This window comes from Phragmites australis, chromosome 21, assembly GCF_958298935.1.
Source record: "Phragmites australis chromosome 21, lpPhrAust1.1, whole genome shotgun sequence".
Lineage (NCBI taxonomy): Eukaryota > Viridiplantae > Streptophyta > Magnoliopsida > Poales > Poaceae > Phragmites > Phragmites australis.
In genome coordinates this window covers 20,849,257-20,921,345 of record NC_084941.1, presented here as the reverse complement: position 1 = coordinate 20,921,345, position 72,089 = coordinate 20,849,257, and the positions used below count along the sequence as shown (strand labels likewise).

At 43.3% G+C, this 72,089-nt stretch overlaps 4 protein-coding genes across 4 annotated transcripts; 3 read left to right on the top strand and 1 right to left on the bottom strand.

Moving 5' to 3' along the window:
* The first annotated feature begins 9,163 nt into the window (after window positions 1-9,163).
* Window positions 9,164-10,057, top strand: LOC133903220 (noroxomaritidine synthase 3-like). The gene has a single exon (XM_062344538.1). The coding sequence runs from the start codon at window positions 9,332-9,334 to the stop codon at window positions 10,055-10,057; it is 726 nt and encodes a 241-aa protein (XP_062200522.1). The 5' UTR covers window positions 9,164-9,331.
* Window positions 10,058-42,442: 32,385 nt separating this feature from the next.
* On the top strand, window positions 42,443-44,273 carry LOC133903794 (noroxomaritidine synthase-like). Its single transcript, XM_062345256.1, has one exon. It carries the CDS (start codon window positions 42,443-42,445, stop codon window positions 43,997-43,999), a length of 1,557 nt encoding a protein of 518 aa, XP_062201240.1. The 3' UTR covers window positions 44,000-44,273.
* Window positions 44,274-58,461: 14,188 nt separating this feature from the next.
* Window positions 58,462-60,068, top strand: LOC133903677 (uncharacterized). Its single transcript, XM_062345116.1, has 2 exons — window positions 58,462-59,488; window positions 59,596-60,068. Exons 1-2 carry the CDS (start codon window positions 58,861-58,863, stop codon window positions 59,889-59,891), a joined length of 924 nt encoding a protein of 307 aa, XP_062201100.1. The 5' UTR covers window positions 58,462-58,860; the 3' UTR covers window positions 59,892-60,068.
* Window positions 60,069-62,171: 2,103 nt separating this feature from the next.
* Window positions 62,172-62,723, bottom strand: LOC133903219 (L10-interacting MYB domain-containing protein-like). Its single transcript, XM_062344536.1, has 2 exons — window positions 62,412-62,723; window positions 62,172-62,324 (listed from the first exon to the last, which is right to left on the bottom strand). Exons 1-2 carry the CDS (start codon window positions 62,721-62,723, stop codon window positions 62,172-62,174), a joined length of 465 nt encoding a protein of 154 aa, XP_062200520.1.
* Window positions 62,724-72,089: the final 9,366 nt, after the last annotated feature.

Genomic DNA, 72,089 nt, shown 5'->3' with positions numbered 1-72,089 from the left:
CCCGATCGGGCTCTGATCGGCCAAAAGAGGAGTTCGGAAGGGAAGCAAACTCCCTGTGTTGCTGTCGATGGTGTCACGCATCTCATTGTCACGTTCACTCTTAATCCCTCAACCAATTTGATCACAGGACACTTAATCCACTCAACCGAATGCTATGTTGCAAGCTCAACCAGTCTACAAACACAGAGATATAACTTGGGAGAGAAATAGCGTATAGAAGGAACAGCATTCTAGGCTGGGTACAGAGAGGGAATAGAGACGGGGAAGAGAAGACAGCAGCTGGGGAAGAAGAACCGGAACAGAGGAAGACAGGAGTCTGCGGAGGAAGAAAGACAAGTTTCAATTCTATTCTTCGATGCCGTACTGATCCCTATTAGCTTTCTTTTGTAGTGGCTCTCCTCTGATGATTTGGCCCACCCAGCAGCGAGAGAGCGACGGCTGGCCCACTTGTCAGCCGGTAAGTCCCACGTCCGTGACACTCATCTTCCATGGCGCCTCTCCAGCACGCTTGCTCGACGCTCGTGGGCTCCTCGGCGGCTAGCATACACAGCCGCTGTAGTCTAGCTCGCGCAGTTCGGTGGTGTCGAGAAGATTGCCCACGGTACAGTACTGGAGGGGCACACCTTCGGAGTTATTAAGAATTGATCAATTCCATAACTTCCTATGGCAGTTATTCATTTACCCAGCAGCACCCCTTCAATATATATACTGTATATATATATATATATATATATATATATTATATATCTAGACTCAACTTCAGTTATTATGGTGTCACCTCTAGTTATAATTAAAAAATAATCAAATTACAATCCGGGAGATAAGAGTTACAACTAGACGTAAATAAAAAAAAACTTACCTAATGATGTATAACCTAAAGAACACGATTGTAATCGTAGTACAATGTAAAACGTAATTTCAATCCTTATATATATATATATATATATAGGAAAACTAGTATGTACTCCTGGGTGTATGTACTCCCACCTCTCATATACCACTTTTACACGTGTGTTATACTTCTTTATCACTTTAAATATACTTCATTAGTAATTATAAGATACTACAATACAAATCCCACGAAATTTTTTATGAAATTCCATGATTTTTATCATAATTTGCGTATATACTTCTTTTATGTATAAAAAAGAGTATATAGCAAAAATGAAAGGCTAACATTGAATTTTTTTTCTTACAACTTATATTGGAGTATCTTAGAATTAGTATTAGAGTATACTAAAAATGATAAAAGAGTATAAAGTGTTTGTTTAGGTGGTATATTGCATGTGGGAGTACATACTCCTAGGAGTATAGAATAGGTGTCCTATATATATAGGAAAACTAGTATGTCCTATATATATATATATTGTAACTCGTTAGTTTTCTCGTGTTACAATTATGTATTTTTGAATGTACGGTTGTAACTGATCTATCTAGCGGATTGTAATTAATAATTTTTTAAGTTATAACTGAAGGTGATGCAATAATAATTAGAGTTGAGCCTAGACTATATATATATATATATATATATATATATATATATATATATATATAATCCTATTGGGTATTCAATATATGCTGGCTAAACGGGCTGGAGTGCTCAGTTAATGGGGTAGGGATACATTTTAGTTTACTGCTGTAACATTCGAAATTAATGTGCATGCATGCCCGATTTATTTGCATGCAGCCGCGTAAGGGCGCACGAACTGAATATTCCGATTTTTTTTTTTTCATGCAGCCGCGAACGTGCGGGCTGTTCTGTTAGCGCGAGTTCAAACTCGCTTCCGCGCTAGCTGTGCATAATACGACGGCAGGCGCTCGTTTTTGCTGCGAGGGAAGGAGTATACGACGGCGCGCGCTCGTCCTGGCTGCGAGGATCGACGTATATATAGGGAAGGAGTATACAACGGCGTGCGCTTGTTCCGGCGAGGATCGACGAATACGAGTTGCAAGCGTCCGCGACGACCTCGATCATTATGTTAGCGCGATCTGCTGGTTCTGGCTGCGATGGAAGGAGTCCACGACGGCGCGCTCATTCTCCAATCGTCCGGGATGGAGTATATACTGCGAGAGAAGAAGGATGTGCCGGAGAAGAAGGGCCATCTGATGTTATACAGTATGTACATTTCAAGTAGCAGTAATTTTATCACTGTCATTTGAAACTTGATCTTTTTCTCTCCGCTTTGCAAAGGTCGCTTTCATTTAATGGTGACTGGACTGAAGGAGTACGCATGCTTAATTACTTTGACAACAGACCTGATGGGGAGGGTTTGTGGACAATGACAGTTTTTTCCAGAACACAACCATCCCTTTCAGAAGAGTATTGATGTGATGAGGAACTATCGACCGCACAACAGAATTGATGAAGGCACCACAGATATAATTGAAGATATGGTGGAGTTGAGTACTCAACTTATTCAACGAACAGTTTAATGAGAGTTTCTTATTCAAGCTTGAGCCATCAAGGGTACACAAAGTTGTACGCATGGGCAACGATTTGTGTAACCGGTGGTGGTGCAGGGAGCATGAGGTGTATGCTGACGTCGCTAATGAGGAGTTCTCCTGTAATTGCAAAATGTTTGAGCACAAGAGTATATTATGCTGTCACGTATTAAGGGTATGTGTGCTTTGTTCATCTATTCATAATTTTATTGTATGCATATGTTCAATTGTTAAATATGGGAAATACCATTTTTGACAAGTTATGTTTCAGTATGAAATTCCTGCAATATCTGGAAGCACTACTACTGAAAAGGTCATCACTGCAGGTTCAAAATTGATATCACTGTCAGTTTTTGAATTGGCAATAAATAAGCGGAAGTGATTGTACATATCACTGCCGGTTCGTAATATGAACCGGCAGTGATATAATCTATCACTACCAGTTCTTGATCTCATTCCGTTTGATTTGTATACTTATCACTGCCGGTTCCAGCTACGAACCGACAGTAATACTCAATCCAGGACAAAAAATATATAAAATTAAATATTCGTGTATTAATTTAAATGGGATTATCATTACTAATGACCATATTAACATACTTTATACTAATTATAGAAAAAGTTGATGTCATACAAACGACAGCGTAAAAACCCTAACGCGCATGTTGACTAACCTAGCTTACTAGTCGTGGTCGAGATGAAACTCGACCCACAAACGGAAGTCCATGAGCTCATCGTCGCCACTATCATCCACAATGTCTGTGTTGGCATCGGTATCGTCTTCCTCCTTGTCCTCGTCCTCCTCCTTCTCCAACGAGCTCATCCGAGCCTTCTTGGTCCTCGGTGGCTCATCGATGAACATATCCCACACCTCGTCATCTGACGAGGGGGATCCCAGCGCTACACCAGAATCAAAGGTGGGGTGCCTCGTCCGGAGGGGCATCTTTCTCCCCGGACAAGGACACAGGTGTGGGAGGCGTTCTCGGAGAAGGTAGTGGAGGTGGCGGTAGAGGTAGGGCTGGCGGTGGGTGAGAGAAAAAGAGCGAGAGAGAGATAGAGATCGAGAGCACGAGAGAGCGAGCAAGAGTGATAGAGTGAGTGAGAGTGAGCAAACATTTAAAGTCGCTGGGAAGACAATCGAGCAGCTAGGCGCGTGAAGCCTGGTTGTCGCGCGCATGAAGATGTATGGATTTTTTAGTATCGCTGCCGATTTGTAAACATAATCAACAGTAATAGCCATTATCATTGCCGGTTATAAAGGCATATGTTTTGATGAGCTAATATCACTGCTGATTAGTAACAAGAACTGGCAATGATACATGACTATCGGTTCATATTACTAACCGATAGAGTTAATCACTATCATTGTCGGTTCTTACTGGCTTGACTTTTTATGTGCGGCTGAAGCTTACGAACCGACAGTGATATGTTATTACTGCTGGTTATTTTTGAATCGGCAAATGAAGAGGGGGTGCAGATGACCCTTTTTGTGATAGTGAAGGTATGTGCTGAAAAGGTGGACAAGGAATGCAAGGGACTACATTCCAGCACATCATCAAGGTTACAAAGATGACAAGGATGCTGCAGCATCTAAGACATACAGGCATGCTATGCTGCACATGTCATTGATGGAGGTCGCAAGATTAGGAAATATTGATGAAGATACGTATAAGGAAGCCATGGGTGCCATATGTCAACTAGCTGATGCACTGAAGAAGAAGTTATGTTTACAAGACCATGACTCAAGGAGACCTGAGCTGTGGCGTAAAGCAACATATCCAACACATGACAATGATGATGGGAACATAGGAGAAGGAGATAAAGAAATGGAGGCTGACATACTGGTTGAAGAGCTAAGTAAGTGTGAATACGGGCCTGATAAGGTATTGCCTCCCATCATGAAGCGTAAAAGGGGAAGGCCAAGAGTGAGACGGTTGAAGTCAGGGGGGAACATGCAAGCGTGAAAAAGCTAAATGAGAAAAATATAAGTAGGAAGACAACAGTGTTGAGTTTTAAAGAGTACACAGGTTCCAGAAGCAAACAATGTTTCCTCCAGGCCAAGATACCGCCACAAATGAGGTGAAGAAGGTCATTATGCAAACACATGTGGAACGGAGTCGACCTATAAGAGGAAAAAAAATTTATAGGATAGTTGTTGGGGTGTGCTAGTGCATTTGATATGTTAAAACAATGTTGTTTCCATCATATAGTGTTATTTGATTACCCTCCAGACTACTTACTTTTGTATGCCATTAGTATTTGAGATATCACATCGCCTGTTAGTGTTAAACTTCGATTAGCACTGCGATTACACAGCCATTGGTGAAAAGTTCTTATCGCATCCTTCGAAAAGAATATGTGGTACGTCCTCCGCTCCCGTCACGCGCCTCCCAGCACGCTTCTGTGTTTGCTTCTTCGTCAGCTCGTCCAGTATCTTCCAAAGAGCATCAAACTTCTGTTGTTGGTTCTGACCACACAGCCTTTTGAACATGTTCATGAGGTTCTTATTTTTGAATTGGCGGAAGAAGTTTGCACCTAAATGTCTCATGCACCACCTACTTTGCAGGTCTAGCCACACAAGTCCAATCAAGCCATCGTCTGTTCCATTTTGCAGATCTAGAATTGCCTTGAGTATCCCAGCATGCCGGTCATGTATAATGCACATGTTCGACCGAGCACCAACAATTATCATCCTCACATGGTACAAAAACTAATACCAACTATTACTGTTCTCACTCTCCACAAATGTAAAGGCCAACGGTAGAACTTGCTTGCTCCCGTCAACCCCAATAGCAGTCAGAATCTATCCCATGAACTTACCAGTAAGGAAAGTGGTGTTGATGCACAGGATAGGCTGACAATACTTGAAAGCTTTGATACATGCTTCTATTGTGAAGAAACATTGCTTCAGGACGTACTTGCCAGGTTTGGACAACAATGGGTACTTATCAATGTCGAAATACGTCCCCGGGTTCCTTCAAGCAATAGTCTGCAATAAATGTGGCAGATTCTCATACGACGCTTCATAGGTCCCGAACCTCATCTCAATTGCCTTTCTCTTCACTCTCCATGCCTTGTTGTAGCTCATAGTGTACTTGTACTCCTCCTCAATTTGTCTAGTTATGGACCCTGGTTTGTAGTTTAGGTTGTCCACAATCTTGACGTACATCACATTGGCGACAAAGGCTGAGGTAATGTTCCCGTGGCTGCGCTCAAGTTCATCCATCATGCAAGTGTGTTCGACCATAATCAACACCTTCCAATAGTCAACCCACTTCCCCGTAAAGTTGTGCACCCGCCACGCGCAACCCTCATTCGCGCACTTCACATCATATTCCTTCTTACTTCACTTGACAACATAAACTGCCGTCGAAGCGAGGTCGCCCATTGAGTCACATAATCCTTCATGGCCTATTTAGTAGGATACCTAGCACCTTGGGTCACCACATTCTGCGTATACTCCCAGACCACTTGATTCCCCTCATTCACCACAAGGTGTCGAAGTTTGGATTGTTCTAATTCGCAGGAATCGAAACATCGTCGTCATCATCCGAGTTGTCATACTCAAGAGTTTCATCAACCTGAATATCATCTCACTCCATCTGTTCAATTAGAGAAGGGATTCGTTCCCCCTCGTCTGCCTCACCGGTCGGTTCAGTCGGATAATCCAATGAATGTGCACCATCCGAATCGACATCTTCATCATACTCTTCCTCATCACCCTCCTCCTCCGCGTACGCTCAACACTGCATCTCTCCAACTGCCTCCTTATTCTTCCATTGCACAAGCAACATAGGATGCCAACCTCTGTGCACAACATCATATAGGTACCTCTTCCATAGTTCATCTTCCTAGAGCGGGAACTCCTCCCAGTACACACCTCTCTGTCATGGTTGCCGACAATGCTAATGCTCATCTCTTGGACCTCGGGGTCTATTTTGAAATCCCTTATCAACCAGGCATACAAATGTCCGACGCTTTTCTGCATTGGTCTGGATATACCCTTATCTATTGACTTAAATACGGACAGTACTACCCCTTCCGGACCATATAAGATTTCATTATCCCCGTAAAAAATCCTAAATTACCACATATCCGTCATATCTAACAACCATCGACAAAAACTATGACATTATTGCGACATAACAGAAAGAATCATATTAAACTATATCTACAATGCAAAATTCATTACAAGCGTGGCCCAACATGTAATCTATACTGCAACAACATATTCCCGATTCGCTACATCAAACACATCTAAATCCTACATTATCATATCAATTATGACTACATTATATCTAAATCCTACATCTAATACCTAAAATATGTCTAAATACTACTTATAATTGCTAAAATATACGTATAAACACGATCTAATTGATGAACTATATCTAACCCTAAATCTAAACCTAGATCTATATTTTATCCTATTTCTAGTGGCTATACTACCAGGTATATAAAACAAAATCTAGATCTAACAACTAACTATGTCAAAACCTATTACTAGTTGCTATCTTACGGGTTTGTTAAAAAAAGAAAAAAAATTACCTCATTTTTTTAGCAGGACTTCGCCGCACAAATCTCGCTCACCTCCCCTCCTCTCCTCTTCTCTCGACTGAGTGGGAGTGAAATGGATGTTGATGTCGGCACGGCCGACCATGCCAACCTAAATACTCAAAAAGTCTCGCTCGCTGAACGGGTGATGCCTTTTGGGTGGGCCCGCGCGGTGTCGCAGCAACGAAGGTCTCGCTTGTTCAGCAAACGAGAACAAGATCTCGTCGCTGAATGCGCGAGACCTTCCTCTTCCCGATTATTAATTACGTTGCCAGCCAGGACCCACAAGGTATCGCCCGTTCAACGGGTGAGATTTTGTCCTCACCCGTTGAACGGACGACAGTAGGGTATACTTCATTATTTTTAAATGGGTATGTAATCTTGAAAAATTTAAAAAAATATATATATAAAAAATTCTCTATTCTAGTCTATAAATGGTGGGCTGGCCCCATTTGCAAGAGCAACAGTGTTGGAATCGCAATGACCCAATCCAAAACAGAAGATGGACAGTACCAACAGGGTGAGCTCGCAGAATCACCGTTCTCTTTGCGAAGGTGACCGACGCCTAAACAAGCGACATCCGCTTTATTTGGTTACAGCGAACACTAGGTCTGAGAGGATTAAAACAAAGGGGCTTTGATCCTTGGAGCTGGAAATTTTGGTAAGATGTTTTTGGTAAGCCTTAAGCTTTCCTTCAGGTTATTTTATTATCAAGGTCAAGGCTATGCAATTGCACTAATTATCAAGGTCAAGCCTCAATTTTTTCAGGATAGTTTTTACAGATTGTACCTATACATGACGTAATATGGTAAGACTCATGGCTCTTCATTATCATGCTTCGACTAATATTGTAAGCCGTAAGTTTTCCTGATTAAGACTAATAACAACTAATCAATAGATCGAATTCATTACTCATTTAGCAACTACCCATTTAAGTAATGTCCAATAGGATGCAAACAAAAGTCCTCAGAGGTCGCTTTATATTATCTTTACACGTTTTTTAGGTCGCTTTATATTATCTTTACACGTTTTTTAGCTTTCTTTCTTGCTTGATATGAGACACAAGCCAGTCAAATCACACAATGACATCCTCTTAGATATTGTGTCATCATCGCTGCTCTTTGAATTAACGCCACTCAAGTTGACTTGTTCGAGCGTTGAAAAACTCGATGCACAGCCTTACGATTGAGAAAGCTCTTTTTCTTCTTATTGTTGAGATCACCACATTCATAGCATCTTTGAGTACCGTCACTTCCTTTTTTCCTCATAAGCACATTCTGCAATGCTCTAGAGAACCAAGTAGAAAGTAGTTCTAAATCCTCTTAAGGAATCAACATAAGCTGATCATCGGTTAGTGAAGATATAGAAGATAATGAAAAACACGATGAAGAAGACTTAATATAGGACATGCTGGGTTGAGGGAGCAAAGCAATTGATTTATTAACATTCTTCCTAGTAAAAATATCTAGCTCATGAGTTTTCAATTTAGAATAAAGTACATCTAATGTAAGTAAAGTCATGACAGTAGATTCTCTGATAGATATAACTTTCATCTCCCACACTGACATATCTAGAACTCCTAGTAATTGATGTGCATTCTCAGCATCAGTATATGTAATATTTACAACACGTAAAATACTAAGAATTTTATTAAACCGAGCAAAGAAATCATCTAGTAACTCATCAGGCTTCATCTCAAAACGCATGTAATCTTGCTTAAATAAATCTTGACATACCTCTTTAATAGTATTTGAACCTTCATGATAATCACAGATTGCTTTCTATACCTTGAACGCCGATTTTAGATGTATTATTCGATCGAAGTCGCTTCTTCCCAAACTTTGGATAACCAAGTTTCTTGCCTTGCTGTTCGCCACGACATGAGATGTGGTTGTACTGTCACTTTATTATTCTCACAGACCATATATAGTTTGTAGACTTTTTCCCAAATTGCAAAGCCCTGTGCTTGAATATAGGTCTCCATCTTCACCTTCCAAAACTGAAAATCAACTTATAAAAAACATAAGATTTTATGTAGGTCTCCATCTTCGCCTTCCAAAACTGAAAATTAACTTATAAAAAACATAAGATTTCGTAAAGTACCTATCTGAATCTATATAGACTAACGAAGGACGGCAACTTCGAAGTTCGCGGTGGGCGCACCGGCATGCGGTGTTTCATCACTTGCGACCCCTCCAATGTGCGCCACATCTTCATGTCCAACTTCGCTAACTACCCAAAAGGTGATACGTTCACCGCGATCTTTGACATTCTTGGCGATGGCATCTTCAACGGCGATGGGGAGTCGTGGCGGCGGTAGCGGGTGACTTCCCAGATGCCCTTGAATGGTCCCCAATTTCGCTCCTTCGCTGCACGGTGCAGCCGCGGCAAGGTGGAGAACAGCCTCCTGCCTTTCCTCGCCCACACTGCTAATGAAGGATGGTCGTGTGATCTGAACAACGTGTTCCTGAGGCTAACGTTGGACCTGAACTGCACCCTCGTCTCTGGTGTCAATCCTGGGTGTCTGGCGATCGGCTCACCGGTGGTTCCCTCCTTTGCGCGTGCGATGGACGATGCGTTGGAGACTCTTTTCCTCCGGCACATCACCCCGGCGACCTGCTGGAAGCTCATGAAGAGGCTGGAAGTAGGGCAGGAGAAGAAGATGGCCGTTTCTCAAAGGACGATCGACAGTTTCGTCACCGCCACCATCGAAAAATGCAGGGCCCACAAGCTCAAGGAATGCATCAGTAACTTGGCCGACTTGTTGCCCTCGTTCATCTGTAGCGAAGACACCAGTCACAACGATGACGTATGCTTGCGGGACACGATGGTGAACCTCTTGGTCGTCGGTCGCGACGGGACGGGCGTGGCACTATCGTGGTTCTTCTACCTCATCTCCAAGAACCCACACGTCAAGCAGAAACTACTGGACGAGCTTGCGCCAATCGCTTCAAAGAAGGTCGCCGCTAGACCCAACAGCGGCATGGTGACCTTCGATGCGAGCGAGCTCAACAGCCTGGTGTACATGCATGCAGCATTGTGCGAGTGCTTGAGGCCTTGATTTTCAAGGCATCACTACCGGCCGAAAGCTTCAGCCAGCAGTGAGTCCCAAGACATCACCACCGCTAAAAGCTTCAGCCAACTGTGTTGTGCCTCCCCCCTTCTACTCCGGCTCTGTCCTCCCTCTCTCTTCTCGATCTCTCCGTCTCTCTCCCACTCAATACATGCATACAATGAGACATATGTAATAGGAATCAATAATAAAAGCACATTCATTAATACATAGTAATTAATGTCACACATATATACAAGACGTGGAGATCATGGCGCACATATAGGCCTCATTGTCCACTACATAGTTGTCTATTTAAAGGAATAAACACCAAAGAAAACGCTGCAGCTTCGGCAACACAAATCCACTCTGAATACCCTCTGAATATCCAGTTACTGTAGCACATTGTTTTTCGGATTTTCTTCCGGCTGTGCAACTGAGCGATTTTAGTGATTGTGAGGTTCCGATGAGCGATCCGAGTGCTAGATCGCTAATAATTGGTATCAGAGCCTAGAGTGAGCTCCTGGTATCTTGTCCATTAATTTGAATTCCTTGTCAACATCAACCTCGCTCGTGTGCTCCCAATCCCCTCCGCAGCTCGGCCGAGCTAGGAGGAGATGGCAGTACAGCACGTGGTGAGCGGGGCAATTGGCACCGTCGTGTATCCCATGCTCACCAGCACCAACTACAAGGAGTTGTCGCTAGTGATGAGGGTGAACCTCCCAGGCACAAGGCCTGTGGGAGGTGATTGAAGTCAGCGACGACGATTATCGCGAAGACCGATTGGCGCTCTCGGCAATCACTCGGGCAGTGCCATAGAAGATGTTGCTATCCCTGGTGGTCAAGACCACGTTGAAGGAGGCACGGGAGGCCGTGAAGACCATCTGAATAGGTGTCCAGCACGTGCGTGAAGCGAACGCGCAAAAGCTTCGGCGTGAATTCGGGGAGATCGCATTTAAGCCGGGTGAGTCGGTGGATGAGTTCTCGATGCGCATCACTGGGTTGGTAAAGAACCTATGGATACTCGGCGACAATGCCACTGACTGCGAGATGTAAGGTAGTTTCTACAAGTTGTCCCCGAGCAACTGTCACAGGTGGCCATTTCTATTGAAACATTGTTGGATCTCAACACGTTGTCGATCAAAGAGGTCACTGGGCGCTTGAGGGCAGTTGAGGACTGCTACCAGCTCGGAGTTGCAGCAAGTAAAGGAGGCGATCAACTTCTCCTCACTGAGGAGGAGTGGCGTGCACGCATGAAGCAGCGTGAACGGGACGACTACCAAGGTGGCTCGAGCACTGGTGAGCATGGCAGTTACCATGGCAAAGGACGCGGGCATGCAGCCATCAAAACTGCATGAAGCCGGGTCACTCCCACCGACAAGTGTCTCAATTGCAGCAAACAAGGCCAGTGGGCCAAGAAGTGCTGCAACAAGCCTTACAATCGCAAACACGTGCATGTGACCCAGGCAGCCGCCAAGGAGGCTTCACTGCTGAAGGCTTCGGTAACCATGGTGTGGATTGCCTTGAGCCATGCTCGGCTAATCAAGCTCGGGCAAATCCGACTGGATGAAGCCCGCATGTTTGCTCAGCTCGAACAAGACAAGGATCGTGATCACAGCAGATGGTGCTGGACATCGGAGCCACAAACAATATGACGGGGTCCCGAGGCGTCTTCTCCGAGCTGGATGCCGATGTTCAAGGCACTGTGCATTTCAGCAATGGTTTAGTGGTAAAGATAGAAGGGTGCAACTTCGTCATGGTCGGCTACAAGAATGGCAAGCATCATGCTTTGACCAGACTAAACTACATCCCACGTCTGACGGCCAACATTGTCAGCCTCAACTAGCTGGACGAGTCTGGCTACCAAGTGGTGATCGAAGAAGGGATCCTTTGGATTTGTGATGATCAGCATCGATTCCTAGCAAAGGTGAAGAGATCCTTGTCCAGGCTCTATCTGCTCACATTGCAGATTGTGCAACACATTTGCTTGACGGCACGGTATGAAGATAAGACATGGTGTTGCCATGCCCTCTTTGGTCACCTAAGCTTCGGAGACCTTCGTGAGTTGGCGCGGAAAGGCTTGGTTCGCGGTCTACCGCCCATCAAGCACATCGAGCAGCTCTGTGAAAGTTGCCTCATGGGAAAGCAACGACGCACCAAGTTTCCAAGCCAAGAAAACTTCTGAGCCAAGCATGCTCTAGAGCTCGTCCATGGGGACTTGTGCGACCCCATCACGCCGCTAACATTGGGAGGAAAATGCTATTTCCTCCTACTCGTTGATGACATGAGCCGATACCAATGGCTCATACTGCTGGGCTCGAAGGATCAAGAGATGGCCGCGATCAAGGAATTTCAAGCTTGCGGGGAAGCAGACTCGGACCAGAAACTCTACGCACTCTGAACGGACCGCGGTGGTGAGTTCATGGCAAAAGAAATTGCCGAATACTGCGTAGGTGAAGGCATCCATCGTCAACTCATAGCGCCATATTCACCACAACAGAATGGCATTATGGAACACTGAAACCAGACCGTGCTAGCCATGGCGAGGTGCATGTTAAAGGCAAAGGCAATGCCGAGACGCTTCTAGGGCGAGGCCGTGACCACGACCAATTTCATTTTGAACCACATCAGAACGAAGAGCATCATCGGTAAAACATCGTATGAAGCTTGGTATGGCAAGTCTCCTCCAGTCCATTTCTTCTGTGTTTTTGGTTGTGTTGCACACATGAAGGATGTTTGGCCGATCTTGAAGAAGCTAGATGACAGAAGCATGCCGATGGTGTTCGTGGGCTACAAGCCCAGCTCAAAGGCCTATCGGGTGTTCAATCCAGCTAGCAATTGCGTGGTCGTGATCCGCAATGTGATCTTTGATGAATTGGCACGATGAGACTGGAGTGGAGAAAGGGATTATCTGTACCGCAATGGTGGCAAGCCCTTCACAGTGGGAATACTTGAATGACACATGGATCACCTCAGCAAGATGAAGATAGGTCCATGGCAGCGAGCCTAGGAGTGAGCCAGTCACTGTCACCCATGGCGGTGAGTGTAGGAGCTAAGCAACCCATGTCGCCCATGACAACTAGTCCGGAGTCGGGGTGGACTGCGATTGAGTTTACCTAACCGCCATCACACACGCTAGATTTGGATGATGATCATGATGACGCCTAGAGGCGCTTTCGCCTTGTTGAAAAAATCATTGGGGCGATGGGTCCTCCTGGACTAGCCTCTCAGGAACTCGACAGTGGTGAGTTGCTACTGGCAATCGATGAAGAGCCCACAACTTTCACTGAGGCCAAACAACACATGGTGTGCTGGCAAGCAATGATCAACGAGATGGCGGCCATAGAAGACAACCGCACTTGAGGTTTGGTTGATCTCCAACAGGAAGGAACGCCATCGGGCTCAAGTGGATATTCAAGCTCAAGTGTGATGATCATTGTGCCATTGTCCGCCACAAGGCCTGACTAGTGGTAAAAGGCTATGCTCAACGGCACAACGTCGATTACGAAGAAACATTAGCACTGATGGTGGGACTTGATTCAGTTCACATGATGATCACAGTGGTAGCACACTTTGGATGGAGCATGCATCACATGAATGTGAAGATGACCTCCCTCAATGGCGATGTGGACGAGGAAATCTACGTCAAGAAAGCCCCGAGCTTCGTCAATGAAGAACACCCACGCCAGGTGTTGAAGCTCTGCAAGGTGTTATATGGGCTCAAGCAAGCTCCCCGGGCATGGAACTCGAAGCTGGATGCCAGCCTGAGGGCGCTCGGGTTTAGAAGAGCAACATTGAGCATGGCATCTATGCAGACGGCGATGATGAATCCTGACTTCTAGTCGGGGTTTACATGGACAACTTGATCATCACTGGCACATCCGATATGAACATTGACTCATTCAAGAAGGAGATGATGAATCTCTTCTAAATGAGCGACTTGGGAACCTTTGTCGCACTATCTGGGGATTGAGGTGTGACAATGCCAGAGCGACATCAATCTTTGTGAAGCAGTATATGCCTAGAAGCTGGTAAAGAAGGCCAGATTGAGAGGATGCAACCTCTGTCAAACTTTGATGGAACCACAACTGAAGTTGTCTAGATCAAGCACAAGTGAGCTAGTGGATGAGAAGAACTACAGAAGCATCATCGAAAGCCTCAGGTATCTGGTTCATACTCAGCATGACATATCCTTCGCGGTGGGGTATGTTAGCCGATTTATGGAGGCACCTAGGCAAGAACATCTTGTTGCCGTCAAGCATCTGCTGAGGTATGTTGCTGGGATTGTGAGCTATGGTGTCTTTTACTCGAGGAAGGAACAAGGTGATCCCCAACTTGTCAGATTCAGCGATTCAGACACGGCAGGAGATGTGGATGATCAGAAGAGTACATCCGGTGTGATCTTCTTCCTCGGAGGCAAGCCAATTACATGGTAGTCCCAGAAACAGCGTGTGGTGGTGCTATCCTCTTGTGAAACCGAGTATATTGCTGTTGCAGCAGAAGCCTGTCAAGGTAGCTGGCTCTCGCGACTGCTGACATATGTTCTTGGGAGGACAGTGGGAGTACCAGAACTCAAAGTCGACAACAAGTCAACAATTGCTCTGAGCAAGAATCCGTATTCCACGATCGGAGTTAACATATCAGCACAAAATATCATTTCATCAGAGATTGTGTCAATGAAAGGAAAGTCGATTTGGACTTTGTCAGAAGAACAGCTTGCAAACATTTTAACTATATCTCTGGGATGAATAAGGTTTCAAGAGCAACGTGAAAAGATCGGAGTCTTTGAGTTGAAGTGAAGAGATGCAAGCATTAGGAGGTAACTCTAATGTAGGATGTACTTTGGTGAAGGGAAAAATCATCCAACCTTCCGAAGAATGCGATTGAAGATTGAGAAGGCCTTCTTCACCAGAGGAACCATAGCCTCAATTTGTCTCCAAAGGATTACCGGATCCTCCTTCACCGAGGTCTCCGACTCCTTCAGCTGTTCCACTTCAGCCTCGAGCTATGAAATGGCCCAAGGTAATGTAAATATGAGATTCCAACTAGCTATGTAATTGTGAATACCCAGTAATTATTCTTACTTGATAGCTTCGTTTGTGCCATTGCCACTTTGGCCAGAAGGGAAGATTGCTCAAAGGAAAACCACTCAAGTTCATGCGCATAGTGGCTTCTCTGCTTGGCTAGCACCGATCGGAGGCCCGCTAGTTGGGACTTGTTCCATTCCTGGAGGCTGGAGAAAGCGTCCACTAGCTGAAACACGTGGAAGTTAGAATCAATAATAGATGTGAAAGGACAAAGCACCAAAATCAAACACGTACACAGGGATCGGTCAGAACAGCTTTCTTTCGCTTTGACAAGCCAAGGGTCGTGGTAGCGCGTCCCGTAGGCTGGAAAGTCACAACCAATTCTGTAGATGTCCCCATATCAACGCTGCTACCTGTGGTGCCTCCCTGGACAATAGCATCCCCAGATAGCTTGGCCACCATGGCGGTGACCTCTTTGTCCGCAAGCCTCTCAATGGGTAGGATGTCGACTACGGTAGAAGGAGGCAAGGAGTCTCCTAATGGGACCCCTTGGAGATGCCCAGTGCTGGTGGCCTGCACTGAGAAAAGCGACATTATATGGTCCCTGACCTCTGGCTGGAGACTAGAAGATTGGCAACGCTCATATGAGAGGTAAAAAAACTTTGCAAATAAACATTTATGTATATTCTGCATTAAAAATACAGGTACCTGAAGCCTGTCAAGGAAAGTTGGGGCTGCGACTTCGAGGGCGAAGGTGTCGCACCCGAGATGTTGGCTAACCTGCTACCCTCTGTAGGAAGAACCTGAAGAATAGGCCACATACCCATCTACCGAGGAAGACATCGGCTCCCTCGACTTGGAGATCTGTCCCCAAGTCTGGCAAGTAGGGGTAGGGACCGAGCTGGTACTCTCTCATCCTCCACCTATACTAGTCCGTAGGAGCTATGCCCTGCTCAGACGGAACATGCACATCCGAAAGCTGGAGCGGTTCGAACGAATCATCCCCTATGGGCCCCGAACAAGTTAGGGCTACAGGGTCACATGAGGAAATTCCTAAGTTGCCTCTGTTAAGCCATCCCGAGTGATTCATTATGAGTTTCCTAGTCCGCTTTGTGGGATGTTGCATGTCTGGACTTGGGGACGAGTGCACAATCTCAACTTACACACCCGACTGCCCAGCATCTCCATCTGGACCCATGCGAGAAGTCACCCTAGGAGGGGTTGGAGTCTGCAAGGACTATTCCAAGAGATTAGTACATGTCACACAGCTTAAGATGATAGTTGAAGGAGGAGGTTTCTTACCAGGATTTTCCTCTCCCTAACGTCTGGAGCTACATCACATAACACTTTTGGGACATCCCCACGACGCCCCAGATACGAATCCATAAGCAAGAATTTGGCCCTTTGGAAGACTGCTTCTTCCGAAAGGACTGCACATATGATGTAAATTTCATAAATAACCATAACAAAGAATCAGATGATGCCTTACCGTCCGTTGTATCCCGAGTTGGGTCAAAAGACCCAAGATACTCCTAGTATGAGAACTGTCCAAATTGCACTTGGCTTAATTGAATGGGTCAGCTAGCTATAAAGATGAGAGTTAGCACACACCTGTCATCTGACACGCTACGTGCTAACCCACATCTAAACACGTCCATCGCAGCCACTACTCGATTAAAATGAGCGCAATTCCGGTAGTCCCGTGTATGTGCTCACATGCCCAAGATCACAACACATACCTTTACAATAAGCATATCATCGCAAGACATAATAAAGAGCAAGTGATTAAATTAAGTTACATATCTTCAATGATATTACATGTTCACAATTTAAATGCTACCAACTGAACTTTAAAAGTTGAGAGCTTAGATTATAAGATCAGGCTCTCAAATAGATATTAACACAAGCTAGATGAATCATATTACAACAAATTAAGCCTCTAGTGAATTAATTTCTATGTGCAGAAAATAGACAAAATGATAAATGACCGGTTTAACCATTGTCCTAAGGCACCACCGGGATTAGCTTCAGTAGAGCAGCACTGCCCTTGCCCATCGCTGGAGTAGACAAACACAAAGTAGCAGCATACAAGCTCATCTTGACCTACAAAAACTCAACAATAGCACCGTGAGTATGAAGATACTCGCATGACTTACTCAAAGGGTATATAAATTTCCGACTCGAAGGATAATGCATTTGGATGAATTAGCAAGGAATATGCCACAAGTTAAGTTGATTTATGCGAAAAGCAAATTAATCGACACATGGTGTGAGCAACTAACATAAAACAATCACATAAGCTATCCTCACATGAAACTTGTACATAAACAAATGTGATACCTCAATTTTGCATTAGCAGTACTAGCATACATTGGGGCATGTAGGAGTTTAGTGGCCTGCAAATTAAACTTCACTTAAAGGTTATAACCTGGCTCGAACCCAACTTAAACCCGTGTTGCATCATACCAAGTCGTGGGATATGAAATGTGGGCAGACGAAAAGGCAGTGACCAGTGGGCAGATGAAAAGGCAGTTGACCCTTATTTCCTTTCTTCTACCTCTCATCCATGTCTGACCCTTATTTTCCTTTCTTCTACCTCTCATTCACATTCTTCAAAACTTGTTCTTTGTATACATTCATCTTTGGATTAAATGTATACTTAGAACTTTAATTTTTATCAAATATAACCATCTATTGAGATTGTCATTAATTACCAAAATAGGGGAGATTGAAATTGTAGCTGAGAATTTCCAAGCAATTGGAAGCCGCTTTCGATGACGAGGCCGATAAATTGATATAGCCCTTATGTGTGGTTTTGGTAATTAATGACAATACCTATAGACTAACAATGGTGGTGATAATTGTTAGTAGGTTGTTCTATAGGTGATACATGGAGAAGGGATATGCATCAAGATGAATGAGCTCTAAGTGATGCTTGGGTAAGTCAATGACAATATCTATGGACTAACAATTATATTGAGAAATGTTATTAGGTTATTCCATAGGAGATGCATAAGTAATGAAGCATGAATTCATTGAGAAATGGTATGAGTTCAAAGAATCGCATTAAAGTCATTGAGATCTTAGTGATGCTCATAAGAAGAAGGAAAAGCTCAAAGAAGAAGTTTGAAGTATAAAGGCTAAGTTACTTGTGAAGATCAAGTAACTAAAGGTATGAAATTGTCAATTAAGTTTTATAGACTAACCTATGTGCTTTGTACTTGAGAGTGAGTTGGGGTTAGGATCTATAAGAAGGCTTAAGTCGAATTGAAATCATATATGCCAAGAGTGAAGAACAAGAGTGGACATTATATTTGATAAAGTGAATTCCTTGAATATGTCAAATACAAAGTGGTTTTCTATGGCAACATCGGGAATAAATCTTTGTGTCTCCACTTTAGTTTGTTGTTCTTGTGTTCTTGCTCAATATTTGTGCATATTTCTCGATCTACTTGCTCATGTAAAATTGATTGTAGGTTCTCCATGGATCTATTTGGAATCATCACTTGGGACACACGACTTCATTTGGTTTGAGCTAAAACTCTTTAAGCGTTGTTTAATTTCAGTTTCGAGCTCATTTTCTACTAAACCCAGAGGTTCCAGATTTAACCCGGATGCTCCAGATATTGTACAATCAGTTCTGAACCCGGAGTATCCGGTTCAACCCGGAGACTCTAGTGAACAGTGTTTTCAGGATTTTCAACTAGAATTTTCTTGCATATCTTTTGTTAGAATTAAATAATTTTTGTCGCTCTAGGATTGTAACTTTCACACTTATTTAGGGTGATTGTGTACTAGTTGACCCTAGCATATTTAGGATTTTCACTTGTGAAAAGTCTGTTAGTTTTTCATTCTGCTACAAGTTTAGGCCAACGGTAAAAGGGGACGAATTTTTACAGAAACGCCTATTCACCCCGCCTCTAGGCGACATCATTGTCCTTTCAGAGAGTAATTGAATTGGAACTCACCATGTGACATTCTAAAACATCATAAATTAACTCATCTCCTTTAAAGTGGGCAAGCTGATGTTCTGGATTCCAAAATTCTCCTGAAGCCATAGCATACATCTGATAGCATGATGGTAAGAAATCTGTTGGAAGCGAATATATTATCTAATAAGAGGCCAATGTTCTTACCCCAAAGTCCTGTTGACGAAGTGCCTCCAACCCATGAATTTTGTGTTTTTAAACTTTTCCACCTCAATATGATATAGTATGCGTATGCCCAAATTCAAGCAGTCTGAGTCTATTTGGCCTCCTATTTTGAGTGTTTCTTGAAGATTATGTAGTGTTATTGATATCTTGAAAGGATGTGAGCTCTATATCCAAATTTCACTGGAAGTATCATATGTCAGGTTTGTAGGTCTAGGAAAGAGTGGAATACTTAATAATTTCAAAAGTAGTATACTCACTCCAATGAAGGTGTGTCTGATATAGACATGATGTATGAATAAAGCTCATCGGCCACAATAGCGTTGTGCCTCTCCAACTGATAATTTTGGATATGAAAGGTGATAATAGATTCTTATTGGGCCTTATAATGTTCTTGGTTTCTTCCTTGAACATATGGGAGGGTGGGTTCTTGATGGTATACTTGCGTCTCTTACAATCCTCATCACCATGCTCTTGGAGCATGAGAATGGTGCATTGCTTTGTCATTCGCGTTGTGGTTGCTAGTGACATAGATAGTGTGCGCTTGATTGATGAATCATCTGCTAAAATGCCCAAAATTAAAATCAAGAAGGAAGCAAAATTAGTTCATATTAAAATAAGTACCTGGATGAGTGACGGATTTATTAGGAGCCTCTAATTCTTGTGATATGCCTATGTCAAAACTGGGAGGTTCAATGGCCGCAGAAACAGCAGCTTTAACAGGACATTGCACATGTGGTGTGGTGTCCTCATTTGAACCATCACTTTTCCTTCTTGGGTAACCTGCTATTTGGAAAGATGTATGCGTAAGGATTGAGGGTCTTTGAACTCTTTTACTTATCATAATTAGGTATACTATATCTATAAAGAACATACCTGATCCCTCGCTAGTTTTCTACTCCAGGGCCCTATGTTGGATATGTTTTTACTTCCCTCGGACAGTGGACCAGCTGGGAAATCAACATATTTTGGGCAGGTACTGAGAATGTTATGAAATGTTGATAAAACCGCTATCTTCAAAGATGACTTAATGGTTTGTTCAAGCACTTGTGTTAAATCCTGAACTGCTTGGACATTGGTGGGGTTGTCAAAAGCATTTATGAAGTCACGTATACCATCTATAATTGAATAGAACTTATTGTTTGTCATATCCACCATATGTTGATGCTTGAAACGGCCTGGTATATAGACATGAAAGGTGGGGTCAGCTTGTTGTTGGAAAGGGGAAAACATGCGACAGATCAAAAAGTTGCCAACAGAGCACATGAATGGAAATATAACTGCCAAGAGTATGTATCACCTCAGGATCCATGACTGGTTATTTGATTTAAAACGACTCATTAGGTATTTGTATACGGCTTGTGAATCTTCTCATCCGCCATAAAGTCTTGCACACACTTACCAATAGCATAAACAGAGTTCACAGGTCCAGCACGGATTGAAATAGGAGCCGGCTTGACAGGAAGCTTTTGAAAACGCAGTGCACCCAGGTAAATAAGGAACAAGATGAATACAGAAGTTAAACAAGCATCCCACACCCGAAGTCCATGGATGGTGAGCCTATCATTCCTGATTTTGTCGAGGGGGAGCCCAAAATTACTGATTGTGTTTCGACACTTTGATCATCCGGGCTTGCAAAGCTTGGTGTGTCCCTCAGCTAAAAGATTCAAGGAAAAAAATTAAAAAGGTAATGAGAAGATCTGGTATTAAATTGAAACTACCACAAATACCTTCAGCTTGCCATATTTTGGAAAAGGGTAGCCTAGGTTTGTTCTGGTCACTAGGTCAACCGATATCATCATGTTTACGTGCTTGTCATTGAAAGCGGCTATGGTAGAAGACGCGTCGTAGGGGAGGTATTCACAAAAAATTCAAGGTTGAATAAATATAATGCCTGCATGGAGGTAAAATACTGAGTAAAATAGATTTAGTTCATATTGTACACTAAACAATTCAGTACATAGCTGCAGGAACACAATACAACTAGTTATGGATCCTTGTGAAGATCTTGGAAATCTTTTGGGCATGTTGTCAGCGGATTTCTTTAGATTGTCCACCACAAATTGGCACAAATTATACTCCCTAAGGTTGTCAATGTTGGCAATAGCTCTGGTATATCTAGGAGAGATGAAATCGGCCAATGATTGTGGAGCCAACAACTTCATCATGACATAGAAAACAATGCAACCTTAAAAGCCCTTTGCTCATCACAGGTCAATGGATGTGAGTACTGCTTCATCAAAATTTCTTTGAGGAAGGATACATTGAGTGCCTTAAAATTTGTGATCTCAAATAACCCACACAAATATACTTTTCTAACTTCTACTTCCTCTTGCAAACAAGCTTCTATAGCTTTCCGTGATGATGTTACTGTCGGTGTAAAGAATAGTGGAGTCCCTTGTGGGCAGACCCACACCGGCAAGATATCAGCAGATGCTGTATGCCACATTTTGTCCAAAACTGCTGTCCTCCCGCACAACCAGTCGGCAACCGCGCAGCCAGCCAGCGACCACGCAACCCGACTCTCCGACCGGGCTCCACGACCAGTCCCCAGGTCGCAGGAGCAAACCCCACAACTAGTTTCCTTTGGTCGCGGGGTAGGTATGTGTCCACGCAGTCTAATCACAATAAATACTTTTTCACTTGAGTAGTTCCCTTCCACAGTTCTCCTTTCCGGTCGTCCACGGCGTGATCGGCGTAGAGCGGCCGTGACCCATTCCGTAGCATTAATCACTACGGGATGGCCTAACAGGCATGGCAAGAGTTCTTTTGTAGGTGCGCAAGCAGCATGTGGGGATGGGATAGGACAGTTTGGGCGACCGAGATGACGCAGGCGGTGAAGTGATAAGACGGGCTTTGTGGCACCTTATGAAAATGGGATATATATCCACTTTTAGTAATGATAGGCCTAGGTGAGATGCTCGGGCTAGCCCTGAGTCTATATCTTGGCTCACGTGTAAGTACTCTCTCCCTCTAATATATAAAGGGAGGAGTACCAGGCTTGTAGAGGAGGAGGGTTTTTTTGGGGCCCAACCAGTAGAAGGCAGGGCAAGAAGAAAATGGGTAACTGGCTTAGATCACAGGAAGAAGAATACACAGGATGTAGGGTTATTACCCTGAGGGGGGCCTGAACTTGGATAAACTCCGGTGTTTTTGAGTCACAGACACACACAGCCGGATCCAACATACGCTTCCCGAACAAAGATCACGCACCCGTCGTCCGATATACCCTGGAATCATTGTTAGGGATTTACCCTCGACAGGTACATTGAAAAATAAGTTAACATCCTTGTTGGAGAAGGGTACCACTTTGTTTCTTGTAGGGATAATGGCGCATCATAGTGGACCAACTTTGCTAAGCAGCCATGCTCCAAATTTCTTGTTAACTTTGGTTAACTTCAACTCAGTATGCCACCAAATCCAATCTACCAAACTAGCTCCTTCTTCTGCTCATCAAATTGTTTAACTATGTTGACCATAGATTTGAATTGGTATCTGCAATTGATTTTAAAGCTCTTTCCCTTCTGTTTGGACTGAGATTTTTGGATCTTGAGTTAGCGGTATCTGCTCTTGACACGAGCAACACTCATGGAAATAGAACCGCGTCAAGAAGAATGTACGTTTTCTGCATCAGATCGATATGAGATACCCTTTATCCTTGAACCCTGAAAATAAATTAAGTGCACATTAGAACTATATGTATTATTGAACAACTTCTTGTTCTAGTGGAGTATACTGCACTCAAGACAGCAAAACAGGGCAAGTAAGCTAGAACAACAAAGCAGTGCTACTATGTTTTCCAATATGAAATGTTAATGACTCGTTACTGTTTTGTTGTCTTACAATGACAAAGAATTAGCAGCAATTTTTATTGTCATAAACTTCATAGTAAAAGACCTTAGGATCTTGCTCTTCAACTAGAAAAGAAAGGCTACAACTAAAGACATATGTTTCCTTTGTTGATCTGGTAAAAGAACAAACTGTGTTCTCGGGAAAAATATACAACAACCAATCCACAGAACAAACTTAGAAATAAACAAAGGATGAATACTTTTTTTTAAAAAAAAGAGAAAGAATACCAATTTAATCAATGAACTCTAAAGATGAGTTCAAGCTATGGAGCAGCGGCAGAATTCATTGCATCCGCGGGAGGAAGAGCTCATGGGGGGGGGGGGGGGGGATCTGCCACCTAGCACCTCAGTTGGCCGCTCAACCTTGCCCGAGTAGGCCACGCAGCCAGCGGGCAAAGCTGTGCCAGAATCGATTGCAGCCGCAGGTGGTTGAGCTCCGCCGGGAGTTGGGGTGGGGGATCGGGGGCTGCTCGCCCGAGTAGACCGAGCCTTAGCCAGGCCCCTCGGGCAGACGCTCGACCTCATGCGGGCAAGTCGTGCCACTGCCGGGAACCTCAGGCGCCCGCTCGACCTTGCCTGAGCAGGCCACGCTGCCATGGGAGATGGCCGTGGGGCACTCTCGCCAAGCACCATGTGAAAAATTGTATCCATGCGCCACCACCATACGCCTTGCCGTGGAGAGGCTCCGATCTAATCTCTAGTGGCGACTAGTTCTTGAGCATGGAAACTTTGGAGAGGAAGGCGGCAGCAGCAGCTCTGTTTACGCGCCCTACAAACATATCTCAACAGCTTTTTAGATTTCAAATGCTTATCGGTAGCAGCTCTGTTTCAGAATGGGTACATGGCTGCAAGAGCCGATAGGCCAGGAGTATGTACTCCTAGGAGTATAAACAACTTTTCCTGGAGATTGGATCGATTTACTCTACTCTCTATTCTACTCTTTACAATTTACCCACAACAGTTATCAACATCTTTCTCTCAATCATCGCTAATCGGCCACAGCCAACAAAGACCAATCACTGAAGGGATGATGGCAGAGTCCATGGCGCGTCGACTGTGAACCTCTTCTAGCAAACCACAGCGACGCTTACCCGCAACATCTGCACAGCACCAACGTCGCCCCCATCCTCAGCGCTCATGGTGGACCCGACAGATCGGTGGTCGAGGCGACCGCTTCCTCTCCTCGCGGCATGTGTGGCGGCACACCCCCCGGGGGAACCACCACCCCATGGAGGTGCCCACCCATCCGGTAGCCAGCCCGATCGGCGGGTGCACAGGATCAACAACGGCCAGCCCGACCAGCAGTCGACTGAATGATGGCCCCAGACTGAGCGGAGGCCACTCCCTCTCCTCCAAGCACATGTGGCGGCGCGCGCTTCCCTTAGGAGGCAACCAACCCAACCAGCGACCTCCCTGAGGCCAACCTGTGCCGTGGTGGTGCATCGTCTTCACGGTACCACCGCCATCTCGCCCTCCGGCAGCGCCCTTGCGGTAAAGCCACCAGACCAGTTGCATATCCTAACTTGGCGGTGGCCTTGCTATCATGGCGGTGGCCAACAACGCGCCAGCACCCGACCCTAGACCAGCGGTGGGCAGCTGCCGGCCATGCAGCACGCATATTTGGCGGAGGCTGGTGAACCAGGCGGTGAAGCCAGCCCTCCGGCGGCCCCTTCCATAGCGATGGCGGTCGGCGTCACTGCTAGAGTAAAGGTTGTGGGGATGAATCCCTAACCCTAACCCTCAGTCTAAAATAAACCGCTCCGACTAGGCCAGCAGGCCGATTGGGCCAAATGACGGAATGGACCTTAAGCCCATTTGGTCTGGCGAAGGCAAATTCTATAAAAAAAACACCCTTGGTTTTCAATCAATTATGTGCTTAATGTTATAGCCAACGCCATTTCCAGAAAAAACCCTCAGATTTCACAATAATTACACGCTATTTTTTATAACTTCAATTATAATAGTATTTCTTGTGTTTAAGTCCTCGGACTTGCACAAACTGTGTTATACTTTATTTACATTGTATAAATATGTATTCCATACCCTCAAGTCTTCAGGAATTGTATAATATTGTGTACTACTGCACTACACATGTATTACCGCACAGGTATGATCATGAGGCTGGAGTATTGATCGGTGAAGCTGCATGTCCACAAATATCGTCACCGCCAACCTCATGTGTTTGGTAAGAAAAATAAGATTAGAGTAAATCACCAAGTGCCTTTCCTGACCTAGACGATAGGGGTGACTTCCTAGGTCCCTCGCGACCCAGGGCCCCAACCCATGTACACACTAGTATCTATTCTAGGAATTTTTTTTATATATTTTTTTCAAAATTTTCAAGATTACCAACCCGTTTCAAAAATAATAGAGTCTACCCTACCGTCGCCCGTTCAATGGGCGAGAACAAGGTCTCGCTCGTTGAACGGGCGACACCTTGCGAGACCTTCCTCTCACCGTTCAGTGGGCAATACCTTCATTCGATTTAATTCAACTGCAGAACTATATGTATAATTAGTTTTTTAATAGAATTTGTCTTCGGTAAATTGAAAAATATTGCACATTAATTTTCTTCATTTTTTTATTTAGTTGGTGTAAAAGTGTGTGAAATTTTTTGTACGAAGTGACTTTGTGAGAATATAAAATCTAATTTGTTGAACAATAGTAGTTATGAAACACAAATATCATATAACCCGATATGAAGTTTACATACGCTGATAAACATTACATGGGACATGGGGTTTTTCATCGCCGCGTGAATGGACCATAACCATAAAGAGATGGCAACAAATGTTGGCATGTACGGTACGTCTAAAGACTAATCTAATAGCGTGCCGCTGCTAAACCTACCATGCCTTAGGAAATGGAAATAGGTCAGGTTACAATAGATGCTCTCTACTGAGTGCACCTAGGATATTTGCCCTTCCTTAGGGCATCACCCCCCTCCTTAGCATGATGGGCCCTCTCCCAGTTCCTTTCTCTCTCTACTTCGCGTGCTTGAGCCGCGGCACACTTCTTCGCGGCGTTCCTGATGCACTCCTCCTCCTACCATTTCATCCGTAGTTCCTCCTGATGTCACTCGTACTCGTAGCATTGGTTATCTTCCCTCCTCCACCGCATCTCCATGTCTGCCCACCGCTTCTGGTCCTCATTTTGCTCTTTGTTAAGTCATTGCATGAAGTCCCAGATAGGTGGAGGAGACTGGATGGTCCATGTTGAGATTTGTCGTACTGGTAGTTGGCACACATGAAGAAGCGTAGGCCATATGTGTAGGATATGTCTTGGGACTCACAAAGCCTACAAGGGTCGCCACAGAATCACATCGGTGGTTTGACCCCCTAGGGGATGAAAGTCCCCCAATGTTTCTAAGGTGGGTTTGGTGGAGCTGAGAAAGACATTGCAGTTGAGAGAGCTGAGGAAGGAGTGGTTTATCCATACATGAGGGTGGGGTTATTTATAATGGATAAGGGCTGGTGCATGAACTGAGTGCATGTGCTTGACTGAGAGCTAAAGCATAGGATTCCTTGTGAAAGCTAGAAAAGTTGTGGCATTGATACTTGGCAGAGATTCCCTATGGAAGCTGTTGCTTGATGTGGTCATTTCGTTCTGTAAAAGTTCAACAAGTAGTTATTATTGCCTTTGCATGTAAGGCAGGGAATCCAATGAAATCATTGGGCTTAGAAAAAACGTATTGGCAGAATGATAAATCCCAGCCATTTTATTGAAGAAAGTGAAGTACATAACATATAAGGGTCATCATAAGCATTTATTGTCTGTTTGTGGCTACACTATGTAAGGCAATATGCACCGACTCGTACCCTACCCGTACACAATCTTTGACAAGATACAATAGCATGTAGTACCCTGCCATGTAATGTTTTATTGTATTTGCAAGTGTTATAGTAATATAGTTTTTTGATGCAAAGGCTTTTTAGTTTGAAAGTTGCAAGTGAACGATTTGAAAGGGGATATGACCGCATGATGGTCTTCCTTGGTATCGATCGAGAACACAGTTAATAAAAACATGGCTGATAATAAAGATCCCACATTAACATCCAACATGATATGATAGACACATAATATAAATACTAGCACAGAGTACACGTAAAACAGTAACACGGAGTACTACTACATAACACCCTGAAACTAATAATGACATAGAATCCTACAGGTCACGTCCCCTCTTAGAGACGACGCCTCTGGTCGCATTTGTCCTGGGGACCCTGCGCCTCATTGTTTGCACATAGTGACCTTAGCCAGCGGGCGGTGGAGTGGCGTAGTCGTCCTGGGAAGGCTAAGTCCCCGGGAGTGGCGCACCAGGTAGCTACGATGCACTGAGCTCGTCGCTCTGTCTGATGATGAAGTCGTACCTAGGGACCTAACTAATGTCCCTGCTAAGCAACTCCATGTAGCTACCATATGCCTCTACTTCCTAAAGATCGTCAAACTCTGCACTTGGAACAACAAAGAAATCAAGTTACCACCGGTAAACCATGACATACGTAACAATATGGCATGCATGAAGCGAGTGTCCTACCTGCGCCGGGGACACGAGAGCACGAAGGGTGGAACTACCGGTCGGTGCAATGGCGCAGTGAAGGTGGCAAACGGTCATGCCGGCATCTGTGCCGATGCTCGTGGTCCCATCGTAACGTTCGAGGATAAACTGCAGCTCATCGATCTTAAGGCCTCTGCCATATTATAGATAATCTGGCCAAATGACGTGCTCATCTTAGCCCTGGGGATCTCACCCCCACTGTCGAGCTGAGGTCTCGACGCACGTGCCTCGGCATCAATCTAGTGTAGTATGTCCCTCTGCAAAGATAAACTTCATCTCACTTCATAATTTTTAAGCTAACAATTGAGGTAAATGATGAATCGCGTAGGGTTATTCGTACCTCAAGAGAATGAGCTTGGTACCTGTGTGCAGGGTACGTGTCGTGCATGTCCGCCATGTGCCATGAAAACTCAGCTTGTGGTGTGTACGTCACCTAGACCCGTTTTTGATGCACAAAGCACGAGAGGTGCTCCGCGTACGCCTCCTTCGAGTGTGGCCGCTCCTCGTCCATGATGTGCTTGATAGCTGCGCCCCATTCTTCAACCCACCTCTGCATACGTGACGCAAACACGCTAGTGGAATGAGCCCCTCTCCCTGTCCCTGTCAACCTGCAGAAACATAAGTCCATGAATACATGGTGTACACGTGGGTCGTATGAAAATGTAATTACAATGTTATACACCTATGTATGTTGATAGGCACCGACCTAGTCAACGGTAGCGGCCACGTCTGGAACTTCCAAACTATCGCATCACGTGATGCAGTGAGTACTCCTCGACATAGATGTCGAAGACGAGGGCGCGAGTCATGAGCTAGTACTCCCGGTCACATAGGCAGAGCACTGGAAGTCTAAACAGAGCACGTCAAAGTACCACGGCCTACATGTACGGCCACCAGCGCACACAATCCACCGTCAGCTCATCGAACTGGCGAATGAAGTTCGGGTATGCGCGGTGTGTCTGCACGCTGGACTAACTCGGTTGTGCAACCTAACTAAGTTAGACAATGCAATAAAGAAATCTACATAAATGTACACAAATAGCATTGCACTTACCCTATGTCGGCACCACAAGAACCCCATGGTCGGGCCATCGACGCCGTTCGCACCAAACTGGTATGTGCTAAGGTCCATAACAGGCCTGCCAATGGTGATGCACTCGTACGACCACATCTGAAGCAGCAGAGGACACTAGGTCAGGATTGCATTGTCGTCGATCTTCGTGCACCCGTCGCACAGGACGCGGTATGTCACAGCTAGCACAGTTGACGTGCAATTGTATTGCAGGACTACCACTAGGTCGGCGTCCGCAACCTCTCTGGTGTAGGGGATAATGCTCCTCGAGACCGTGTTGCTGTGGGTCTTGGTGAACATGACCCACCTGAACAACCAGAGGAGATATGCCTCCAGGTGTCAGGAGACATCCTTGGCACCTGCCAGTGGGTGGATGGTGTCTGCCTGCCAAACATGGAAGAAGTACAAATATCTGCATTCGTTAATAATGTAAAGGATATGTGAACCTATTAAAAGACATATATACCACAAACTGAATGAGAAAGGCCTTCGTCGGGTCGTGCTTCTCGTTCGCTGGAAAAGGCCTTAATGGGGCTACACCGTCCATCCGTTGAACGACGAAGAAGTAGCCTAGCATCTCACCCTGGCATCCCACGCCCATGTCCCTAGCCCCAACAGTGGCATCTGCGCAAGGCAGGCCCATCAGGAGGGGGACGTCCTTGAGTGTGGGCGCCATCTCGTTGCACAGGAGGTGGAATGTATGCATTTTGGGACACCACCTATTGACAAGGGCCGCGAGGAGGGCCCTATCGTAGCTGAACCATGTCGTCGCCTCCAATGCTGTCGCCAACGTGTCCACCTCTACAAGCCGACACAACGGAAGTAGGCCAGCAACACGCAACGTGCAAGCATACTACAGTTAGCGACCAATATCATGTCTAAATCCGTATGGAACCGTAAATTCAAAATTAGCAAACCTCAGGATCCAGCGCGCGTCAATCATCATTAGCTTTTCTAACACACAAGGTCAAAGTATCGAGATTTCCTCAGCCTGCACAGTGATGCGGTACGAATGGTGCCTCACGTCTATCTGGGGATCGAGCAGCTCCGGCTATGCCATACCTGCATGTTCACAAGTTATTTACATTTTTATATTAAAAAAACAAAGAGTAAGAAGTGTCGACTTGTCTCTATTTGTGGGAACTGAACAAGTAAGTGTCTAGCATATAACATGATATAATACATTGTTCAAATGGTACAAAAATATGTGAACAAATCATAACATAACACGTTACAACCTCGAACATTATGACCATCTTGGCACTAACACAGTAAATTACAATGGTGTGCACATGAATATCCATCACACACGAAATTACAATATTAATCAATCTCAATGAGCCAACGATCGACGACTATAAGTATGTCTCCCATCTCCAGCAGACCTCGACGGACCTTCTTCCGTGGGGTTCACATTTGGGACACTAACGGTGCATTTCTTGTAAGTGTGTTCTGTTCCGTTACACTTGCTGCACCATTTCAAGTGACGTCCAGTTTCTGCTTCATCCATGTCATTACAGAACCTCGTAGTCTTGCATCGCCCCTTATTATACTTCATCTTGTCGGGAGCTGGTACGAACAAAGCATCGAGCCTACATTCCTTCGTGAAAGAACCATAAATCCTGAAACCATAGAAATCATGGTCCCAGGTGTTGAACAGAACTTCCTTCTTGAAGTAGTCATAGACGAACCTCCAAGTCCTCAGCCCCGTCACAGCACACGTGGCAATCACATGGGAGCATGGCTTATGCAGTAGCATCAGTATGTAGCAGGTGCAAACACACCAATCATCAAAAATAGTGCACTCATGGATAACTCTCTCACGCTTGCCCCCTCTCCTTCCTTTGTCCCTGCATAGAATTTCATATCTCTGCTGTGCAGTTCCCATGGTCTTCACCCGGTGCATCTTTGCCTTCTCCGCCTTGTCTTCCATGTACTTAGCCATCTTCATCCCATAAATCATACTAGCATTATTCAGCGCCGTGTGTGCTACTTTATAGCGGTCCCTGAAATACTTGCATGTCCCTTGAAGTATGAACTCTACAATCCCCACTAGCTGCAACCCCCTCACACCTTTCATCACCTAGTTGTAAACCTCTGCTAAATTTGTAGTCATAATGTTGTACCTAGATCGGTTTGTATCGTAGAGAAGATCCCACTTCTCCTTAGGCTCATTCTCAATCCACTCGCTAAATGACCTGGTAGATGACCCGCTCCTCCGCGTGATGCTAGCTTCATTGTAATTTGGCAGGGACTCAAAAGGTACTGGTACATTCTCTGCTCCCGTCACGGGCCTCCCTACACGCACCTATGTTTGCTTCGCCAGCTTGTCCAGTATCTTCCAAAGAGCATCAAACTTCCGCTGCTGATTCTGACCGCACAGCCTCTTGAACATGTTCATGAGGTTCTTGTTTTTGAATTGGTGGAAGAAGTTTGCACCCAAATGCCTCATGCACCACCTACTTTGCAGGTATGGCCACACAGGTCCAATCAAGCCATCGCCTGTTCCATTTTGCAGATCCATAATTGCCTTGAGTATCCCAGCATGCCTGTCATGTATAATGCACATGTTCAACCGAGCACCAACAATTATTATCCTCACATGGTACAGAAACCAATACCAACTATTTTTGTTTTGACTCTCCACAAATGCAAAGGCCAACGGTAGAACTTGATTGTTCCTGTCAACCCCAATAGTAGTCAAGATCTGTCCCATGAACTTGCCGGTAAGAAAAGTGTCATCGATGCATAAGACAGTCCAACAATGCTTGAAAGCTTTGATACATGTCCCTATTACGAAGAAACATCACTTCATGACGTACTTGCTAGGTTTGGACAGCAATGGGTAGTTATCAATGTCGTAATACGTCCCTGGGTTCCTTCGAGCAATAGTTTGTAGCAAATGTGGCAGATTCTCATACGATGCTTCATAGGTCCTGAACCTCATCTCAATTGCCTTTCTATTTTCCCTTCATGCCATGTTGTAGCTGATAATGTACTTGTACTGCTCCTCAATTTTCCTGATTATGGACCCTGGTTCGTAGTTCAGGTTGTCCACAATCTAGGCGTACATCACATTGGCGACAAAGCCTAAGGTGATGTTCATGTGGCTATGCTCAAGTTCATCCATCATGCAAGTCTGTTCGACCACAATCAACACCTCCCAATAGTCAACCCACTTCCCCTTAAAGTCGTGCACCCACCACGCGAAACCCTTATTCGCGCACTTCACATCATATTCCTTCTTGCTTGAGTTGACAACATAAAACTGTTATCGAAGCGAGGTCACCCATTGAGTCACAGCATCCTTCATGGCCTGACTGGTAAGATATCTAGCACCTTGGGTCTGCATCTATTCCCAGGCCACTTGATTTCCCTCATTCACCACAAGGTTGTTGAAGTTTGGATTGTTCCAATCCGCGGAAACCAGAATATCGTCCTCATAATCTGAGCTATCATACTTAGGAGTTTCATCAACCTAAATATCATCCCGCTCCATCTGTTCAACTAGAGAAGGGATTCATTCCCCCACGTCTGCCTCACCGATTGGTTCAGTCGGATAATTCGATGAATGTGCACCATCCAGATATCTTCATCATACTCTTCCTTATCACCCTCCTCCTCCATGTACGCTCCACCTTGCATCTCCTGAACTGCCTCCTTATTCTTCCATTGCACAAGAAACATAGGAGGCCAACCTCTGTGCACAACATCATATAGGCAACTCTTCCACAATTCATCTTCCCAAAGCGTGAACACCTCCCAGTACACACTTTCTCTGTAACGGTTGCTGACAATGCAGGTCATCTCTTGAACCCCAGGGTCTATTTTAAAACCCAGCATCAACCAGGCATACAAGTGTCCAACACTTTTCTGCATTGGTCTGGATATACCTTTGTCTATTGACTTAAATACGGACAGTACTACCCCTTCCGGACCATATAGGATTTCATTGTCCCCGTAAAAAATTCTAAACTACCACATATCCACCGTACCTGACAACCATCAACATAACAGAAAGAATCATGTTAAACTACATCTACAATGTAAAATTCATTACAAGCGTATCCCAACATGTAATCTATACTGCAATAACATATTCCCGATTCGCTACATCAAACGGACAATACCAAGTACGGTTTATGTGTGCCCAGAAAGTTTAACACACATAAAAACATCATAGGTGAAGTAACAAAAGCAATACTTTAACTTACAATCGTTTACTTCTTACAAAAAGACTTCACCTAAATAACTTTAATAACTAAACGGCATCATCTAAACGATGGCAGAGAGATGAAAGCATCGACGACCAAGCACTCCACAGGCACTGACCAGAAGACACACTCCTAGATCACCAAGTCATCGTCTTGGAAATCTTCAAATTCTTCCACTGAGCAGCATATGTACTGTGGGAGATAGCAAGGGTGAGCACATGGAGAACTCAGCAAGTGTGGGAAAATAATGATATGTATGCTTTCAACAAAAATAGGCTAACACATAGTATATTTGCGTAAATTCAAGTAAAGAAAAGATATTTTGAACTCAAAAAGTATTAAATAGTTATTAAGTGAATGTAACCCATACAGTTCAACACCTAGCATACAAGGCTCCCCACCTTGCATACCATAACCGTCTAGTACTCCCTGTACTATAACTAAAACCACAACCAAACCCATAACCACAACCCACTAATCATGTGAGGATCCAAGTCTCTCATAACTATGAGCACGGCTGTTATATCAGTTTTTACACTCTATAGAGGTTGTCCAGCTCTTCCCATGAGTCAGTGGATTTCATGTTGCCGTGTTTGCAAGACACTTAACACACGCCAGTGCTGTGCCGCTAACAAATCACTAAATGACATTTTTCACTAACCAGAGCCTAATTTAGTATGCATCTACTCACTAGGTTTCACCGCCATGGTTTACGCGAGTCTAACTCCTACCCAGAAGTTCCCTTTTGTGCTGACACAACACACACTAGATAGACTCTAACTAGTATGTCACACCTTACCCATATCAGCCTTGTGGTTGGTACATTACTTCTTGGGTTGTCGCTCTACGAACCGGTCCTTATTTAGGTTACTTGAGTAAACACTAAACCAACATCATAACCATAACAATCACCAAAACCACTTTGCTCAAGGCCTAAGGTTCCATGTTGTTAAACCATTAACAAGTTAACCACCATTGTTGCATATGTTCATTAGTCAAGTTTATGATACTTCTCAGTATCCCAAAAGCATGGCTAAGCAATCTACCCATAAAAGATACCTAACCATAAACCATCTAGGTTCCAAGGGATGATAAAGGGAAAGACTAGGGAAAACCCTAACATAGGTGTCTACCCAACATATTAATAGACATTGCATGCAATTTGTAAAACAAAACATTTAAAAATATAGGCTCAAGATGATCAAGGACACTTATCTTCTCCTTGCTGCTGCTCAGCGTACTCTTGCTTCTAGTCTTGACGTTTCTCAAATTGATCCGGGACGTTATCGAATAATTGCACAATTATCGACAAAACATACAAACAGAGTACACTAAGAATAGAGCACAGAAAAAAGAGCAACAAGACAAAACCTATCTAGAAAGATAGAGCTCAAAGAAATGAATCTAACTGCGCAAGAATCGATTAAAACGGAGCTATGACGAAAAAGATACACTAAAAAATAAGATTAGGGTTTATTTTATAAAAGAAAAGGACTAATTTGTTATTAACAAAAAGTTTTAGGGACCTTTTTGTAAAATTAGAGGGAATTATATGTTTTGGAAAAGTTTAGGGACCTAAGTGTAAATACATGGCTCTTTTGTAATTATAGAAAAGTTCAGTGGCTAAACTACAAAATTACCAACTCCCAAGAATATTTGGAATTATTTTTGTATTGAAAAACCCTATTTAGTGTGTGGCTGCTGGCTGGGTACGACTGGGCTGACACATCAGCGAGATCTGCTGGGGGAGCGCACACGTGGCGATGACATGGCTGGCTGACAGGGTATGGAGGCTAACTGGGATTAAAGTGGACACGTGGCACGCTCTGGTTACCTGCCGAATCGATACATTTTAGATCTAATCTGGGTCGTGTACTTTAGATCTAACGGTTCGGAATGGTTTGGCCGACCGGGGAAGAGAGTACGGCGGCACTGTGGGGAAGGCGGCGGCGGCGGACTCACCGGAAACCCGCCGGGATTGGGTTCCAGCTCGCCTACAGCGACAGCGAGCGATAGCACAGATGAAGATGCTCACAAGGAATCCGTTTGAGGCCTTACCTCGGGTAGATCGGCTCGGGAGATAGCTCGGCGACGAAAGGGAGCGGCAGAGCACTCGGATCGCGTTGGAGCGGGGTCCCTGGCAGCCCAAATACGAAGGCGATGGCAAGAGGAGCTCTGGCGGAAGCAGGCACGCCCGATGGCGGCTTCGGGAGGGCTGGGATGCACTGATACGGCGAGACGGCAAGTTTGACCAAGGCGGCGCTAATGGCGGCGACAGAGCTCGGAAATTCGGCGGATTGTGCTTGGGATTCGGCGAGTTTGGCTTGGGGAAAAACCGAGGGGTGGAGGTGGACCTATATAGGCGGGCGAAGGGGGTCTCAGGGCAGAACCGGTCTCTAGGGTGGCGATAGCTCGTGACGGTCTCAGACTCGGTGGCACGGCGTCGTCTGACTCGGAAACGAAGAACCCGACAGGTGGGGCAGTTCAGGTGAAGGTGGGGACCGGGAAGGCGTCTTCAGCAGGTGGCGCGGTGTGCTGGTTGCTGGCTGGTGCTGCGCTGGGCCGGTGTGCGTGGGTGTGGCCCAGGCGGGGAGAGAGCGACCTACTGGGGTTGGGTTAGAGAGGAAAGAGGGACATAGAGCAGAGCGGCCAGGATGGGTTTGGGTTTTTCTTTTTTTTCTTTTTTTCCTAAATGCTTTTGAATTTAAACTAAGAACTCAAATTCAATCCCAAAGGCATCAAATAAAACCACTAAAACATAGGAGAACCTATATGCCTAAAAACAATATGAATGCAAAATATACAAATATTTCCTATGTCAAATTAGATCCTTTTTATAAAATAGCATTTAATCTTTTGAAATTATTTAAGCTCAAAATAAATTGTAGCAAATTTTATAAATGGGCAAAAATTGAAAATTAAGGTGTTACAATATATCATATCAATTAGGACTACACTATATCTAAATCCTACATCTAATATCTAAAATATGTCTAAATACTACTTCTAATTGCTAAAATATACGTATAAACATGATCTAATTGTGAACTACATCTAACCCTAATTCTAAACCTAGATCTACATTTAATCCTACTTCTAGTGGCTATACTACCAGCTATGTAAAACAAAACCTAGATCTAACATCTAACCTATGTCAAAATCTAGTACTAGTTGCTATCCTACCGGGTTTGTTAAAAAGAAGGGAAAAGAATTTACCTCTTTTTTTCATAAGGGCGTCGCCACACAAATCTCCCTCCCCTCCCCTCCCCTTCCCTCCTCTATCCTCTCCTCTTCTCTCGGCTGAGTGGGAGTTAAATGGACGTTGACGTCAGCACGGCTAGTCGCGCTGGCCTAAATACTCAAAAGGTCTCGCCCGCTAAACAGGTGATACTCTTTTGGTGGATTCGCGTGGTGACGCAGCCACGAAGGTCTCGCCTGTTCAGCGAGTGAGAACAAGGTCTCGCCAGTTGAACGGGTGAGACATTCCTCTCCCAGATTATTAAATCTCGCCAGTTGAACGGACGACGGTACGGTAGACTTCATTATTTTTGAAATCTTGACAAATTTAGAAAAAATATGTAAAAAAAAATCTCTATTCTAGTCTATAAATGGTGGGCTGGCAACATTTGCAAGAGCAACAGTGCTGGAATCACAACGACCCAATCCAAAACAGAAGATGGAAGCTACCAATGGGGTGAGCTCATAGAATCACCGTTCTCTTTGCGAAGGTGACCGAAGTCTAAACAAGCGGCATTCGCTTTATTTGGTTACAGTGAACACTAGGTCTTGAGGATTAAAACAAAGGGGATTTGATCCTTGGAGCTGGGAATTTTGGTAAGATGTTTTTGGTAAGCCTTAAGCTTTCCTTCAGGTTATTTTGTTATCAAGGTCAAGGCTATGCAATAGCATTAATTATCAAGGTCAAGCCTCAATTTTTTCAGGATAGATTTTACAGATTGTACCTATACATGATGTAATATGGTAAGACTCATGTGTTGGATTGTGATCCGAATTCTTGTTATACCCTATAAGTGATGCCTACGGCTCATATGCTAGAACAGTCCATATTCGACTCGATTCATATGTATCCACTCCTATAAATATATCTTCTAAGCTGCAAGGAGAGCTGAGATACTCATTGTAATCCCCTGCATTGTACACATCCCTGATATAGTGAAGATCGTCGATTGGTGCTTGTGTTTTTTTCCTGTAAGGATTTTCCACGTAAAAATCGTGTTTCGTATTCGATTCTATCGTGCTTGATTCCTAACAAGTGGTACCAGAACCGGATTGTATACACAATAATTCGAGAAAAAACAGATCAGTTTTCATCGCCTTCGAGCTCTTCGTCTCGACGCCGAGTTCTCGCTCGGGATTTGTCGAATGCACATGCATCCATTCTATGTCGCCATCCGTCTCGCCGGATTCGTTCGTCCTCGGGGTCGAATCACCGTTTTTTTTCATCTGCTGTACTCTACCGGCCGTGCGGACGCATTGCTCAGGGCATCGACGCAACCGACCGCTGCAGCCTCTTGCTTCGGGTCATGCCCTGCGTCGGTTCCCGAGGTACACTTTGAAGCCGTGGCCATCTTTTTTTTAATCAAGATCTCGTCACCTTGAAGCTACCAGCAACAAGTCCCGAGGACACCCAGCCGTGACCTCTCACAAAAAAAAAATCAAATTTGCTAGGTGCACACAAGAATTATATCAGGAGATTGGTTTATGATTTTATTGCTGCACATACACGAAGTGTACTAGGACCTCTGCAGTTTATTGCTTGGTGTACACATGCTATTTTTTTTGTTACTAATTATTCTGCGCCATGGATTCTTTGAAATATGATATTCTACTGCTAGATCGTGATATAAGGTTTTCTCTATGGCAAGTAAAGATACGGGTTGTTCTTACGCATACTAATCTGGATGATGCATTTGATAATTTTGGGAATAAGAATAAAAAATCTTGGTCTGATGAAGAAAACCGAAAGGATCATAAAGCTTTGTCACAAATTCATCTTCATTTATCAAATAATATTTTGCAGGAGGTTTTGCAGGAGAAAACCACTCTTACTTTATGGCAAAAGCTGGAATCGATCTGCATGTCTAAGGATCTAACCAGTAAAATGCATGTGAAGATGAAATGGTTCACGCACAAATTACAGGAGGGTGGTTCTATGTTGAATCATCTTTCGGTTTTTAAGGAGATCGTTGCTGACCTACAGTCTAAGGAGGATTTGAGTTTTATTCTTTTGTGCTCATTACCCAGTTCTTTTGCAAACTTCAAAGATACCATATTATACAATCATGATACACTAACTTTAAAAGAAGTTTATGAGGCCTTGCATGCCAAGGAAAAGATGAAACAGATGGTGTCTACTGATGGCTCTACTTCCAATAGAGAAGGTTTGATTGTGCGTGGCAGGACAAAGGAGAAGAATTCGCATAATAGCCAAAGAGATAAAAGTTTGAACGGTTACAGGGGTCGTTCAAAGTCTAGAGGTAAAGAAAAATTCTGCAGGTATTGCAAGAAAAATAATTATGACATATCTCAATGTTATAAGTTGAAGAATATAGAAAAGAGGAAAGGTAAATCTAATGAAGAAGGTAAAGCATCTTTTTCTACTTCCGGTAATAGTTCTGATGGAGAGACCCTCATTGCTTTTGCTGGATGTGCTAGTAGTGGTGACGAATGGATTATTGACTCTGTTGCGTGTTTTCATATATGCATATATAGAGATTGGTTCACCACTTATAATTCTATTCAAGATGCTGGTTCTGTTTGGATGGGTGATGACAACCCACGTTCAATTGTTGGAATTGGATCAATTATGATAAAGATGCATGATGGCATTGTTAGAACTTTGACAGATGTGAGGTATATTCTAGGTATGAAAAGGAACTTTATTTCTTTGAGTACTCTTGATAATAAAGGGTATGATTGGTCAGGTGGAGATGGTGTTTTGAAGGTGAAAAAAGGTTCTCTTATTGTAATTAAAGGTGATTTGAAGTCTGCCAATTTATATCCTCTCCGATGCAATACAATCACAGGTGATGCCGCTGTAAGTTCACATTCATTATCAGATTCTAATGCTACTAATCTTTGTCATATGCGTCTTGGGCATATGAGTGAACTTGGTTTGGTATAATTGAGCAAGAGAGGTCTTCTAGATGGACATAGTATCGGCAAGCTGAAATTTTTTGAGCATTGTATTTTTGGCAAGCATAAGAGGGTGAAATTTAACACTTAGGTTCATACAACAGAAGGTATTCTTGATTATGTGCATTATGATTTATGGGAACCATCTTGTAGGTCTTCACTGGGTGGTTCTCATATTAACTATTACTGATGATTACTTGAGAAGAGTTTGACCTTATTTCTTGAAGCATAAATTAGAAGCATTTAAAGAGTGGAAGGTTATGGCTGAGAGGCAAAGTAAAAAGAAGGTAAAGATGCTTCGCACTCATAATGGGATGAAATTCTGTTCTGATGAATTTGATTCATATTGTAAGTCTGAAGGCATTGTAAAACACTACACTGCCTGGTACTCCACAAAAAAACGGTGTAGTTGAACGTATGAACAGAACTATGATCTCGAGAGCCGGTTGCATGTTGTCTAATGCAGGTATGAATAGACATTTTTGGGCTGAAACCGCTTCCACTGCTTGCTATCTTTTTAATTGATCACCCAATATTGTCATTGATAAGAAAACTCCAATTGAGGTATGGTCTGGTTCTCCAGCTGATTATTCAGAATTGAGAGTTTTTGCTAGTCCTGCTTATGCTTATGTTGATAATGGTAAATTGGAGCCTAGAGCTGTTAAGTGTATCTTTCTTGGTTATGAATCTGGTATTAAAGGTTATAAATTATGGAATCCTGCAACACAAAAGGTGGTGATTAGCAGGAATGTTGTCTTTAATGAATCTGCTATGTTGCCTAATGCTCCTGTTCAGAGTCAGCAAAGTTCTAGCATGCAGGTAGAGCATTTTATTAATGTAGAAAGTACACTAGATGTCATTGTCCAAGATATAACTATTGCTGAAAATTTATTTATTGATCATGATTCATCTAGTGTTCCACATTCTTCATCCGTTGTGCAGCCTACACAACATTCTATTGCAGTTAATAGGCCTATAAGACAAATTAATCCACATAAGAGGTTAATTGAGCAGTGTAATATTGCTGCTTATGCTTTGAGTTGGGCATAAGAAGTTAAAGGTAATGCAGAACCTTCTAATTACAATGAGGCTATTACTTCTGTTGATTATAATAATTGGATGACTGCAATGCAAGATGAGATGGAGTCACTTGAAAAGAATGGTATTTGAGATTTAGTCAAATTGCCAAAAGAAAAGAAGCATGTTCGTGGCAAGTGGATTTTTAAAAGAAAGGAGGGTATTTCTCCTAATAAAGCAGCAAGGTATAAAGCAAGGTTGGTAGCTAAAGGTTATAGCCAGATTCCAGATATTGATTATAATGATGTCTTCTCCCCTGTTGTGAAGCATAGTTCTATTCACACTTTACTCAATATTGTTGCTATACATGATTATGAACTTGAGCAATTAGATGTTAAAACTGAATTTTTACATGGCGAGTTAGATGAAGATATTAATATGGATCAACCCGAATGTTTTGTTATTCTTGGAAAAGAAGATCTTATCTGTAAATTAAAGAAATCTCTTTATGGTTTGAAGCAATCCCCTAGACAGTAGTACAAGAGGTTTGACTCCTTTATGCTTTCTAATGGTTTTAAGCGTTCTAATTATGATAGCCGTATCTAGTTGAAGATTGTTAATGGTTCAGCTATTTATTTGCTTCTCTATGTCGATGATATGTTGATTGCTACAAAGGATAAATTAGAAATAGTCAAATTGAAATCACAGTTAAGTAATGAATTTGAGATGAAGGATTTAGGTGCAGCAAAGAAAAATTTTGTCATGGAGATGATTAGAGACAGGAAAGCTGACAAGTTATATCTTAGTCAGTAAAGTTATATTGAGAAGGTTCTTCGTCGTTTCAATATGTAGGATGCAAAACCATTGAGTACTCCATTATCTGCGCATTTCAAATTATCTTCAGCTTTATGTCCTGAGTCAGATTATGATGTTGAGTATATGTCTAGAGTTCCATATTCAAGTGTAGTTGGTTCACTTATGTATGCTATGGTCTGCCCTCGTCCTGATTTATCTCATGCACTGAGTGTTGTTCGTAGATTCAAGGCTAATCCTTGCAAAGAGTATTGGAAAGTTGTTTAGTGGATTTTTAGATATCTGTGTGGTACTTCTAATGCTTGTTTGCAATTTGGAAAATCTAGAGATGGACTTGTTGGTTATGTTGACTCAGATTATGCTGGTGATTTGGATAAGAGGAGATCTCTCACAGGTTATGTTTTCACCATTGGTGGTTGTGCTGTTAGTTGGAAAGCATGTTTGCAAGCCACTGTTGCTTTATCAACTACTGAAGCTGAATATATAGCTATTTCTGAAGCATGCAAAGAAGCTGTTTGGCTGAGAGGTTTGTACACTAAGCTTTGTGGAGATAATTCTTGCATTAATATATTCTGTGATAGTCCGAGTGCTATTTGTCTTACAAAGGATCAGATGTTTCATGAAAGAACAAAGCACATTGATGTGAGGTATCATTATATTTGAGATGTTATTGCTCAAGGTGATATTAAAATATGCAAGATAAGCACTCATGATAATCCTGCTGATATGATGACAAAGCCAGTTCATGCTACTAAATTTGAGCTATGCTCAAATTTAATTGGTGTTACAGTTTGAGTCCTAGAGACTTTTGGCGTCGGTGATATTTATTATTAAATGGAGTTTATTGATGATTTTTTATTTGCTACAAGATGGAATTCGTCTCATGGTGGAGTTTATTGGATTGCGATCCGAATTCTTGTTGGGCCATATAAGGGACGCCTTCGGCTCATATTTCGGAACAGTCTGTATTAGACTCGAATCGTATGTGTCCATCTCTATAAATATATCTTATAAACTTTAAGGAGAGCTGAGACGCTCATTGTAATCCTCTGTATTGTACACATCCCCGATATAGTGAAGATCGTCGATTGTCGCTCGTGATTTTTTCTCGTAAGGATTTTTAATGTAAAAATCATATCTCATGTTCGATCCTATCGTGCTTGATTCCTAATATTATGCTTCGACTAATATTAATTGTAATCCGTACGCTTTCTTGATTAAGACTAAATAACAACCAACCAATAGATCGAATTCATTACTCATTTAGCAACTACCCGTTATTTAATGCCCAATAGGGATGCAAACAGAAGTCCTCAGAGGTCGCTTTATATTATCTTTACACGTTTTTTTTTTTGACATAAGGACTAAAGAACAGTGTTTCGCCTGTTTTACAAAATTGATAGATGTCACAGAAGAATTGATGGAGGACTTGCATCTTACCTACCTCTCACAGATCATGGCTCATGCAGTCTCTTGCATCGCTTACAAATAGCCATGTTGCACCGTAATCTTCCATCTATCTTTCCCCAGACAATATGGATGCGTTTTTCCTGTCCATAGAGCTGTTCCTAGTCATCTGCTTCCTCATCCTGTACTACTACCACCTGCAATCTAAGAAAACTAGCTCTTTGGAGCCGACCGAATGGCCAGTAGTTGGGCACCTCCCCGGCTTGGTCGCCAACATCCACAACTTATACGACTGGGCCACCAGCATCCTGAGCGACGTGGACTACAACTTCGAAGTTCGCGGTGGGCGCACCGGCCTGCGGTATTTCGTCACTTGCGACCCCTCCAATGTGCGCCACATCTTCACGTCCAACTTCGCCAACTACCCAAAAGGCGACACGTTCGCCGAGATCTTTGACATTCTTGGCGACGGCATCTTCAACGCCGATGGGGAGTCGTGGCGGCGCCAGCGGGTGACGTCCCAGATGCTCTTGAATGGTCCTCAGTTTCGCGCCTTCGCTGCACGGTGCTGCCGTGACAAGGTGGAGAACAGCCTCCTGCCTTTCCTCGCCCACACTGCTAATGAAGGACGGCCGTGTGATCTGAACAACGTGTTCCTGAGGCTAGCGTTGGACCTGACCTGCACCCTCGTCTCCGGTGTCGATCCTGGGTGTCTGGCGATCGGCTCGCCGGTGGTTCCCTCCTTTGCGCGTGCGATGGACGATGCGTTGGAGACTCTTTTCCTCCGGCACATCACCCCGGCGGCCTGCTGGAAGCTCATGAAGAGGCTGGAAGTAGGGCAGGAGAAGAAGATGGCGGCTGCTCGAAGGACGATTGACAGTTTCGTCGCCGCCACCATCGAAAAACGCAGGGCCCACAAGCTCAAGGAATGCATCAGTAACTCAGCCGACTTGCTGTCCTCGTTCATCTGTAACGAAGACACCAGCCACAACGATGACGTATTCTTGCGGGACACGATGGTGAACCTCTTGGTCGCCGGCCGCGACGGGACGGGCTTGGCGCTGTCGTGGTTCTTCTACCTCATCTCCAAGAACCAACGCGTCGAGCAGAAACTACTGGACGAGCTTGCGCCAATCGCTTCAAAGAAGGTCGCCGACGGTGCCGCTGGACCCAGCAGCGGCATGGTGACCTTCGACGCGAGCGAGCTCAGCAGCCTGGTGTACATGCACGCAGCATTGTGCGAGTGCTTGAGGCTGTACCCGCCCATCCCGTTCGAACACAAGGCGGTGGTAGACGACGACCTGCTGCCGAGCGGACAGGAGGTGAAGGCAGGCGATAAGATACTAGTGTTAAACTACTCCATGGGCAGGATGGAAGGCGTGTGGGGCAAGGACTGCATGGAGTTCCGGCCCGAGAGGTGGGTTACCGAGGAAGGGAAGCTGCGGTACGAGCCATCTTACAAGTTCATCTCCTTCAACACTGGGCCGCGGACGTGCCTCGGCAAGGAGATGGCGTTCATGCAGATGAAGACCGTGGCGGCGCCCGTGCTTTGGAACTTCGCCATGGATGTTGTGCCGGGGCACGTCGTGGAGCCCAAGCTGTCCATCACACTTCACATGAAGAATGGGCTCGCCGTCAGCGTCAGGAGAAGGGACGCCTACCACGGCAAGCTAGCTCTTGACTGAACGCGTACGGCTCCACGGCGTGTTACTCTGTTGTACGGCCGGACGTAGCTACTGTTATGTTTTAATCATGCTTGGTGTGGAGGTGTCATGTGTGTCAGGGTGTAATCCTCGACTTCCCTTCTCTGACCGGATATCTGGCTGAGTCGTGGGTCAGTGGAAGTAGGAGTTAGTTCAGAGTCTGTCAGTCCGTTTTTTCAGTCAGTACATGCGCAACTTGATCGGCTTGTGGGATGGCACAAGACGTGGAGATCATGGCGCACATATAGGCCTTATTGTCCACTACTTAGTTGTCCATTTAAAGGAATAAACACAAGAGAAAATGCTGCAGCTTCCGCAGCACAAATCCACTCTGAATATCCGGATACTGTAGCACATTGTTTCCGATTTTCTTCCGTCTGTGCAACTGAGCCATTTCAGTGATTGTGTGAGGTTCCGATGAGTGATCCGAGTGCTAGATGTTAACAATTGGCATCAGAGCTTAGAGTGAGCTCTAGACACTACTACAGAACAGTATTTCACTGCTGACTCCAAAACCCCCTTCACTGCCGGTTTTAGAGCCGGCAGTGGGTAACGGGCAATGATAGTCAAGGATTATCGTTGCCGGCTCCATGGATCAACAGTGAAAGTGGTTATCACTGCCGGCTGAAGCATTCGGCCGGCAGAGGAATCACTGCCGATCGAATGCTTCAGCCGGCAGTGATAACCACTTTCACTGCCGATCCACAGAGCTGGCAGTGTTGTGCCTCCCCCCTTCTACTCCGGCCCTGTCCTCCCTCTCTGTTCTCCCTCTCTCTCCTCGATCTCTACGTCTCTCTCCCACTCAATACATGCATACAATTAGACATATGTAATGTAAATCAATAATAAAGACATATTCATAATACATAGTAATTCATGTTACACATATATACATAATAGTTCTTACATATAATATTGTAAATAAGTATGTTACGACCACATTTAACAAAAAAAAGTCACATCTTACCTAGCAAAATTGGCATAAAAGTACTGACAATTGATACATTGATCTTACAAGTCACATCATCTTACATAGCAAAATAATGATAATTACAACCAGAACTAGGATTATGACATCTTTACACGTAAAATCACACTTCTTCTTATTTTCAAAGTGAGCTAAGCACACGTGAAGTTAGCCAATTTTAGCATACCGATGGTGTTCGTGGGCTACAAGCCCAGCTCAAAGGCCTATCAGGTGTTCAATCCAGCTAGCAATTGCGTGGTGGTGATCCACGATGTGATCTTTGATGAATTGGCGCAATGGGACTAGAGTGGAGAAAGGGATGATCCGTACCACAATGGTGGCAAGCCCTTCATAGCGGGACTACTCACAGAGACGACGGGTGCTCGAACAACACATGGATCACCTCAGCAAGATGGAGACAGGTCCATGGTGGCGAGCCTAGGAGTGAGCCGGTCACTGTCACCCATGGCGGTGAGTGCAGGAGCTGAGCAACCCATGTCGCCCATGGCAACTAGTTCGCAGTTGGGGTGGACTACGGTTGAGTTTGCCTCACCGCCGTCACACATGCTAGATTTGGATGACGATCACAATGATGCCTAGAGACGGTTCCGCCTCGTTGACAAAATCATTGGGGTGGCGGGTCCTCCTAGACTGGCTTCTCGGGAACTCGACGGTGGCAAGCTGCTACTGGCAATCGATGAAGAGCCCACAACCTTCACTGAGGCCGAACAACACATGGTGTGATGGCAAGCAATGATAAACGAGATGGCGGCCATAGAAGACAACCGCATTTGTGATTTGGTTGATCTCCAACGAGAAGGAACGCCATCGGGCTCAAGTGGATATTCGAGCTCAAGTGTGATGATCAGGGTGCCGTTGTCCGCCACAAGGCCTGATTGGTGGTAATAGGCTATGCTCAACGACTCGACTACGAAGAAACATTAGCGCCGGTGGCGAGACTTGACTCAGTTCACATGTTGATCACAGTGGTAGCACACTTTGGATGGAGCATGCATCACATGGATGTGAAGATGGCCTCCCTCAATGGCAATCTGGAGGAGGAAATCTACGCCGAGCAAGCCCCAGGCTTCATCAATGAAAAACGCCCACGCCAAGTGTTGAAGCTCCACAAGGCGTTGTATGGGCTCAAGCAGGCTCCCCGGGCATGGAACTCGAAGCTGGACGCCAGCCTAAGGGCCCTCGGGTTTCAGAAGAGTGACATTGATCATGGCATCTATGCAGGCAGCGATGATGAATCCCAACTTCTAGTTAGGGTTTACATGGACGACTTGATCATCACTGGCACATCCGACAAAAACATTGACTCATTCAAGAAGGAGATGATGAATCTCTTCTGAATGAGCAACTTGGGACTTCAGTCGCACTATCTGGGGATTGAGGTGTGACAATGCTAGAGCGACATCAATCTTCGTGAAGGATTATATGCCTAGAAGCTGGTAAAGAAGGCCGGATTGGGAGGATGCAACCCCTGTCAAACTCTGATGGAACCACGACTGAAGTTGTCCAGATCAAGCACAAGTGAGTTGGTAGATGAGAAGAACTACAGAAGCATCATCGGAAGCCTCAGGTATCTGGTCTATACTCAGCCTGACATATCCTTCGCGGTGGGGTATGTTAGCCGATTTTTGGAGGCACCTAGGCAAGAACATCACATTGCCGTCAAGCATCTGCTGAGGTATGTTGCCGGGATAGTGAGCTATGGTGTCTTTTACTCGAGGAAAGAACAAGGTGATCCCCAACTTGTCGAATTCAGCGATTCAGACATGGCAGGAGATGTGGATGATCGAAAGAGTACATCTGGTGTGATCTTCTTCCTCAGAGGCAAGCCAATTACATGGCAGTCCCAGAAACAACGCGTGGTGGTGCTATCCTCTTGTGAAACCGAGTATATTGCTGCTGCAGCAGAAGCCTGTCAAGGCAGCTGGCTCTCGCGACTGTTGACAGAAGTTCTTGGGAGGATAGTGGGAGTACCAGAACTCAAAGTCGACAACAAGTCCGCAGTTGCTCTGAGCAAGAATCCGATATTCCACGATCGGAGTAAACATATCGACGCAAAATATCATTTCATCAGAAATTGTGTCAATGAAAGGAAAGTCGATCTGGACTTTGTCGGAAGAACAGCTTGCAGACATTTTAACTGTAGCTCTGGGACAAATCAGGTTTCAAGAGCAACGTGCAAAGATCGGAGTCTTTGAGCTGAAGTGAAGAGATGTAAGCATTAGGGGGGAGATAGTCAGGGTGTAATCCTTGTTTTCTCTTCTCTGACCGGATATTTAGCTAAGTGAGTCGTGGGTCAGTAGAAGTAGGAGTTAGTTCAGAGTCTGTTAGTCTGTCAGTCCGTTTTTTCAGTCAGTACATGCGCGACTTGATCGGCTTGTGGGATGGCACAAGACGTGGAGATCATGGCGCTCATATAGGCCTCATTGTCCACTACTTAGTTGTCTATTAAAAGGAATAAACACCAGAGAAAGCGCTGCAGCTTCCGTAGCACAAATCCACTCTGAATACCCGCTGAATATTCAATTACTCTAGCACATTGTTTTTCAGATTTTCTTCAGTCTGCGCAACTGAGCAATTTCAGTCATTGTGTGAGGTTCCAGTGAGCGATCCGAGTGCTAGATCGCCAACAATGTGCATGTGTTGGACTGACGGATGAGAGCTCAGTTCTGTCAGTTAGCACGTGAGTTCAGAGTTTGTTAGCCTGACCGATTCTAGCGGATCATGGAGTTGTGTGGGTAATGGGCGCATCGGGTGAGTGCTTATGGGCCTAATAAATATAAAAGCAAAAAAAGAAGAAGAGGGGATTAGTTCTCTGAACCTCGGAGAAACTCGCTGTCCACTGCTCTAAATTTTTCCCCGCTGAAATTACTCTTCATCTTACAAAATCGCCCTGATTTCCATCAGTGAGCAATGAGCGACAGGATTCGCACCTCGAGGTCCCCTCCTCCAGCCAGGATTTGCACTGACGATGACAAAGGATCCAGCAGCCACATGAATGGCGGCAACATGGCTCGGACGCACACGGCACCGGCGGGAGCTAGCAGGTGGTACTACTACAGAACTAACCTTTTATGCTGGCTCATTACTGCCGGTTACTAATAGGCTGGCAGTGATGGGGTATCACTGCCGGTTCATATGCCGCGCAGGAAGAATCAGTCATCCTGGCTTTTGAACCAGCAGTGATAATGGTCATCACTGCCGGTCGGTGGCTTGAGCCGGCAGTGATGCCCTCCCTCATCACTGCCAGCTTAACCCATTGACCGACGGTGATAACAGGGCATCACTGCCGGCTGGTTATATGAGCCAGCGGTGATATCTCGGTTATATAAAAGTCGCTCTCTCCTTCTCCAAGCTCGAGCATAATAAAGAGGAGCTCTGTTTTTACTCGGTGGTGGCTATTTTTTTATCACCAAGTTCTTGATGACTTTAAAATTTTGAGGAATCCCCATGCCCTAGGTGTTCCAAGGTATGTAACTTCATCTTCAATCTATTTCTAGTTGAATTTTATTTGCTAAATTGCTCTAGATTTTGAAGTGATGGAGATGAACCTATAACTATGATGTTTTGAGACAATATAGATGCAATTATACCTCATTAATAATATGGAAGCTTCAATTAGTAGCTTATGGTGGAAAGTGTCTTTATTATTAATTTACATTAGCTAGATGTATAAGCATAATTTTTTTTGTTTTTAATGGATTAGAAAATTTAGCCATGATATTAAGGTATATAGCAAACTCTAATTATATTTTTTATATTTTAATTAATTAGCAAGCTCCAATATAGAAACTTTAGGTATGAGTATATTTATGATTTATTTTTAATGAATTAGGAAATTAGCCATGATATTTAGGTATGTAGCAAGCTCCAATTTTATATTTTATATTGTATTAATTAGCATGCTCCAATATGAAAACTTTAGGTATGAGTATATTTATTTTGAATTTTAATAAATTAGAAAATTTGGCCATATATTTAGGTATGCAGCAAGATACAATTATATTTTTTATATTTTATTTAATTAGCAAGCTCGAACATAGAAACTTTATGTATTAGCATATTTATTTTTCATTTACTTAATTAGTCCTACATAAGGGTTAAATAATAATGAAAATTTTTAGAGATGGCACCAACAAACACTCATCGAAAGTGGACGCGAAAGTATACAAAAGGTGGCTCCTCCAACTCGGGCCAATTGTTGGTAGGAGATGACAAGGTTATTTATTTGTTGGTGATTGCAAAATCTTCTAAATGTTATGAATTTGGATTTACAATAATGATATAATTGTAGATGGATGTACGATGCGAGTCGTGTGAATGCAGAGTACAAGAACAACATGAAGTGTTTCCTGGTAGCAACCGCGAAGCACAAGTCAAATACATAGTCTTAATATATGTGTTGTCTATGCGTCGATTGTGAGAACAAGAAGCAGTTTTCCACCACCCAGCAGATACATTCTCAAATTGATGCCAAGGGGATATATGCCTGGCTATACCCATTGGACCGAGCACGATGAAACTGAGATCATGCAGAAAGGGCAATACATTGGCAGAGAAGACGAAGACTTGTGCACCGATATGCCAGCAGACGAATACACCGATATGTTGTCTGCCGGAGATACATTGGTCGATAATGATCTAGAGGAGATGTTGGCCGATGCTGACTCTGATGATCTGGAGCAGATGTTGTGTGATGGGGAGGGGAACTTCACCAATGAAAGAGAGTTTTAAAAGTTTCAGCATATGGTAGAGGACTCTAAAACAACATTGTTCCCAGGCTGCGAGAAGGAGCACACAAAGTTACGTACCATGCTTTCACTGCTACAATTGAAGACAAGCAATGTGTGGTCTGATATAAGCTTCACATAGTTGTTACTGTTCTTGAAAAAAATTGCTTCGAAAGGGATATGTGGTGCCAGAAAACACGTATCAGTCCAACCAGGCTGTGTGCCTATTGGGGTTGGAAGTGCAGAAAATACATGTATGTCCAAATGATTGCATGTTGTATCGTGGAGAGCATGAAGACTTGGAAGCGTGTCTCATCTGTGGTGCAGCACGGTACAAGCGCGACGGTGATGATATTGATGGTGAAGGAAAGAAGAAAAGGCCTCCCGTCAATGTGATGTGGTATTTTCCTATAGTCCCCCATTTGTAGCGTTTGTTCGTGAAGAAAAGGTATGCTGAACTGATGCGATGGCTTGCCAAGGAACGCAAGGATGATGGAATGCTGAGACACCCCGCTGATTCTACGTAGTGGAGAAACATTGATAGGAAATACAAGGAGCTCTTTGCAGAAGATGTGAGGAATATAAGATTTGGATTAAGTACAGATGGGATGAATCCATTCGGCAGCATGAGCAGTAGTCATAGCACTTGGCCTCTGACTCTATGTATCTACAACCTTCCTCCTTGGTTGTGTATGAATCAAAAGTACATTATGATGCCGGTGCTGATACCAGGACCGAGCCAACCTGACAACAATATCAATGTCTACCGAAAACCATTAATGAAAGATCTTGTAGTACTATGGAACGATGGTGTGCAGGTATGGGATGCATACAAACGATAGAACTTCACCATATGCGCAATGCTATTCATAACAATACAGAATTAGACAACCCTTGGCAACCTAGCGAGCTAGACTGTCAAAGGCAACTGTGCATGTGTTCATTGTTTGGATGAAGCAGAGAGCTTGTGGCTGAAGAACAGCTGAAAAATGGTGTACCTAGGTCATCGTAAATTTCTTCGCAAGGATCACCCATACCGTAGCAACAGGAGAGCTTTGATAGGAAAGTTGAGACCCGATCACCTCCTAAGCATCGCACTGGGAGATAGGTATATGAGATGGTAAAGAGACTTAAAGTTATCCTTAGAAAGGGATGCGGGAGTACGCTGGTTCTAAAATCTAATCTTAGAGCTCCTATGTTAAAAAAAAATCTATTTTTTATGACTTATCTTATTGGCCGGATTTGGCGGTTCGACACGCAATCGATGTCATGCACATTGACAAGAACATGTGTGATAGATTGATTGGTACATTAATAGACATACCTGGCAAAACAAAGGATACACTACAAGCATGGAAGGACCTGAAATGTTTGAAACTCAGATAGGATCTACATCCCAAAGATATGGAAGAAGGTGAAAAATATCTTGGTCCCGCTAGCTACAGTCTGAGCAAGACGGAGAAAATGGCAATATGCGAGTGCTTACATGGAATCAAAGTTCCATCCGGTTACTTCGCCAACATAAAGAGACTAGTAAAAATGAAAGATTTGAAATTCACTGGCATGAAGTCTCATGATTGTCATGTGATGATGACACAGATGCTTACAATTGCAATTAGAGGTATTCTACCGCCGAAGGTCCGAAACCCAATCATAAAGTTGTGTTCATTCATCAACACGATATCACAGAAGGCCATCAATCCGACCAAGTTAGATAAGCTGCAGGAAGACGTGGTTGGGATTCTATCCCAGCTTGAGGAGTTGTTCCATCCATCGTTTTTTGATATCATGGTGCATCCTATTGTTTACATTGTGAAAGAGATACTTATTTTTGGCCCCGTGTTTCTGCATCAGATGTACCCTTTCGAGAGGTTCATGGGAGTTCTGAAGAAATATGTTTGAAACCGAAATCGGCCGGAAGGCTGCATGGCCGAGGGCTAGGGAACCGAGGAGGTCATTGATTTCTGTGTTGACTACATGAATCTCAAATCGATTGGTGTGTCTGTATCTTGCCATGAGGAGAGGCTATAGGGGAAAGAGACGATAGGTGCAAACTCATTCCACACTAACGACCCCATTTCATTCACGCAAACACATTTTGCAGTTTTGCAACAATCAGTTGTAGTGAACCCGTATGTCGAAGAACACCAGAAGATGCTACGCACCAGAAACCCAGGGAAGCACCGAGATCATTTTGGCACCTGGTTACGTAGACAGGTGATGGATAAGCAGATAGAGTGTGCTCAGTTGAATGTGTTGGCTCATGAACCGTCAACTACAATCCTCACATTCTAAGGATATGTCATAAATGACTATATATTTTATACGAGAGCTTAGGATAATAAGAGTGTCAACCAAAATAGCGGAGTCCGTATAGATGCTTACAACTATAATGGAAATAGGGAGACCTACTACAGATTCATAGAGAAGATCTGGGAGCTCGACTATAGAGTGTTAAAGGTTCCTCATTTCCAGTGCCAATGGGTTAGACTCCCAGGGGTGTGAAGATCGACAAGTACAGTATGACTACAGTGAACCAAAAACTTGTTAGATACAGAGAAGAACCATTTGTACTTGCGAATGATGTTATGCAGGTCTTCTATGTTAAGGACCCGGACCCGGTTAACAAGGAGAATCGCCACGTGGTTCTTCAAGGAAAAAGAAGGATTATCAGAGTGGAGAATGTCGTTAACAAAGAGAATGAATTTTTTATAGATGCAATTATACCTCACTTATGTTATGGAATCTTTAATTTGTAGTTTACGGTGGAAGATGTCTTTATTATTGTGCATATTAATTTTTTGATTTTTAATGAATTAGCAATAGCACAAGCACTATTGCTATGTATTACTATTTTTGATTTTTAATGAATTAGCAAGAGCGCTAGCATATTGCTATTTGCATATTGCATGATTTACATTAGCTATAGTTATGAGCATATTTATTTTTAATTTTTAATGATTTAAAATATTTATCGATGAAATTATGATATATAGCAAGCCCCAATATAGAAACTTAGGTATGAACATATTTATTTTAATTTTTTATTGAATTAGAAAATTGAACCATGAAATTTAGGTATATACAAAACTTAATTTCGGTATATAGGAAGTTCAAATTTAAATAAATGTGTATTAGCATTTTAGGTCCACGGAATGTTAATAATTATAGATAGTACAAACTTAACTGAAAACATTTGAGTAGCGCAGCGGTTTAATTGTTCGGTCTTACTTGGGGCAAGTCATGGGTTCGAGTCTCGGCGTGTGCGTGCGCAGCTAAATCAAATTTATTTTTACCCTGCACCTGCAGTGAAGGGGGTTTCACTGCCGGTGAACCTATTCGACCGCTGCCGGTGGACTTACTGGGCCGACAGTGAAATATGTTTTACTACCGGTTGTCCTATTGAGCTGGCAGTAAAGATCCCCTTGATCCAGCAGTGAAAGTCCTCCCCAATAGAAGTGCTCGATGACGACGCTCTCTGAGACTTCCAAAAAATTGCCTGCCAACACCGAGGAGCCCGCGCTGTCATATCCTCATGCCAAGAAGCCTGTGCTGTCGTGCATTGCGCTTTCGTCCACCATCACCCCATCCCCGAGGACCACCACCCCGACGCCGAGGAGCCCGCCACCTCCACCCCGACGAACACCTCGACGCTAAGGAGCTCGCGCTGCCGTGCCTTGCGCCCTCGTCCACCACCGCTATCCCCATGGACCAACACCCCGACATCGACATAGGCCTCCTGGCTCCCCCTCCGTCTCCTTCTCCCTTCCAATTCCTAGGGTTTAAGCGCAAGTTTATACTGATTCATGGCCGACTGCTTATGTGTTCAAATGATAAGAACAGATGCTTGTGTGCTGGTCCTTTTGCGTGTTAAAATGATAAGAACAGGTGCTAGTTATGATCCTTTTGTGTATTCAAATGATAAGAACAGATGCTTCTTGTGGTCCTTTTGTGTGTTCAAATGATAAGAGCAGATATGCTGCCTCGGTCCTTTTGTGTGTTCAAATGATAAGAATAGATGCTGCCTCAGTCCTTTTGTGTATTCAAATGATAAGAACAGATGCTGGTTGTGGTCCTTTTGTGTTCAAATGATAAGAAAAAATGTTGCTTGTGGTCCTTTTGCATGTTCAAATGATAAGAACATATGCTACCTCGGTCCTTGCTGGTCTCTACTTGTATACCTAGACATATTTCTTGCGTTGTCTCTGCAGTGGGCTCTATTATAATTTGATCCCTAGATGGTGTGCTGTTGTAAGTTCAAAGATTGATTAGCATCTCAGATTATGGATAAGGAAGTTGATTCATCCTTTTTATTCTGTCATTACTTGTTTGAATCATGTTGTTCAGTCTCTATTTCTGTCTCGGTAGGTAATTGCTTCTCCTTTTCAGAATCAATGCTATCTGATTTGGTACAGCAACACTGTCCATGATGATATTGTATGATTTTTGAGAATTCTGTCCAGGTTCTAATAACTAGATGAGAACTTAGTAAATTGTTCAGTCGTTGATGTACTCAATAGAAAATTAGAGGATAGGACCTTGATTGTCCTGGAGCCAATTTTTATTCATTTCCTGAGAGCACTTTTATACACCTACTGTCCAATTATTGTTGTACACATGTCATTGGATATTCTTTATTACGTATTGCTGTCATTTCTTATTATCGCATTATTATTTACAACACTTACACCTTGGCCTTATTAGGTTCACATAATAGTGGAAGAAAAAGGATTTGTCCAAACTGTGATCAATATCCTTCATCTTTCCTATTATGTGTGCCTAATAAGAGCATTTGCTATAGCCATTAAGGTCATATTTCTTTTTTACTCTTGTTACGTGTTGTATTACAAATTGCATTATTTTCATACTTGTTTTCCTGTTTTCAAATGATGAAATTGGAGACCATACATATGACTGCAAAGCTCGACTGGGATGGTAATTACACATGCACCTTGCACGTCTTTTCACTGACCCAGTCGACCTTGCAATCATATATAATTATCTCTATAATATGATGCTAATGTTGCTTTCATACTTTATTTTACATATTTTTTGGATTAGTGTGGTTTGTAGTATATTATTTTTTGAAGTTAATGGATTCAAAGGAGCATGTAACAAATGATACAAATCCAAACAGGAAGCTGTTGCGGCATACAACAGTCAAGTCATCCAGGTCGAGCTTTGCAGCTACAGATTGTGGACTGGTGAAGGAGGTGATCTACACATGGTTCCTGATTCAATCAAAAATACATCTTGCAGCCCAAGAATACACCATGGCGGTGACCTCTTTGTCCGCAAGCCTCTCAACGGGTAGGATGTCAACTGCAGTAGAAGGAGGCAAGGAGTCTTCTGATAGGACCCCTTGGAGATCCCCAGGGTTGGTGGCCTGCACTAAGAAAAGCGACGTTAAATGGTCCCTAACCTCTAGCTGGAGACTAGAAGACTGGCAACACTCATATGAGAGGTAACAAAACTTTGCAAATAAACATTTATGTATATTCTGCATTAACAATACAGGTACCTGAAGCATGTCAAGGAAAGTCGGGGCTGCGACTCCGAGGGCGAATGTGACACGCCCGAGACATTGGATGACATGTATTAATAATCGGCAATGATAGTGGCTATCACTGCCGGTTGAAGTTATGAACTGACAATGATAGCCCACTGCCGATACAGCTTCCACTCTCTGCCAGTTCAGCTTCTCCTAAAATCCTTATAAATTTATACTCACTGGCCTTCGATCGCTCAGCTCCCGACCTCCCACTCTCTCTCTCTCTCTCTCTCTCTCTCTCTCTCTCTCTCTCTCTCTCTCTCTCTCTTCTTCCCTCTCTTCTCCACCGCCACAGCGACCTCCTCCGCCATGGAACCTCCACCACCAACTCCCGCCATCCCTACGCCACCACCATCTCCAGCCACTCCAGCCACCCATGTGCCTTTGTCGAATGATGAAGCTCCACCGGTACTAAAGAGTTTAGATGAGGTGCAGTCCGTCAAATCCGGATCAGCGGGGTCTGAGTCCATCGACGAAGTGTGGGATTTCTTTATTGATAAGCTGAAGAGGAGCCAGCGCGAGGAGGAAGTGGAGGAGGAGGATGCCTAGGAGGAGGCCACCGACACTGACGCTGACACCTATAATGACGACGCCGATGACTACTTTTTTGTTGTGGCCGATTCCAACTAGCCATGGTAGGCATCGGCACGTAACGGGTGTAGTGGTTCTTTTGTGACGATAGCAACCGGAAAGTTTTAGGGTTTCTTTTGCGCATGCGCAACCACATCGTTTATTTTGGTTGTACAATGATGACTTATAGTTAGGTTTTAGTTATTAGTGTGATGAAAAATAGTAATTCTAGTTTAGTAATATAAAGCTTAATTAGAAGTTCACTGTTCTCCATCAGCCGTCTTTTTGGACAGTTTCTGTTTAGGGAACCTTAATAGTTTTTCTAGAAAAATTGATAATAACAAAAGTTGCAGATCATATTTTTATCTTTCCAGTCATGTAGAGTACACTTTTGTAGCCCCTGTGGTTTGGTTGTTATGGGCCGTTAAAGTCTGCTGTCAAGGTTTTAGGCAGATTTTTTAGGTCTATTATGTGACGCGAATTAGGCCTAGTATATGAAAGAATAGAAATGTGGTTTATTTGGTTATGAAAGTTGAAGACCTTCTTTGTAGATTTCGAAAATATATTGTGTGTTTAGTGGAAAATCCAACTCCCTATTTTGTGAGATCTTGAATTTACCATGTGTAGGCGAGACACACGCATCTGTCCCTGCGTGGTTTATGTAGCATACACTATTAAAAAACTATTTTTTGAGACACCTAGAGTGTATTTTCACATGCGGCTTATTTGAAAAATCGTCTGCATAGTTAGCAGAGGTCCGTTGTGATTATAAACCGTCTGTGAAAATATATTTTCACAGACGGTTCCTTATATGAACCGTCTCTAAAAATATGATGATTATCACAGACGGTTAATATAAGGAACTGCCTGTGTAAAAACTCATTTTCACATGCGTTTTCTTATGTGAACCGCCTGAGAAAACTATTTTTTTCGAATAAAAAAATATCGATTCGGGAACCAATTATCACAGACAGTTCGCTTAAGGAACCGCCTGTGAAAATCGGTTTCTACAAACGGCTCGCTTAAGGAACCGCCTGTGAAAACCTATTTTCACAGACGGTTCCTTAAGTGAACCGTCTGTGGTAATAGATTTCTACATGCGACTCTTTTACGTATGTGGAAATCGTCTATTTTCACGAGCCTTTGATTACAGGCGGATGCGCTAAACGCCTATATACATGAGTTATCAACCGTCTCTAAAAATAATTTTTATAGTAGTGATATGGTGGTGTTGCCTATGTGTGTGTATCACTAAGATGTCAACATGTTGGTGTGAAAGATAAACATCCAAAGTATCCGCTATGAATATAAAGAAAATCTGGTAATAACTAAAAACAACATTTGTGACGGTATATCTGCAATATGAATACGAAAAAAGGATATTGTGTAAATTCCTGCCTAATTTGAAAGTTGTGATTGTTTATTTACTGAATAGCTCCATTATCTCCCTGATCTGCCGATCCCTCCAAAAGTCCCAGGAACCGATACACCAAACGGCTCTTGCCTAAGCGATACGATGCCTACAAGGCATGCATGGTTCGGATCAAGTGGAACCATCTCCATCGTGCTGTTGCGGGGATGGAGGCAGAACATTCGGGTGCTCAACGGATCCACCATCAAGTATAATACATCGGCGCTAGTGTCTAGCTTATTTAAGAGTTCACGTGTGTGTTTAGTGGAAACCCATATCAGTGCTTTGTTAAATCCTGATTCTAGCATGAGCAGGGGACACGCGCGTGTGTCCATGTGTGGTGTGTCTAGCATATAGTATGAGAACAAAGCTCGAGCGGTATCTATCGATTTTTTGGACATGTTAAGGTTTTGAATCTTGGACACGTTTTCCACCCAAGAAGATTTTAAATCATTTAATAGATAGCTTTCAAATATTCGCTACTCCCTCTGGTTGCAAATATAGATCGTTTTAGCCTTCTTAACTATTCTCTAAATATAAGTTATTCTCGAACTTCTATATATTTTTTTCTCTTTTTTTCTGGTTTTACTCTTGTTTAATAAATACTACCACTCTCACAAATAAATGAGTTATCTTTTTCAATGCAGAATAAATGAAAGGCAAAAAGATTATTTGATCTACTTTCTTAATCCTTATGCACAAGTCTAAAATAATCTACATTTACAATCGAAGAAAGTACTACTTTATTAGAAAACATCATCAATTACTTGTGGTTCACATTCGTGGCAACAATTAATGTGTGGATGAATACGTGTATGGAGTCACAACGATTGTTGCGACTTGTAGCCGTTGTGGAAAAAGGCATACGGTTAATTTCCAGAGTCAAGGTTGGATGTTTTCTATAAAGTAATAGCAAATACTTGAAAGCTATCTGTTAATTGCTTAAAAATCTTCTTGGGTGGAAAACATTCGAAGAATCAAAACTTTAACATGAGAAACTCGAGAAGCTATTTATTAGGACAAGTTTAGTATCTTCTTCTCCTGTGAAAACCGTTCCAGATATTCCGTGTTATAAATGTCAAATACATTCTCCTTTTTTATACAATGCCCAGCAGGGATGGTTCTGATCAAGTGGAATCATCTCCATAATGTTACTGACACCGGAGACCAGCATCAGCTGTGGCAGGGACGGAGGCAGAACATGTGGTACGAAGAAGGGCTCGGGCACAAACATTATCGTGTTACGATACGGGCAACAGGCATCGGTTCTGGTGGCGCTGCCACGCGCGGGGCCAGAGCTAGGCAGCCCCGGTGTTTCTTGAAGCTCGGCTTCAGCTGGCGGCGACCGGGGCTCCTCACGGCCGGCAGCAGCCGCATCCCGCGACCCCCTCGCCCTCCGGCCTCTGCAGCCCGCGGTCGGCTGCAGTCGCGGCTGCTGCGGCAGACGCTTCGCCTTTTGTTGATGCGCAGGAGCAGGTGGCTGGGGGCGGGTAAACCCAAGTGCTGCGACGGGACGCTCTCCCGCCAGCTTCCATCCAGGCCGGCGAGTTCACTCGGGTTGGCGCGCCGGTGGCGCTGCCTCAGGCCGGCAGCACGATGGCCCAGGGGCGGCATCAGTCTGGTTCTGGTGTCGAGATCGGGCTCCTCACGGCCGGCAGCCGCCGCATCCCGCAGCCCACTCACCCTCCGGCCGCTGCAGCCCGTGGTCTACAGTCGCGGCTGCTTCGCCTATGGCTGATGCGCAGTGGCAGGTGGCTGGTGGCGGGTGAACCCAGATGCTGCGACGGGACGCTCTCCTGCCGGCTTCCATCCAGGCCGGTGAGTTCTAGGGACTGCAGGTTCAGAATAGACCTCTGTCTTCAGGTGGACAAACCGAAGACCCTCCCTTCTGTTTCGGCGCCGCAGACTCTTTGCTCTGTTGCGGAGGCTGCTAGTGGTTCGGATGGCTGTCCTGCGAAACATCAGAGTGTGAAGGAGGCTTTGGGTGTAAGCATGCCGCCATCACCTTCCACTTCAATTGGGCTGATGGTGGGGCGGCAGGCCACTCCGGCCTCCCCTCCAGCTGCGTTCAAGCCTAAAGGAGACTATCGCCGCAGCGCACGCCTCCAAGAGCTCCCGGCTGGAAATGATGTTCCGGCGACAGAGGTTGACTCAATGGCTAAAGCGATGAACAGGGTGGCGGCAAAGAACCTAGCTACACTGGCAAAAGCACCCATAATAACAGGTACATCCATACTATGTACACCTCACAATTCGTCCCTTGTATTTCCTCTAAAATTAGCTCTATTCGTACATCGTTGGGTAACAATGACTAAGAGATTGATTTTTCAGTTAAAACGCTAAGGTATATGGTGGTTGATAGAGTGAAGGTTCAACCTAAAAATCCAAAACATACCAATAAAAATGAAACAGTTATTGATTATCTTATCTCAAGCGAAGATGAGATAGAGGTCGCGTGGGACGGTCCTCTCTTATCTCACCTTGTGAATGAGATCACAGAGGTAGATAATGAGGTGGAGTTGGTAAGCTTAGGGCCCGTTTGGCACAACTCTGGATTCAAATTCACCTTGAAAGTGATTCAAATTCACCCTGAAAATGTTTCTCTAATGAATTCGATTCAGCAGTGAAACTGTTTGGCTAGCTGACTGAATTGCAATTCCTGAAAAGAGAGTATGGTGGCTGAATTGACCGTTGTAACCCTGCCTATATATCTGTGCTGACTTGTATATGAGATGTATTTGGACTTGTATTTGAGATGTATCTGACTTGTATATAAGATGTATTTGGCTTGTATATGAGATGTATTTGCCTTATATATGTTGTCTTCTTCATAATGCTTTTTAAAATAAAATGTGTGCAATAAGTGATATCCATTAATGAGGAAATTATATGGAAATGACAACCAAGTGATTGAATAATTACTAGTGCTAAAAAAATACAACCATCGGACACTCCAAGATATAACTGAAGTGGTGACAAAAGACCTCCAAAATCACAAATTATGATGATTCATCTATCCTCTAGATTGTGATATAGCCCTTGCCAGATCATCACGAAACCTATCCATGTTTGTATCATTTGATTGTGATGTCGAAGCATCGGATGCATTTTGAGAAGGTGCATGTCTCTTATACCTTTGAGGTATAGTGGGCACATAATTCGGGTCTCGGTCACACCTTCGGAAATGCTTATCAAGTGCATGGTTCTCACGAATGAAGTTATGGAGACACATGGTTGCCGCCACAATCATCTTTTACTTGTCCATTGGATAGCTTGGCATGTTGTTAAGAATTCGCCACTTCATCTTCTACACACCAAAAATACGCTCAACAACGTTGCGAATACTTGAGTGCAAATAGTTGAAGAGCTCTTGCTCACCGTTAGGAGCAACACCCCTCCTCCAATCAGGAACATGATATCTTTGACCTTTATATGGTGCTAAATAACCCGGTCTATTTGGGTAACCCGCATCAACAACATAATATTTTCCTACAACATGCAAGTGAAAAGTCATTTTATAGAACCTTTGTATGGTGCTAAGTAACCATGAAAGAAGAAAAAGAAAGTAAAATATTTACCCAATGGTGGATATGGAAAGGTTCTTCTATCAGCCTCCAAAGCATGATATAGCACAATGGTGTCATGCATAGACCCTGGTTGACCAATAGATGCATAGGTGAAACGCATGTCAAAATCAACAACTGCCATCACATTTTGGGTTGGCTTTCCACATCTGCCAATGTATCTAATATAATCTCTAGAATGTGGTGTTGCTAAGATATGAGTACCGTCAATAGCTCCAATACATTCCTTAAAATGTGGCCACATCCTTTTATCACCACTAATCCTAGTGTGCACAATAGAGAAGTTTCTATCCTTGGGACTTATATAGTCCTTAGCCATCTTGACTAGGCAATGCAAGACCTCATCAAATTTCCTACTAATTGTTTCACTAGAGTGCTTGAATGTATTCTGAACAGCAGAGTTTGATCTATTTTGCCCACAAATGGACAAAAAGAGAGCAAGTGATTCCATTGAGCTCATATGGATGGATGATTTCAGATCATAAGAACTCACCAATAAATCATGCAACATATAAAAGTCTTTCATTCATCCTAAACATCCTGTGGCTTTCTCCTAGAGTATTCAATGTTTTCCTCAACCAAGCAAAACCCATGAGCCGTGATGTCCTGGGTGGATTCTTATCAAGATAAGTAGAGTAGTACATGTTGACAATACATGAAGTTGCAAATAAATTAGTTTGCATTTCTTGTTGCAGACGCATAATCTTCAAAGATAACATGCCATCATCATCAGAACTACTTCCATCCCTTGAACATTCACTAGAGGACATCTAAAGAAAAAGCATACATGTTTAGAAATAGTTCCATACAGGTTCAAACAGGTTTACACAAATGAAAAGGTACATGAAAAGTTTTAAATACAAAAATAGGTTCATGGTACAATAAAATAGCACAAAACAGAAAGATGCACTTCATGCTTTACCAACATGTATCTCAATCTAGGGGGTCTTGCTTCATTTTTAGCCATTGATATCACTCTTGGGGTGTTTCCAAAGTCATAAACATCTCTCTTTCAGCTCTTTTGATAAAAATTTCAGAAGCAACAAAATGCTCTTTTGTACCGGAGGTAGCCCCACATTCCTTGACCAATGCCATGACTTTTGAAATGGAAAACTCAGAGTGATCCTCCCTTCTTGACATTGATTCAAAAGATGCACTTGTTCTCTCATTCAAAGAAATTATATGAGCCATTTGATCTTGCATCCACTCTCTACCACTAGCCTTAGGCTTTTTTCTCTTGTCTTTGTCTCCACCATGTGCTCTCTTTCCTTTGCCAGTGGGAGGAGTTACTTCCTCACAATCATCCTCTTCATCCCCTTCATCCTAATCATTGGAGCCACGAGGACTAGTAGGAGCAGCACCTGATGAACCATCCCAATGGTCTTCACCAGTATTTCGAAGGTCTTCAAACATAATCTTCATTTTATCTTCATTTTGAAGTCCTCGATGTTCAAACTTGCTACTTCCTTTAACATCCTGCAATACAAAAAAAAAGTTAAGACATTGATGAATGCAAGCTGATCATAAATACAATAATATTGGAAATATATTTTGATTGCTTACTTTCTTTAACTGCTTCCACCTTTCAATTGAAGTAGTGACAGTACCCTTTGCTTCATCCCAGCCTAATCCAGTTTGTTTCAACAATAGCTTCCATGCACTATACTCCCTCTTCAACTTATCCCATTTATTCTTAAATTGCAGCTTTGTGTAACGTATGCCAGTCCTCTCTTCAAATTTGGCAATAACGTTATCGTAGCCTACTTTGTTCAAGTGGGTACTTGAACAATTTCCATTCCTAACTTCGTCAGCAAAGATTTCACAAACAATCCTATTTCTCTCATCAGGCCATTCAGCACTAGCAGCCATCTGCATTACTCCACATCAATTCTCACTCCAATAGAATATGATCATTGGACATTGATATATACAAAATCACCAACAACCATCCAATTGAATGGAATTTTAAGAACATCTAGGATTAGTACTACTAATGTGCAATGTCATCTTCTAGAAGTTATTATATCATAACACATTGAGCTATCTTTCAAGAAGCAACTTCAGTCTATATAGGGAACCCAGGCTGCTATTACAAGGTTGCACGAGCTATTAACACTATTCTAATTGACATTACAAACGTAGCCCTCACAGTTCAAACAAACATAATTCCAATTCGCCAAAAGTATATCTTTGTTTTAGCAACTATTGTCTTCAATCTTCCTAGTCTCATATCACTTGCATTCATTTTCGTTTTCCATTCTACAAAGCCACATCAATTTCATTTTTCATTCCACAAAGCCACAACAGAGAGACATACCATTTGCACAACCACATCAATTTCATTTGCCATTCTACGAAGCCACAACAATCCATTTTGCACAGCCACAACAATTTTTGTTTCCATTTTGCACAGCCATATCAATTTCCTTCATGCCAACAAGACAGAACGGTGGAGAAGAGGAGAACAGGGGGCTCACCTTGGGAAATGCTCTCGGACCAGCCCTCAGGCGTGGATGAAATCGATTGAGAACGAATCGACGGAGCTCAACCGGTGGTGGTTTTCCCTTCTCGATCTGGAGGCAGAGGCGATAGGGCTTAAAGATCCGGCGGTCCAGCGGCGACGAGATGGCTTCAGGAGGTGGTTCAGCGGCACCGACGAGATGTCTTCAGGAGGCGGTCTAGTGGTAGCGGCGAGATGGCTTCGAGAGGTGGTCCAATAGCGGAGAGAAGCCTTCGGGTTGCAGTCCTGCAGTGGGGAGATGGCCTCCAGTGACAGAACGAGAGTGGCGAGCGACGGCTGCCCTCAAACCTAGGTCGCCATTTTTGGGGAGAGGAGAGAGGGATGAGAGATGGATGGGAGGGGTGCGGGTGCGGAGGGGGCTGCGGGCTGGGAGAGAGGCCGGGTACGAGTTGGTTTTGAGAGATGGCATTTGCGGGTAAATATGATTGAACTAGAGGCCTAGGTACAAAATTTGTTGGTTGGATTCACCGGGGAAGCCTCGTTTTGGCTGGTTCGCTCGCGCAAGCTATAATAGGGAATCGATTCGGCCGGATATGGGGTCGGAGCCCGTGGAAAATGACGCGTTTGGTAGAGATTCGCTAGATTCGAGAGTGAATCCTCAGCGAGAATCGCAACCAAATGGCCCCTTAATATGCGACCTTAAAGCTACCCTAAAAATCCAAGTCAAACTCCTATAAGAAAAAAGGTCGCACGAACAGGCCTACAACTAAGAGCCATAAATCAAAAAAATAACAAGTGTTAAATGAAAGGGATATCCTAGAACAGTAGAGGTCTTAGTGAATTGGTTAAATTCCGGATCATCAACGAAAGTGCTAGAGATCATGCCTTAGACTTTATTTTGTAAACCGCTTATCTGGCGGCTTAGACATTGATTGGCTTTGCTTCCCCACGAGGAAGATCAGGTGGCATCTTGCTTGGGATAAATAAATCTATATTACACATTCATGAGATTTCGGCTAGGGAATTTCCAATGAAATGCCATCTCTGAAATAAGTCAGATGCATTTGTATGGACTCTTATAACAGTATATGGTCCAGCCAAGTGGAACACAAATCCAGTTTTCTTGAAGAATTGGTTAACCGATGTCGTGATAATCCACACCCGATACTGATCAGCATGGGCTTTTGGAGGGATCAGTGACGTCCTAAGAGGAGGATGAATTAGGACACCTAAAACTTATCAGCTCTAAAAACTTCACAAGATAAACTTATATCTATTTCTATCTAAATATACTCTAGATTTATCTATTGTGTCTACTCTACCGTTCAAAAAGGGTTTGCAACCTATAGCCAATCCTAGTAAACTACTTAGAAAGATAAACAAGAAAAGGAAACTTGCAAGTATGTATATGCGAAAACATAAAGAATGTAGAGGGAGCAAACTTGGCATAAGAAAATTTTATCCCGTGGTATGATAGCATAAACGTCACTCCTAGTCTGCGTTGCAGCAGCCACCAAGGCTATTGCTTCCAGATGGCACCCGGTCACGACCCTTGAGTCGCATGGCCTCAAGTAGGTTGAGCCACCAAACCACTAAGGAGAGGCCCACCACAAACATCTCTTTGGGTCACTTGCCACCGTCTTCACTTCGGAGCTTGAGCTACTAAGGCAAGGGTCTCCACGTCCCTGTACAAGCTTCTTGCTGCCATTCCACATCAAGTCGGAGGGTCAACAAGCTTAAGCCACCAAGGCTCACAGTTCTGGCGAGTCATCAAGACTCCAAGATGTCGACGTACCACTTAGTATAATATAGGATCACTCCTTGATACCCTCTTTAGGCAGTAACATTTAGCAATAACTCTCTCTAGACCCAATAGCGCTAATCACTCCCTAATCTTGTGATAATTGTCTTGGATTATCACTTTTAGCACTTTGATGGTATGGATGTCTTCTCAAGTGTATATGAATTTTTCTGGACTCCAGCACCCTCAAATGGCTGAATGGGGGTATTTATAGCATCAACCCCTTGAACTAGCTCTTGCTCTAACGACTCAAAAAAAACTATGAACATCAGATGATCCGACGTTAATAGCAGTATAAACATCAAACTATTCAGCGTGTACAACAGTAGAAACTAGCCGTTGAAACCCCACTCAAACTCATTACGAACAGAGGATATTCCGGTGTAACCTTGAACTTTGTCACTAGACTATCCGACGTGTAGACTTGGGCCGACTGAGCAAATTCTCACTGTACAATCACACCAGACAAACCGTTGCAACATCTCCTGAAAAATGCTCTAATGTAGCCAACTCCTCATCGCCAGACCATCTGACGTGTACAATATTTTCAGCTTCATATGAGAATACTCCGGCTTGTACAAGCTTCTGAGCGCCAGACCATTCGGCATTCAAACTCCTTCTGCCTCGAAACACTGCTCCTGAAAAATGCTCTGGTGTGTATACCTTACTGAGGAACAGACCATCCGGTGTAATCTTCAGTTTTCTCTTCGAAGCCGAAAACACTCTTTTGTGTACATTTTACTGAGCACCGGACCATCTGGTGAGTGTAATCTTTTCTGAACTCGTTCAATTCAAACTTTCTTGAGTTCTACTTCGGTGGCTTCTTCGTGTATTGCATCCATAAAACCTACTAAAGCATATACTTGACAAATATGTTAGTCACATTAACTATATTGTCATTAATCACCAAAATCATATATATGCCCTAAAAGGATCATGTTCGCTACAACTTTAATATCTTAAGGTTTAGTCAGGAGAAAAATAATGATAGGTTCTCAAACTGGTGGCCTTTCTTGTTCAACGCTATCATTGACAGCTTAGACTTAAGAAAGATCGGACTTTTGGGGAGAAGGTAAACCTGATCAAAATATTTTGATACCCCCACTTTGAAAAACGCGATCAGTCTTAACGACAACAGAATAGGAATTAAAATACCCATTGGTTACCGTCCACGCCCTTGAGCGGACATCATTATCAGGCCATACTCTGATCATGGTAGATACCGGTGACTCTATTCTAAATGGAGGACAAAGACCGTTCAAGTTTGAGATAGGTTGGCCGGCTCATGAGGGTTTTGCGGACCGGGTTACGGAGTTATGGAATAAGCCCTCAAGGAATGGACCTCCGCACAAAGGTGGACAAACAAACTTTGCTCCTAAGGCGGCACCTTAAAGAATGGGCTGTGCACATGAGTGGGATGTACAAACAACAAAAGAAAGACCTCCTGACTATAATTGACGAACTTAACAAAAAGTCTAAGTTGCATTGCCTGATAGAAAGTAAAGTCAACATAAAGACCTGCTGAATGTTTACACAACTGACCATTCTGAACATTTGAACTATAACTCATGTGCTGCATCTTAAAACTGTAAAGTCAACATTTGAAGTATCATCCTCGTTTCTCCTAGCATTTAACATGAACCTGACATATCATTTTCATCTCCTTAATTTACAGCAATAAAACACTAACTGAAAATGCACCTTTAATTTGTCATATAAGTAGTTGCCAGTTCATTGCTTGAATTTCATATTGTCGCATGTAGTCATGTGTAATCTTGTTACATATTGATCGTACTTGCTTCGTGTTGCCTGATTGTTAGCTCTCATTTGTCAAAATTTCTCTTGATATAGCAGGTGGTACTGGCGGAGACAATGGGGCGAATGAAGGGGCTGCACAGCAGCAGATGTGATCAACGCTGTATAGGTTTTTTTAGAGTGCTACTTAATTTTAACATAAAGCTGTAAGAATGATCAGCTATTGTGTACTTCACATATGTCATTGCTTTTGCTAGCTAGTGCCTTAAAACTGTACTGTAATAATCCTTTGACAAAGGTGTTGAAGGATCAATACGCTGCGCGATGCGTTTAGCATTCCTTTTGCTAGTGTCCTAAGTCTTTACCAAATATTTGAGTGACTTGGTGCATTTCAATAACTTTCTATTTTTTCCCATTCACTGTATCTTTTCCTTTCATTGTTAGGAGTAGGATGAACATATCTGGTTCATCATAGATGGATCTTCACCTGACGCTAAAATTGTGATCAGGGGATGAGATGGATATGTGTACTAAGGATCCATTGTTTTCTGTCTTCCTTTTTTTTGGTGGTGGCGGCTTTTTTTTGGGGGGGGGGGGGTACTTATGCATAAGGTGTCATTTCATTGTTTGAATTTCGTTTTCCCTCGTGCGTAACCTTGCTAAATAATATTGTACAATAAGTTGTTTGTGCTGCCTGATGGTTACCACTCATTTGACCGAATTTCTCTTGGCAGAAACCGACGGCTCTGATGGAGATGATGGTGCAAACGACGGGGCTGTACACCAGCAGATGTGATCAATGGCAGCGCTGCAATTCTTCTTTGGGAATGCGGCTTTTGTCTGAAAGATGTTCAAGGATGAAACATGTTCTCTGCATCTAGCGTTGCTTTTGGTAGCTGGTATCTTAAAACTTCCCCGTAGTAGTATTAGTCGCGAAAATGATATTTGACGGCTATCTTCTGTGAGATATATGGGCTTAGCACAATATATATAGAATTCCAAACTCAAAAGTCTAAGTAAGTGGAGGTAGGAGTGTATCTTTTAGTCTTATATTGTTAGCGGAGGTGAAGAGAAATTAATTTACAAGAACTTACCTTATTCACCCACTTAGTATATGTGTAAAATAACTAGGAGAACACAGGCACGCTCAGTTGTCTCACCGGACCATGATGCAAGTATACGACATCTACATGAATGAATGGTATGTTAAAATCGGGCCAGTAGCTTACGCAAGTGCAACCTCCTTTTACAGTTTATTTTATTGTTGCGTAGGCAAACAGATATATATGTATGTATATGAAAATTATGTTGGTTAAGAGTCCGATCGTGATACGTCTCAACTATATATACATATATATATATATATATATATACATATATATATATATATATACCGTTGTTACAAAGCATATACACAACTAAGGTTTTGCCTATTTTCTCTCTGCTATCGCACGTAGTCTACTCCATCTCGTTACACCGGTGTGCACCGACGAACGGGAGAGCAGATCTCTGAAATCCATCGCTCTTAGGATCCTACACCGGAAGAGACGAATAAGATTTTTGGAAGTGCTCAGCACGATTGCTCACAATCTACTTCCTCTACATCATCACAATCTGTTTCCTCTATATTCTCTTCGTCGTCGTCTACTGTATCGTCATCATGGGGGCCTCTGTATTTCACGCTGCCGTCAGTTATGTACACTATAATCCACTCTATATTAGACACCTTGTCAGAATCCTTCTCGAAAAGCTAGTTGAGTCTAGTCCAGACTTATCGGAATTCTTCTCGAAAAGCTAATTGGTTTAATCGGGGCTCATCGAAGTTTGCCGAAAGCTTATTGAAGCTTGTTATTTATATATGTTTCTATTTATGTTATATTTAGAAATTGAATTAAATTAAATATGTATGTGACTTGTGCATTACAATAGCTTCAAGATGTTATACTTATTTTTTTCCCTGTGTCTATTTTCTGTAACGTGGCCTGGTATATATATTACTTGTCGTTTGGTAACATGGTTACTGATTTATTAGCTGTACAACTATATATCATCAACTGCAGCGCTTTGATCGTTTGGACCTGTAGCTAACACAACTGTCTATATATATTCTTGTATGAAAATATGTATGCATACTGTCTCTGCACCTTGCTCTTGTACTTCCTCGTCGCTTGTTAGCACAAATGATGCTAAAATGAATGTCGGTGTTTTGAGACAACTTTGCTTGAAGACTGCATGCAGATGGTTCTGTTTCTCTCTTCGTAGTGGTAAGTTTCAACGCACAACTGTGGCAGATATCTATTAGCTGTTGCTTTGAGGATGTGCTGAGATCATGATGCTTTTGAACCATCGTTTTCTAAACAACTTCGAATCGCAAGTCTAGATGAGGTCAGGATGAATGAAATTGCATGTTGAACTCTGCCGCGGCAGAATTGGGTGCAGTGACCAGCTTCATACCGTATTGTGAATAGCGAATACGTAAAGTTTGGATGCAAGTTATGGGCCCTCGATCTTTCGTTCTAGGTCTAAGCGGCGCAGCTAAATTTCTGGCCTAGCCCCATTAGCAGAGACCCAAATGACCATGTATTTTTTTTAATTTTGAATTCACCTTTTTTTCTGGTCCAATTCATTAGATGGTTGTAGCTGGAGTTGCAGCACGGTACCTAGTATTGGGTTGAACTATAGTTCTACAGGCTACAGCTAATTAGGACCTGATCGAGCTTTTCTTGACTGAAGAATTATTATTTTGACCCAATCAAGTTATTGTTCTATCAAAATAGTAGCAGTGAATCATTTTCCAGAAATGCTTCTGAACTACGCAACACAGCGAAACGTCACAAAAGCTGGGTGTGCACCTGTGTAGGACCTGTTTCGAAATTGGAACGGAGGAATGGAAAATAGAATAATGAGAAACAAAACGCAGGAAAGGGATACGAAGGTAGTGGGAAAACAGACGATTGAAAAGCACAGAAAAAGTGTAAAGGGGGCATTTGGAACGCATGAACGAGAAACAGAGGATTAAGAAAATACAAGAACTAAACAGGAATATTAGCAGAGTTTTACAATTCAATATTAGCACAGAGTTTTTCCCGTTTTAAGTCACTGACAGATGGGCCACGAAAACGGATAGGCCCAACCGGTCCAATCCAGTAGCCTCTCCTAATATCTGGTACGTTGTTATCCCTCTCGAAAAATATTTTAGGTTCGTTCTTATCCCATTGCTATCGCTCGTCGTCTTTCTTGCCGTCGTTCTCTCCCCTTCGCCCTCTCCAGCGTGTTTTCCATTGGGGCCGCCGGCATCCTCTGCCGCTGGTTCATCTTCTCCCTCAAGGTCTTCCTTCACTCGTTGCATCGGGCTTCCGGAAAAACTTTGGGTCGGAATGGATGTTCCAATTCCTGTGAAATCGATCGGTTTGGGAGACTTTTCTCTGCATTTACTGTTGATGTTACCAAACGGCATCATGGGAAAACTTTTCAAAGGGATGGATTCATTTAGAATTCCTCTGATCCAAACAGGCCGGTAAATTCTCATACGTGTCCATTTGGACCAAGGGATCCGCGTGTACGACCATATATATGTTTCTTTGTTGGCGGGTAAAAAGAGTTATTATTACTAGCAAAACTGACGTACAGTACAATCTGGTCCCTGTGTCGTCTAACCGGCACTACTTAAAAAAGCTCAGAAACGACGGTTGTCACAGCTCGTAGATGACGGCTGACAACTGTCATACGTAATGGGTCTCGTACTTAGTTATCTTAAATACGTAGTTATCAGTAACAGATAAAGACTCATTACCTATGAGTTCATATATGACGGGCTGTAAATGTGATCCGTCACTGAAGTATGTCTTCCACGTGCAGAGTAAAAGACATAAGTGATGGATAAATTAGTTACCCGTTACCCGTCACTTATGTTAAAACATAAATGACAGGTTAATAGGTTACCTATCATTTATATTATAACATAAGTGATGGATAACTTTTTCACCCGTCATTTATATTATCACATCAGTGACTGGTAACTTATATTTTAATATAAGTGACGAGTCAAGAGGTTACCCGTCACTTATATGTAGGTTGCCCTGCAGGATTGTCTTGTTTCCTAACTACATCCTGAAGCATGGTCAGGATTTGACAACCGTCTTCTCCCTGCAAAGAACAGTAATACATCCAAATCTTTATTGACAAACACACTTATATAAGAACTCATTTCATTATAGAATCGTAAAGGTTATAAAGTTCCAATCAATTCATTACATAATCGCAAAGGTTACAAAATTCCAATCGATTTATATTACATAAGACCTCACAACCTAGGGTTTCTATAGTGCAACTCTCCATGTGGGTTGATAACTTCAGATACCATGAACTCAATGATCCATCGTCGAATCTTCGGGGGTGCACCGTCGTTGAAAAAAGAAACTGAAAAACCATGTATACTTTGACGCATGACCAATGTCATATCATTATAGAATTAAACTAATTACTGAGATTAGTTACGAATAATCTTGTATTGAACTTACATCGAGTGATTTGATATCCTTTCCTCGGAGCGTAAGGAGCATGTTTCACGCAACATAGAATCTGCAGGCATTGCCGGGTGGTTATGATGGCACTACTGAAAAGAAAATTTATTGTTAGATCAAAAGGAAAAAAGTAGCAACAGAGAACATTTGGTAATCTGTTTGGTAGCATTTACCACAAACCTGGTCTTGTGTGTCAGCCTGTTGCTGTCTTTCGCGTTGTAGTCAGGTTCAGCTCGAAGGTACTTATCAAAAGCCCTACATAAAGAGGGATCGGTTAGAGAACATTTGAATGTTAGAAAAGTTAAATATGTAAACTAAGTCAGGCAGAACTTACGTGTCGAGGAGTCCTTTTACAGCGTTATAATCACGCTCTCCAGGTTTGCTTTTTCGTCCTACTAGTCTTAATGAGTCAAGGTACCACACCAAGTTCCACTTGAGACAAATGACCAGTAAGACCCAATAGTCACTGGTGTTGTGAGCGTCTAACAAATAGTCTATTTTGGAATGTTGTTGCATTTCCCTAACCATATAGTCCACAGCGTAGTCAGGGTGAAGTTGAATGACCGAGATTGTAATGGCCTTAGGGTCAAGAAATCCGATAGGCTCCTTGTTCTTCTTTATTTCTTTCATAAAGTGTCTAGAGATAAGAATATAGTTAGATACAAGACTTAGTGACATTAATTAATGAATGTTCAGTTTCA

Coding starts and splice junctions, on each gene's coding strand:
- LOC133903794 (XM_062345256.1), top strand. CDS start 42,443: ATGGATGCGTTTTTCCTGTCCATAGAGCTGTTCCTAGTCATCTGCTTC.
- LOC133903677 (XM_062345116.1), top strand. CDS start 58,861: ATGGCCCAGGGGCGGCATCAGTCTGGTTCTGGTGTCGAGATCGGGCTC. Junction 59,489..59,595: donor AAAAGCACCCATAATAACAG/GTACATCCATAC, acceptor TTGATTTTTCAG/TTAAAACGCTAAGGTATATG.
- LOC133903219 (XM_062344536.1), bottom strand. CDS start 62,723: ATGCAGATGGCTGCTAGTGCTGAATGGCCTGATGAGAGAAATAGGATT. Junction 62,325..62,411: donor GGTGGAAGCAGTTAAAGAAA/GTAAGCAATCAA, acceptor TTTGTATTGCAG/GATGTTAAAGGAAGTAGCAA.
- LOC133903220 (XM_062344538.1), top strand. CDS start 9,332: ATGCCCTTGAATGGTCCCCAATTTCGCTCCTTCGCTGCACGGTGCAGC.